This window comes from Coenobita brevimanus, chromosome 74 (assembly GCF_032717465.1).
Source record: "Coenobita brevimanus isolate Jiangsu-jjx chromosome 74, ASM3271746v2, whole genome shotgun sequence".
NCBI lineage: Eukaryota > Metazoa > Arthropoda > Malacostraca > Decapoda > Coenobitidae > Coenobita > Coenobita brevimanus.
Window position 1 is genome coordinate 6,823,502 of NC_137027.1, and position 60,948 is coordinate 6,884,449.

General features: G+C 42.2%; 1 protein-coding gene across 1 annotated transcript; it reads left to right on the forward strand.

The window, feature by feature from the left end:
• The first annotated feature begins 19,760 nt into the window (after positions 1-19,760).
• On the forward strand, positions 19,761-60,357 carry LOC145407674 (salivary alpha-glucosidase-like). The gene is made up of 14 exons (XM_080278542.1): positions 19,761-19,858; positions 20,807-20,931; positions 22,515-22,679; positions 30,341-30,520; positions 31,565-31,725; positions 33,702-33,827; positions 34,012-34,090; positions 37,637-37,781; positions 38,151-38,358; positions 40,714-40,834; positions 50,055-50,189; positions 55,863-56,058; positions 57,804-57,959; positions 59,912-60,357. The coding sequence occupies exons 1-14, from the start codon at positions 19,761-19,763 to the stop codon at positions 59,985-59,987; spliced, it is 1,971 nt and encodes a 656-aa protein (XP_080134668.1). The 3' UTR covers positions 59,988-60,357.
• The last annotated feature ends 591 nt before the right edge of the window (positions 60,358-60,948 follow it).

The window sequence follows — 60,948 nt, forward strand, 5'->3', positions numbered from 1 at the left end:
AAACAGAGGAAAAATAAGACAACTAGATAGGCAGGTAAACAAATAGACAGATTCAGTAGGCAGACCAATAGATAAACAGATACAAACAAACAGACAGACAGACACATAGATACAGAGGCCAATCATAGCTGTCTGAACAAATGCATCGTCACTACAATGCAATCCAAGAAAATATTTCCGTCAGCCAGAAATAACAGAACCCAGCACTCCTTCACCACCCTTTCTGGAGGAGGAAATTCAGGACAGGAAAAGCGCAGTCACGTCCATATTACTCCGGCCAGGCGTTCTCTCTCTCTCTCTCCCTCCCTCTCTCTCTCTCTCTCTTGAAAATCTGTGGAGGGACTTTTCTTTCTTCCATCAGGCGTGGGTATCTGAAAAGGATTCTCTCTCTCTCTCTCTCTCTCTCTCTCTCTTTTTTTTTTTTCTCTCTCTCTTTTTCTCTCTCTCTCTCTCTCTCTCTCTCTCTCTCTCTCTCTCTCTCTCTCTCTCAAAGGGTTCTTTGGCGTCTATCTCTCACAGCCTTCCTTTGCAGATCACGATATAAACTAAACTGAGCTGATGTTGGTGATGAAATAAAAAGGCGCGATGCTGTGGAAACGGTAGCACAGTAAAAAAATATATACATATATTACTGACTTACGTGATTAAGAAGAGGGACATAATCTGCATACTGATAGCCACTGATCCTCTTAGGTGTCCGACTGACTGACTGACTGCGTGGCTGACTGATTAGCTGACTTACCTAAAGAATTATTGGCTGGCTGACTGACGGTGTTGCTGATTGGTTAGCTGATTGACGTGTGATACAGTATATATGCTGACTAACTGGGTGAATGACTGAATGGCTACCTAAATAAGTGATTGGTTGACTGAGTGACTGACTGTGTGTGACTAACTGATTAACTGACTTCCCTACTGACTGACTGATTGACTATCTTCCCTACTGACTGACTGATTAACTGACCTCTCTACTGACTGACTGACTGTATATCTAAATAAATAACAAATCAACAAATTGACTGACTGGCTGACTGGTGACGGTGATGGATTTTTTTTCCCTTCTGGTGGAGAGAGAGAGAGAGAGAGAGAGAGAGAGAGAGAGAGAGAATTTCAGCCTGAACACCTCACATCGATTTACTGACGGCCCAGAATATTTCCAAAATCTGTCAAACTTTCATACCATTGGAAGGCGACTTGCATTGTTTTCTTTCTTTTTCCTTTTCTTCTCTTCACCTTCCTCCTCCTTCTTCTCCTCCTTCTCCTCCTCCTCCTCCTTCTCCTGTTCCTTCATCTTCGTTTCCTACTCCTTCTTCTTCGTCTTTTTCTACGTAACTTATTTTTTTTTAAGGTTTGTCTTAGTGTTATCGTTTTCGTTTACCATATCAAATTATCATTATTATTATTATTATTATTATTATTATTATTATTATTTTTATTACTAATATGATTAATAATATTGGAATTCTCGACTGCTTTACCTTACTTCTTATATAATTTTTGACATCCTGATTGTTATTACCTGTATATTTTGCTTTGCTGTCGTCCTTTCTTTCACGATCTTCATTTTCTTCTTCTCCTCCTCCTCCTCCTCCTTCTCCTCCTCCTCCTTCTCCTCCTCCTCCTCCTCCTCTTACTCCTCCTACTCCTCCTTCTTCCTCTCCTCCTCCCGATCCTTCCTCTCCTCCTCCTCCTCCTCCTCCTCTTCTTGTTCTAATTGTGGTGCGGATTGGTTTCCTTCTTTTTTTTCTTTTTTTTATTTCTCGTTGTTTTTGATCATCTTTTTCCTTTCCAGGGAGTGGATTTGCTGGATGTGCGGCACTTAAAAGACTTGAAACCATATATATGAATTATCTTAGCCAATTTCCACAATATATAGTCTCCGTTGCAACAAAATATTCAAGATATTTTCAGGAATCATTTTCTTTGCTCATATTTTTTCACATAATATTCGCTCTAGTTTGGCTGTGTTTGGTACCTGTAAGAATCAAGATAAATATATCAACAGACGAACTTATGTACAACTTCAGCTTAAGAGTGTTTATAAATATGAGTCTTGGCTTCGTATTACTAAGACTTCCCTCTCGTCCTCGGTGATTGAATTTTCCTCTCCAGATCATCTTCCCTCCCCCTCCCCCACCACACGTCGCTCTTACCTCCACCGCAACCCCTAACCCTCTCCCCAACCCTAACTCCAACCTCACTCCTAACCCCAAGCTTACGTCTCACTTCCACCTCATCCCCACTTCACTATCACTCATCATTACACGTCTCACTTCCACCTCATCCCCACTTCACTATCACTCATCATTACTTCACCTCAGCCCCAACCAAATATTCCCTCATTCCCAACATCTCACCCTCTTCCCCACTCATATACTTACCCCCACCCCTAACCCTCATCCCCTCCCCAGTCCCTCACCCTCACCCACATCCTTGTCCCTACCTCTTATCCTCATCCCCACTTCAGTCCTTCATCCTCACTCACCTCTTTACCCCTGCCCCTCATCCTCACCCCCATCCCTCTCCCTCGCCCTCAACCTCACCTCCACCCCAATACTTCACCCCAGCTCCTCACTCCCACCCCAGTTCCCCCATCCAACCCCTCACCCTCACCCCTAACTCGGTCCCATCACCTAGCCCCTCACCCTCACCCCTAACTCGGTCCCATCACCTAGCCCCTCACCCTCACCCCTAACTCGGTCCCATCACCTAGCCCCTCACCCTCACCCCTAACTCGATCCCATCACCTAGCCCCTCACCCTCACCCCCACCCAAGACCCCTCACCCTCAACCCCACCCCAGTCCCCTCACCTACCCCCTCACCCTCATCCCCAGCCCAGTCCCCTTCCTGCCTCCCTCCTGTCGTTTGATCGTCACAAAAACTCAGGGATTTACGTCTCTCATTTTTTGGTTGTCATGAAATATTACTGACAGGCAAATATGGATCTAATAATCAGTATAATTGTCGTCCCATAATTTTATATGAAACGTGTCTCCCCAGATAAAGAAAAAAATTATCTTTATATTTTGTCGTATATATCTGTTACCTTCCTTTACTTCAATAAATTTATTTCCCGTATATACTTCCCACGTTTGATTTCGCTTCAGTTTATATTATTGGTTGTATAAATTTCATGCTTGTTTTGCCTCAGTTTATTTTATTTACATTTATACTTATTATATTTGACTATGTGTTTCAGTTTTTTCATTTACCATATGTCTCTAGTTATGCCTGAGTTTATTTGCTTCGATTTACTTTGTAGAGAGAGCTGAAGTTCCATCATGTCATTATTCGCTAAGATCCTTTCGAGTGGGTCCTTTGTCAGGCGATGATCCTCAGTGTTACCATGACGACCACCAGCTCAGCACCAGGCCACCTCAGCCACCTCTTGTTTGGATGTGCCTGCGTTTGGCCTTCGCTGTGTGGATACTACGGACGATGTTTCTAATGGATCTGACACACCCTCTAGCACTTCCTCCTTAGCATACTATTGTCGATGTTAGGTTTTAATATTCTGGTGTAATTCCTTTAATACTGACACAATTCGTACTCATACCTTACGAGATAAATCTGATGTATTTAAAGAAATATTGTAAACTGGTAAGGGAGAGATGTTAGGGAGTCTCCGAAAATAGAGAGAATACGAGCTAAGTGTGTGTGTGTGTGTGTGTGTGTGTGTGTGTGTGTGTGTGTGTGTGTGTGTGTGTGTGTGTGTGTGTGTGTGTGTGTGTGTGTGTGTGTGTGTGTGCAAGAGTATGCCTCCTGTATGATGCATCTGCCCACGTCATGTATCCCTTCAGCCACCACCCAAACCAACCTGGCCCTCACTCCCCACCCACCCCACCCTGACCCTCACACACACCATCCACCCCACCCTGACCCTCACACACACCATCCACCCCACCCTGACCCTCACACACACCACCCACCCCACCCTGACCCTCACATACACCACCCACCCCACCCTGACCCTCACACACACCACCCACCCCACCCTGACCCTCACACACACTACCCACCCCACCCTGACCCTCACACACACCACCCACCCCACCCTGACCCTCACACACACCATCCACCCCACCCTGACCCTCACACACACCACCCACCCCACCCTGACCCTCACACACACCACCCACCTCACCCTGGCCCTCACACACACTGCCCACCCCACTCTGACCCTCATACACACCACCCACCCCACCCAGACCCACACACACACCACCTACCCCACCCTGGCCCTCACACACACTGCCCACCCCACCCTGACCCTCACACACCCCACTCACCCCACCCTGACCCTCACACACACCACCCACCCCGCCTTGACCCTCACACACACCACACACACCACTCACACTCCCCTCACCCACACCTTCGTCACAATTTTCTACCACTTTTTGCGCCAGAATACGTCCGACATTGGCCCGTAGCTCAGTCCGTTCAACTCGATGACGAATTGTGTGTTTTTTTTCTCTCTCTCTCGCTACGTTAAAAGCTGGAGGGGTTAGATTTGCAGGTATAGGCTTCATTAATCCATTCAGAAGCAGGTGGCTCTCCTTTTACTGAATTAAATCGTCAGGTAAAAAATTAAATAAGTAAAATAAAACTCAGAATCCGCTACATAACCTTACTGTCTATCTCTTACCCGCTTGATCAGGGAAAAAAGAATTATGACAGCGAAAAAAATATGCAGACGTCAATTCCAAAACACATATATGTCCAACTGGCCTATTTTTATTTTTCTGTTTTCAATACTGATGAGGAGGAGAATGATAAGTGCATTTTTATTGGAAAAAATAGCTATATAGATACAGTTAGGAAAATACGGATAGAGACTGACAGAGACAGAGATAGATATAGGTAAGCAGATAGACAGACAGATAGACACACATAAATATTTGTCAAAAGGTTGTGGTGAGAACATTGTGCAGAGGGCTGGATGTTACGTCCCTCTGACACCTGGATATGAATAGCTTGCGCACACACACACACACACACACACACACACACACACACACACACACACACACACACACACACACACACACACACACACAAATACGGCCACATATTATACGTGCATCTAAAAACACTTATATAAACACATACGTGATGAAGTATTGAACACCAGTCCGAATTAACAAGGTAACACAATGAATTAACACAGGGAAATTTGTAGAGTGTAAGAAGGTGACACAAAGGAGAGATAATGAATGGCTAGCAGGGAATTGTGTCCCCTCCCCCTCCCTCCTTCAAACCTAAACCCCTCCAACCCCCCTCACCACGTCCAGCCTCCCCAACCCCTCAGTCAACTCACACCTCCTCCAATCATTCAAGCTGCCCCCACCCCTCTCTCCCTAACACCTCCCCCACGCCCTGTCCTATCACCACAACCCTTCATTCCATTCCATTCCCCCTCCCTCCCCCACCCCATTACATCTAATCTCGTATCTCCTAACCCCGTCCCCAGCCCCTCATAGCACCGCCACCATCCCCCTCCTTCTTCCATCCCTCATTTGCCATTCTTTTCCCCACCACAGTCATCTACTCCTTTCCTCCTATTTCTCCCATCCCATTACATTCCATTCCAAACCCTCTAACTCCATCACTGCCTTCCCTCATTCCTATCCTTCTCCCTCACATCTTTCTTCTCCTTTTCCCTCCTCGCCTCATCCCCCTCCCAGTTCCCTACCTCACGCCTTCACTCAGCTTTACCACATTTCATACCCCACCGTCTCCCAAAATCCATCCATTATCATTATCATCATAATCATCCAAACCCTAACTTGAACAACCCCTACCCCTCCAAACCCCATTCCCTCATCTCCCCTCTCTCACCACCACCTCCCTCCCTGTCCTTCCCTCTCTCACCACCACCTTCCTCCCTTCCCTTCGCTGTCTCACCACCACCTCCCTCTCTCTCCCTCTCTCACCACCACCTCCTTCCCTTCTCCTCCCTCCCTTACCATCACCTCCCTTCCTTCCCTTCCCTCTCTCACCACCACCTCCCTCTCTCCTTCCCTTTCTCACCACCACCTCCCTCCCTCTCCCTCTCTCACACTCCCTCCCTCCCCTTCCCTCCCACTCTCACCACCACCTCCCTCCCTCCCCGGCTTGCAAATTTCCAGAGCGCGTAAAATTTTGATTAATAAGCATTTGGTTGGCGGGATGAATAATTGGCAGGGCTTTTTTTATTACCGTTTACACATAATGAGTATTGGCAAGCTTGATGGCCGCCGTGTGACAGGTTTTTAACACGCCTTTTCCTCAAAATATCACACTTTCTCACACTCATATTTTCACGCATACTTTCATTCACTCATGCTGGTATTCTGAGGGTCCTTGGAGAATTCTTAACACCTCTTCCTTACCGATTTATTCTATACATTACATCTTAGCTTCGACTGTTATACTATTGATGCTGATTGTGTTGATGCTGCAAAGATAATTGTCAGATAAAAATAATGTTAAGGTACAATATGCAAACTAAATCGCCAAGGAAGAGTGCTTGGGTGTCTCCTATGACAGTCAAAATACGGCCTCTCTCTCTCTCTCTCTCTCTCTCTCTCTCTCTCTCACACACACACACACACACACACACACACACACACACACACACACGCATTTTCTCACACCCACACACCCTTAAGCTACTTCCCCTCGCTGCCTTCTTTAGTTTTTTTTAACCTTGACGAAAATAAAACGTACGCACAATAAAAAATAATAAAAAAAAGCTTTTTGGATTGGAAACTTTCAGTAACATTTTTCCCTTGTTTTTTTAATTCGATTATTTCACTTTTTTTCTTTCTCTTTTTTCCTTTTTTATTTTTTCTTTGTTTCTTGTTTCACACTGACCCTTTTCTGTATTTTTCTTATTTCTATCGATTGTTATTATGAGATTTTTACTTATTATTATTATTATTATTATCTAGAGCCCGACGCCCTAATCCCGCAAAGGGTGGCCGCAGACAAAACACCTCCAAGCCGCTCTGTCACCCACCATTTGACTGGTTGGCGTTTATTACTCATGTGTTTTTCCGTCATTTCTCTATCATCTTTCTTTTGTTTTCTCGTGTCTTCGCTTCCTTGGTAAGTTCTTTGTCGTGGTTCTTTTGCCTTTAGGTTTTATTTGTTACTGTTTTTATTGTCCTCTTTTTCGTCTGCCTGATATTTTTTTTTTCTTTCTCCTGCCATTTGACTTCACAATTATTTTTTAACGTGTTCAATTTTCGTAATTTTCTTTCATACATTTTTTTTTATTTTTTTACTTGGTTCTTTTCTTTGCTTCTTTTTTTTTTTTCCCTATTGACCAGGATCTATTTTTTTTCTCCCCTTTTGTCTATGGGAGCATTTTTACCCACCAATATTCGGTATTTCCTCATTTTCTTTCTTTCTGCTCCTGATTTCTTGTATACATGCAATTTCTCTATTTTTTGATGTCTTACTCTTTGTTTCATTTTTTTCTTCATGAGTTTTTGGTATATATTATCTTCCTTTTGCCGTTTGATTTCTTTTTCTTGTTTTTTTCCTTGCGTTTTTTTTTTTTTTGTATATTCTCTTTTGTTTACCTTTTGTCGGTTGATCTGTTTACTGTTTTGTTTTGCCTCTTTTTTTCGTTATTGTCCCTTTCGTCAACAATTTACTTTTTTTTTTCTTTTGTAGGCTTTGATTTTGCCCTTTTTCGTTTTTTTTCCCCCTCCCTCCTATAACGACACGGAGACAACCCATGATTACATTGTTTATTCATCTCTCCCAGGGTTGCTTATTCCGGGGACGCTGCTCCGCCGAGATCTCCAAAAATGCGAAAATTTCCAGTTCTTTCCCGAGGTGAGAGAGAGAGAGAGAGAGAGAGAGAGAGAGAGAGGAGGGAGGGAGGGAGGGGGACTTAAAGTGAGTACAGATAAAAGGCATGGATAAAAGGAGAAAGGAAGATTTTAGAATTACATAGGAAAGAAGAACGTTGTAAAAGAGAAGTAGCAGCACTAAAAGAAAAAATGGAATGCAAAAGAGAGAGAGAGAGAGAGAGAGAGAGAGAGAGAGAGAGAGAGAGAGAGAGAGAGAGAGATTACCTTGTACCAACCTCTTTCATATTTTTTCTGGTTGCAAATCCTTGCCATTTGTCATACTTTATCTTCATGTCAATATTTCTCTCTCTCTCTCTCTCTCTCTCTCTCTCTCTCTCTCTCTCTCTCTCTCTCTCTCTCACCCCTGAGGGAAACAAATTGGACACGGTTTGGGAAATGAAATTGTGTTGTTTTTCCGAAGCGGTATTGGAAGAATATGGAAAAGACTTCGGGATGTCCTGTTGCTGCTGTTTGCTGTCACTTGCCGAGGCTCTGCTCCCACTGTTCCTCGAAGGTGCTGTTGCTATTCTGGGATGCTGTTATTGCTTTCTGTGGCGTTCTTACTGCTTTCCATGGCTCCGTCAGTGCCCTTCCTCCTCTGTTACTTCCATGTTGACTATTTTTTCTTTCTGTTTTTGCTTATATTGCTTACTTTGATGCTGTTACTATCTTCTGTTGTCATGTTCCGTTGCTGTTGTTGCTCTCTGTGGCGTTGTTACTACACTTCATGGCTCCGCCACTGCCTTTACTTCCTCTGTTACTTCCATACTGGTGTTCCTTTCTGCTATGTTTATTCTTCTCTCGTTGGTGTTGTTAATTAAATTCGGTTGATATCCTGTTGCTGCTGTTGCTTTCTGTGACGATATTACAACAGTCGGACTCCGTTACTGCCTTTTCTTTCTCCTTACTTCTCTGTTGGAAGTATACTGTTTTCTTTGCCTTTGTTACTATCTTCTGTGATGTTCCTTTGCTCCTGTTGCTTTCTGTGGCTCTGATACTAAACTCTGTGGCTCCCTTACTGCCGTTACCTCCTTTGTTACTTCCGTATCGCTGCTGTTCCTTTCTTAGTTTCCTTTATTCTGCTTTCACTTCGCACTGTTCCTTTTCTTCTCGCGTGATGGCCTGTTGCTGTTGTTTCTGTCACTTACCGAGGTTCTCTGTGATCCTGCTGCTCCTCTAAATGCTCTTGGGGATGTTGCTATTGTCTTCCTATAGAGATTTTGTTGCTTTTTGTGAAGCTGTTGTTGCATCCTCTTGTTACATCTCGAGTGCTCTACCTTTCTCTGTTGTTCTGTTACTCTTTTCTGCAGCACTGTTACATCCTTTTACCATACTGTTGCGTCTGTTACTTGCTGAAGCTCTCTATGTACGTACTGTTAATGTTTCTGTTATTTTTTTTAGATACGACATTACTTTCTGTGGAGCTGTTATTGTACTCTTTGGCTCTGCTGATTTTCTGAGATGTTGTTAATGTTTTCTGTTGGGCTCTTATTTTTTTTTTTCTGTTCTGTAATATTTTTTCTGTCACTTGTCGAGACTTTTTGTGTTCGTGTTGTTCCATTTTTTTTTTTTCTACGTGTTGTTGCTGTTTTTGTGATGCACGTATTGTCTCTGTGATGCTGCCACGGTCTTTGTGATACTACTGATTTTGTGATACTGTTCCTGTCTTCTGTGTCGTTGTTGTGGTCTGGGTTACTGATTCCGTGGTGCTGTTACTGCCGTCTGGGTTGCTGTTACTATATCTGTGGTCCTGTTACTGCCGTTTGTGTTGCTGTTACTATATCCGTGGTGCTGTTACTGTCTTCTATGGTGCTGTTACTCTCGTCTGTGTTGCTGGTACTGTCCTCTGTGGTAATATTACTACCTCTGTGTTACTCATACTGTCTGTGGCGCTGTTACTTTCGTCTGTGTTGCTGTTACTGTCGTCTGTGTTGCTGTTACTATATCAGTGGTGTTGTTACTGTCGTTTGTGTTGCTGTTACTGACATCTGTGGTGATGTTACTGCCTTTTGAGGTACTGTACTGTTTTCTCAGATGCTGTTATTGTCTTCTCCGGCGCCTCTTAGTTCCTTTTGTAAGAGGAACATAGTGCTTGCAACACAATGTAAAGACGGTGAAGATTTAAGTCTTGAGGGAAACCACTTCATCTCCTTTAGCTTGTCGCCTTTCACTTCCCCAGTTACGTCACCAAGTTCATCCTCTCTCAGCCAAATCCTTACGAGAAAACCGCTGTCTCGACAAAGCTCATTTCCCCCCACCTTAACATACTCTTTTTACTTTAACTTCGCCTAAAACTGCCACCTCCCCATCCTGAATGCTGAGCTATAGCCTAACAAGAGATTATCACTAGAATATGATGCTAGTCACGAAGGAGTGCTGTGGAAAGGTTCTAGAGCCATAGCATTTTTTTTTTTCTCTGCCACTGAGCGACGTGAAATAATTTGCAAAAGGACGAAAATCTGGAATAGCTTGACCGTCTCGCTGACTCCACTGCTGCTAAATAATATGACTTTTTTTTTTTTATTCAGATGATTTTTTAGGGGCTTAGGGAAAATCTCTCGTGGTGAAGGATAGGAAACACTATGAACGACTTTAGCATGAGGATTTTTTTTTTCCTTGATCCACCCAGGCGGGGAGTTTTCATGCACTGACGATGTTAAAGGAATGAAAGGTAAATAGTGGTAGTAGTAGTAGTTGTAGTGTAGTGGTAGTAGAAGTAGTAGTAGTAGTAGTAGTAGTAGTAGTAGTAGGAGGAGGAGGAGGAGGAGGAGTTGGAGTAGTAGTAGTAGTAGTATTAGTAGTAGTAGCTGCAGCAGCAACAGCAGCAGCAGCAGCATCGGCAGTAGTAGTAGTTGTTGTAGTAGCAGCAGTAGTAGTAGTAGTAGTGGTAGTATATTTTCATTCGACTTAGGGATGGCTTTCGAACCGGGGGAAAGTAAATAGAACCTTCATTAGCCCGTTCAGTACGAGAAATCTTTAAGGTGAATCAAATCGTCTGGAGATAGGAAGAACAACTGAAGTAAGACAAAACTGGAAACAAAATCAACACGAAGCAAGAAATACCCAAGTCTTTAGGGGTATATGAAGTTGTTCCCTTGCAAATTAATACCTCTCTCTCTCTCTCTCTCTCTCTCTCTCTCTCTCTCTCTCTCTCCTTGGCTCTACTTAACCCCTTAAATCAGTAGAAGTGTTCTGTAGTCTTTTATTCTTACAGCCAGTCCAAGTGACATAGGAACTGGAGGGGTTAGAGATCGCCTGCACCGCTCCCTACACTGCTAGACATCATTCTAGAAACGGTATGGGAGCAAGAACAAGCTTATTTAAACTTCGCAGTCTAAGTATGAAAGATAATTAGAAGCAAAATCACTCGAAGCAAAAACTACTCAAATTTTCACAGGGTTTTTCAAGTAATGTAAGTGTTTCCTTACAAGCTAATACTCTTTTTCATTATTATTATTATTTCTTTGGCTTCACCGCGTTTAAATCAGACGACTATTATTACCTTTAATTTTGCCTAGCGGTGATTTTCGAGCTGGATGGGTTAGATACAGCTTTCAAGAAACCCTTCAATGCTAAATGTCATTCCAAAATTGAACAAAATGGTCTGAAGATAGAAAAAAAAAAACTCAATACGTAAGACAGTGAAAGATTTGAGAGAAAAAGAACTGAAAATAAAATCACCTAAAAAAGAAACTGGCCAAATCTTCCGAGGTTTTCACCAGAGTGTAAGTGTTCCCTCGCAGATTACAACTGCTTTTTCCTCTCCCCGGCTGTACTTAAGCTGCAAGTTTTTGGCCGAGGAGCAGGAGTAAGGCAGCGTCGGGAGAGGACAACGCTAAGAGGCTTTTGCAAAGACTTTAAAAGCTGAGGCTAAACAAAAGAGGGGGCGGTCTTCATGGGGTGTGAGAGGGGTACGGGAGGAAGGGAGGGAGAGGAGTGGGGGTACGGAGATGGTCTTGATGCGATGTTAGAGGGTAGAGCAGGAAGGGGGAAGGAGATTGATGGGGAGAGTTTAGATAAGGTGTGGGGCGGGGGAAGAAGTGGCAGAAGAGAGGGGGACAAAACGGAATGGGAAAGAGGCGAAGGAGTGAGAGAGGCGAGGGAAAAAATCCTAGACGGGGTGTAAGTGAAGTACGAGAGTGGAGGGGTTAACAGTTAAAGAGGTTAATAATTTCTAATCCCACGACCACAAGAGACGTTTCTTGAGGATGCATTAATAAAAAAAAAAAATCGCCGTGCCGAAAAGCTCAAGGAGAGACATGTGGGCAGCCTCCATCACCCTGTAAACAATTCTAGTACTGACATTTTTTACTTCATTTTTGCTAGGTCCAGACACTTCTGTTCAGTTTACCATGGATGTCTTTTAGTGAAGGGGTTATTGGAATCGCTTCAAAACGTTTTACTACGATGACGTCACTAAGCTGCAAAAATTCGCAGGCAACAGCAAAATATATATCTAAAACGCCACTGTAGTATAGGTGCTAAACCAGCTGAACCCAGAAATGTCTTTATTTTATTTTAATTGTCTCCTGATGATTTGATTCAGCTAAAGATGGACATTTTAAACTGCTGAGGTTATATATAGCATGACAAACCTGTTTAATATTGAAAGGCCTTTTGTAAGTTGATTCAAATCGACTGGTAGCGCAAGAGAAATCTAAGAAAGATGTCACCCTAATTCAAGACAAATCCATTCACCCTTCCTCCCCCCCCCCTCACGACTGTGGTGGGAGACAACACTGGCTTCCACTCCATTTACAACGCCACGCCTTGTTCTGCAGGCGAGTGGAAGGGAGTCTCTCTTGTTCAGATTCAGCTGGGCACACGTTCAGCATAGGATGGCTGTATTTCGAACACGTGATAAATAGCACATGTGCAATGGCTCTGTATACTTTCATGTACTATACCTTCATATAACGTGCTGTGATGATGTGCTGTGACGTGGCAGACGGTCACATGGTAAACTGTGATGTGGTATATTTTTTTATGTACACTTGTGTGATATAGTATGTGGTGAAGTCTCTTGTAACGGTGATGTGGTATGGTATACTGAGATGTGGCATACTTTGATGCAGCATACTGTGATGTACTATGTTGTGAGGTGGCACACAGGTATACTTCTGTGATTCTTTTGTGACAAGGTTTACTTGATGAAGTATACTTGTGGTGAGGGATACCTTTTGACGTATAACCATGTAATGAGATACGGGGTCAGCACTTTTTTGTCCAGTTTATCATCTAATTCTACCTCAGTCCCCAGCCTTCCTTTCAACTTGGTGGAAAACATGACAACGTTTTGGAATGCTTTATTTATCAGTTACGCGCCTCTATTGTGCCAAAGCACCACCTGGATGTGAGGATCGGTTTTCATGCTTCTTATGGTCGAATGTCTAGGATGAGATTCACAAAACAGCTAACGATTATTTTCCTTCATAAATTAGATTCATCTGTGACAGAAGAACAAGAGACATAGAAAGATTCTGTAGTCTCGTTTCTTTGTCATTAGTTAGTGAAAAGTATTTCAGTTACGACTAGAAACTGATGGCGAGTTTGTATATCGCTATATCAGTGTCTGGCTACTTTACCGTCTGCCTAAAAAGAAAGTGAGCGGCCTTATACTCCATAGTGGATAAAAATAAAGGCTGATAAAGTGACAGAAGGAGCAAAGAAAGGATATAAAACATGGAGAAGAAAGATTTGACGTCATTAAGTGCTAAAGACTTGGGACTCTATTGTCCCTCCTCTCTTTTCTCCCACTTTTTTCCCCCCCCTCTCTCTCTCTTTTCACTTTCTTTTCTCTTCCTCTCTCTCTCCCCAGTCCCTCCTCCCACCCAACCGTGTAAGTGATGTCTAGACCCAGGAGTTCCCGCCAATTGGGTTCCATATCAGCTCGTCCACGGCGCAAATTGTCACTCTATCCGCACCTCGTTAGGGAAGTAGTAAAAGAAATGAGTTCCACCGATTTTTGCAAAGTTTCTCGCTCCTTTATGTTCGGGTTTCCACTTGCCACGTGAACTTCTGGCCGTCGTATCACTTAAGTTTGGCCACCACCGAGACTGTTTTTGTTGTTGTGTCTCAAGGCTCACCTATATGTCAGCCCAGTGGACTGCAGGCTAGAGTTACCCTTCGTTAGCAATCTATCATCCTTCTTTTGTGGGGCAGGGAGAGAGTTGAGGGACACTTTTATAACCGGCCAGTGGAGCCGCTTGGTTATATCAGTGCCATCACGCGACAGCGTCCCTCCAGTATGAATTCACTGAACGTCCTTTTTAGTACAGATTTCCTGCCACAAGACGATTCTATGCAACTCAGGAAAGGCCTCTAGAACGGAAGGGTTTATTAAGGCTGTATCTAACTCCTTTAACTTAAAACTTCTATTCTTGGCAAAACAAAATCGTCAGGAGATAGCCTAAAAGACATCGGCAATGAGACCATAAAACAACAAAAGCTGAGGATAAATAGGAGATAATGAACAGCCCTGTATTACTCGTGTCGTTGACACAGGAGACCGTAGCACTTTTTCCTTGGCGATTTATTTTGCATATTACATATTAACATCATCTTGTATGTTTTTATTTCATATAGACAGAGTTAGTATCAGTATCATAAAAAAGGGTATTAACGTGAAAAGTAGACGGACAGACAAACAGACAGACACAGATAAACAGAGACATAAATAGTCAGACAGCCTAGACAGATAGATAGGTAGATAACCCGTAGATATAGATATACATTTTATATTAGATAATGGGTGATACGAGATCTTCAAAGCCATCGGGAAATCGACTCATTAAATGCATTTCATCACTGGACTGACTCATACCTGGGTTATATTACAGGGTTGACTGTAGTTCGGTCGACTAAGGTAGTTCGTGGACAGTTGCAAGAACTCTACAGGGCAGAGTAACAGATCTAGCAATGTTCTAATCAGGGCCTACATAGCCATGGATGTAACAATCCCCTCCCCCCTTCAAAACTTACTATACAGCTGCACCGGTTTCAAAAGGACCATGTGATTTCAAGGAACGGTTGTATGCTTGAAACTTACATCCCGGAGGGGAAGGTAAATTCCTACATTTTAACAACGATAGAAAGAGACATGCTTCTCTTTATCGCTACTGACTGAAATCTGTAACGTGGGGAGCAGGTTAATGAATATTAATTACTACTGTAGGATCATTAATGTCCGTCAACAATACTAAGGGCTTTGCAGTATTATGCTATAACCCGTTTAGTACGTTGACATCTATATTGAGTTTTCTTAAGCCAGTGCTACACGATTTAATCCAGCTAAAGGGAGACATCTTGTAGCTGAGGGGTCACCGTAGGCTGTCTAGATCTAGAACCACTCCAGTTCGAAGAATCTTTGTTGAGCAGAATAACATCGTCTGGTACTGTATCTTATCGTTTATAGAGACCTGAACATGCTTGCATGCGTCGATTCTGGCCACCTAATGACGGCCCTCCACGCTGCTCGATCTCTGGCAGCCTCTCATTTTAGTTCCTTATCCCTGAGGTCACACTTTATGACCTCTTCCCAGGTCTTTTTCGGTCTGCCACTCACAACCCTACCCTTGACGTTCACTCTTCTCACCTTCCGCACCCAGCTGTCATCCTCCATTCTCTCAACACGCCCAGCTATGTCAAACTACCCCTCCTCATCACAACAGTATATCCCATGCTTCCTCTCAACCCTTCAATCATAATCCTAGCCCCCACCCCCCAAGACTTCAAATTCAAGGAAGCACTACACATCCATCTAATCATTGTCGTTTCTGTAAATTTGAGCAGGAAGAGCCTTCCCAATGTTAGGCGAGGCAACAGATCCTTAAACTTCCCCCAGCTATTCCTTACCCTGGCCACAGAGTCCGCTCCAGTCCCACCTCCAGCACATAACTAACACACTGCACACACACGTAATCAGCATTATTTTGCAGTCTACGTCTAGTACCACAACATTTCCCGTGCACCCACTTATCATAAACATTGTACTAGATGGAGTTACCTCCCACACCCTTTTGGCAACTGCACATGGCCACATTCCCTCTGCTTTGACAATACAGCCACCAGCCGTAGATATCATCAACTTTGGTGATGAAAAAAAAAAAAAAGTCATAGCTCTGCAGGGGTTAAACATTGGCCCATAAGATTTTTATATCGTTATTCCTGCCTTGAACAAACCGTATATTAACCTCGCCATTACCCCACTTGCTGATTTCTCATCCATTTTCAAGGATTTTGGTTTGCTGTATATATCACAGTTCTTTTTTAAATCAACAGTAACAATTTCCTGGTTCCCTTTGAAAGCAACAGGAATATTTTCCAAGTTCCCCTTGAAATCAACAGCAACATTTTCTGACATACCACAGGAGAAGAAAACGAGCAGGGTTTGAGGCTGCCTAAAATAAGCTGCTGATGCAACTTATTCGTCCATCCTGATTCATGTATCCCCTGTTTATCTCCTTGTCTATCTGTTGGTATCCCACTAACCCCAGAGTTCACTGAGCGCGACCAAGGCAAAAATACACTTCTCCCTCCAGACCAAGCAAGTTTTTCACATGTACTCCACTTCATCCTGCCACTTCGTTCTTGGTTAAAATTTCCACCGTCTCTCATCACTTTCACTTCAACTTTAGCCTTTCATTTTCATATGTTTCATCTACTATCTGAACCACCAAGAACATAATATCCTAAAAACATTATCCTCACTACCGTTCTTGACAGGTCTGTACAATAAACAGTCTACAGATAAATCTGGTGTGTGTGTGTTCTCACCTAATTGTGTGTGTGTGTGTGTGTGTGTGTGTTTATACACTTGTTTATTAATACGTGAAGTAGTCTACACTTATGCTCTTCTGAATTCGCATCTCCATTTACCATCAAAATTATTTTCATGGTAGTTCTGGCAGCTGAGATCCGTAAAAAAAAAAAAAAAAAAAAAAAAATCCTATAGTCAGTTCCCAGTCCTAACCACGATTTATTTTTGCAGAACGAACAAGAGGCCACTTGGGAATCTGCGTTCTCCTCTCCGTGACCGTCCTGTAAAACAAAGCACGGTTATGACAACAAACAGAGCCTAAGTTTATTCGTGAATCCGGACCCTTACTCCTTCAGCCCGAGGACGTCTTTTATATGTTATTCTTGCCAGCTATCACCACACGAGTTCATGCAGCTTGGATTTTTATTTCGAACTGGGGAGTTATAAGTGGCCCTGCTTAACTCCTGTCAGCAAGAAGTCTTTCCCAAGTTTACTAAAATCGTCTGGAGGTAGAAGGAATAAATCGAAAAAGGTGTCACCATATTAGAGGGTTAAAGTTTTTCCCGCACGTCTACTGTTACATGTGAAGGAGTGGGTGGGAGGGGTGGGAAAGGGGGGAAGGGTAAGATGAAGGTTGCCAGGGAGTGGGAGGGGAAACAAGGTAGCTTGGAAGAAGGTATGAGGGTAGGGGGAAGGGGGAAAGGGTAAGAAGTAGGTTGGAGGAGAGGGAGTGTTAGGGTGGGGTGAAGGAGCAAGGTTGGCCGGGAATACAAAGGAGTACAAAGGAAAGCAAACAGCAACAGACCTAATGATCCTTTTGAGGCTTCTTGTTACAGAGAAGACTACCACCACGATAAGTAATTCTACAAGCTGAAGGTATGGATAGTAAAGCGAAACGGCGGGTTGGAGGGTAGGGCCAAGGTGGTATGGGTAAGGAGTAGGTTTGAGGGGAGGAAGTGTTGGGGGGGGGAGCAGGGTAGGCCGAGAGTGGGTGGAAGGGTAGGGGGAAGGGGGGAAGGGTAATGTGTAGGCAGCCGGGAAAGAGCGGAGGGAGCAGGGTAGGCCAGGAGTGAGTGGGAGGGTAGGGGGAAGCGGTGGAGGGGAAGGAGAAGGGGGAAAGGATAAGGAGTAGGTTGAAGGTGAGGGAGTTTGGGGGGGAATGCAGGGTGGAAGGGCAGGGGGATGGGGAAGGTTTAGGTTACCAGAGAGGGAATGCTGGGGTGAGCAGGGTGGGAGAGAAGGGGGAAGGAGTAGGTTACAGGAAGGGGTGTTGAGGGAAGCAAGGTAGGCCGGGGGGTTGGGGTGGGCAGGGCAGAGTGTGGGATGCAAACACATGACTGGCAATGAGAACAGGAGTTACAGGGTGGGGAGAGGGGGAGGGAAAGGGGTTAGGGAGGAGTGACAGAAATTTCTGATGTAACCTGAAAATTATTAGGTTCATTGTGATTGTCTGTTTGATATCCTTGCTACTTCCAGAAGGTTTTGTGCGGTTATGGAGAGACCCCTGGCAGTCTCTTTACCCTGAATAAAATCGTTTGGAGAAAGCAAGAACAAAATACAAAACGATCTCTCCGAATCGAATAAAAGAACTATAAACAAAAGAATTCTTAGTTCGTCACTTTATACAGTACATTAGTCAATATTTTAGAAGCCATGGTCATATATTTAGTGCTGTGGAATATATGCATACTCAGTTTACCAATCTATCTTTATAACAAAACCTGCAGATATTTTGAAACACGAGTGAAAGCACAATTTTTTCGAATAATTGTAAGCAGCAGCTGTGAATAAAAATTTTCCAAGAATACGGCAGTTAACTCTCTCGTCGCAGCGTCCTCCCCAATAATTTATTCAAGCTCACGCTATGTGATGTCATTCAGCTGAAAGTGAATTATAGGAGCCTGAGTGTTAATACTGGTACCAGCTGACGCCAGACAATTTTATTCAGCTGAAAATGTACCAAAGGAGCCTGAAAGTATTAAATTCTGTTGAGGTTTATTGTGAACAGATATAGACTACATATGCCTTAAGTAGCCTACACTAAACCCTGGTGGGCACAACTTAATTGCGCGAGAGCACACACACACGCACACACACACACACACACACACACACACACACACACACACACACACACACACACACACACACACTTATATATACTATAGATAACATAGGGTAAATTGAGCTTATCACCATCTGCGCAGTGAGATAGAACACCGATAGTAGTTAGGTCGGTCTATCAAGAAACTACACCCAATTAAGATACAGGTAAATGAAGCAGGATCCAGACTTTCATTTTATTTCATTATTACTTATATCGCGAGACGTACGGAATGTGAGACCAACGCGTGTTTACTTTTTTTCTTGTTACCGGAGAAAACTTTCACACCTTCCGAACTTTGCGGTTTACCAGCATCTACAGTATATTCACACAAAATTTGACTTACGGGAAAAACTATAAAGTCACTATTCAGGCACCTTTTACACTCACAAACAATAAAGTAGCTGAAAAGTACCCATGAAGCCGTTTCATTACTTAGAAAGAAGAGGTAAAAAAAAAAAAATCTTATTTCCTATCCCTATGTCAAAAGATTTTCTCTGGTCGAAACAGTGTTCAAAAGAAACTAGAGGGACACTCACTGGAGCGCATCTCTTCGACAAAGGCAACGTGATTTCCAAACCACTCTTCATAATGGGTAAGGTTTTCTCATCACTGATTAATCATTAGGGTTTCGCAAAAAGTGTTTTCCGGATCCAGAATCTGTAATACGATCCGGATCGGTCCCAAAAGTTAACTGACTGTTCCCTGGGACATGGACTATCTACCTACCACATCTGGTCCAAATCTCTCTTTTAGTTTTTGAATAATCCTGCTGACAGACAAGCTGACAGACAAACACATTAATAAACATCGGTCCCAAAAGTTAATCGATTGTTCCCTGGGACATGGGCTACCTATCCACCGATCCAAATCTCTCTCTTTTAGCTTTAGAGTAACCCTGCTAACATACAAACTAACAAACATACAGGGTGAAAACTTACTCTCCTTGTCGGATAGAATTATCGTTTTCAAGCTGTCTGATAAATCCTTCCACACAGGCACTGTGTTTGATAAGGCACTAAGACAAGGACAAAACACAGGAGTTAAAGAATGGGCCGAACCGCTAACACTACCGGCATCCTCTTCCTCCTGCTTTTCTTCATGGCCTTCTTCACAACGATTATTTATCTCTTCTCTCGCTCTTTCAGGTAAGTATAGCCAGAGGTCAGGAGAGATGAGCAAACTGTATACATAGTATATAATACTGAAATACAGCATAAATATGCGATACTGATTCCTTCTGGCATGCACAATACTAACACTTAAACTGTATGCATATACACGAGTACACTTGATGCATGCTGTTCAACACCAAACAACACAAAATGCTGGAACATACACACAACCAAATCACATTCCAGTTACAATAAACATATACCACCAACCCCCAATTAATTTTATGTCGTAGCACGTTCCATCCCTAAAAAGAACATTCATCCTAAAAAAGAAAATTATCCCGAAACCCACGAAATATATCCCTGCCGCTACACACACAACCCCATCACTACCTCACCTTGAAGTCCCCACACACACCCTCCTAAGCTTTCCGTCCCAGCACACACACACACACACACACACACACAAAAGAGCAAGAACACCAAACAGAATACACATGTATCAGTATACCAAAATACAGCCAAAATGGTCCCACAAACAACCACGACACAAAGCTGATTTACACATTCAGGTTCCAATTTTAGTTCCATGTGCGAATATAACTCATTAACTTCATTGACACATTAATTTATTCAGGCTACCAGAGCACTTTTTTTTTCCGGCTGAAAAAAAATTCTACTCGTAAAAGTAATGAATGATAAAGATGACGCCATAAAGCCATGAGTCACGGTACTCATCACAGGAATTTAGGGCTCTTAGTAAGTGGCGAGTTATTCACTCACAGTCTAGAGATACAAGGCCACTGTATCATTCAGGTTACCACTGTTACTTCCCTATGTGTTACCCTGAGTACTCGTTTTATCTACCATCCAGAAAAGGGTGACTAAACACCTGAGTCGAATAACGCAATCTAGGGTACTAGGTAAACACTGCATATAGGGCGTTAACTAAAATACAGTTCATTTCTACTTGCCCAACAGATCAGAAGCACCAGGAGAACCGATAGAGGAGCTAGCTGTACCATTCTGGAAGACCAATATCATACTCCAGGTATACCCTCGCTCCCTGTATGACGCGATCACGGACGGTACAGGGGATCTAGTCGGTAAGTTTATGAAAATGTAGCTTCGAAGAAAAAATTTAACTTAATACTGCCCCTCCTCCGATGCCCACTATCCTCTGCTGGTTATTAGTCATTGGCTATAGATGAAGTTCTTTGATACGATGCGTCAGAGAAGAAAGTGACGGACATGCGTTAACTGAGACGACATGGAATAGTGAGCGAACTTTCGCTCTCTCTCTCTCTCTCTCTGACGATACAGGGGATCTTATTCAACTTTGGGCAAACCTCTGGGAATGAAGGCCTTAACGAAGGTTATATCTAACTCTAGGTCGGAAAGACTAATAAAACTGCCTGGCGACAAGATTATATGAAACACGTCACTGAAGTGAATTAATTAACCCTTTGAATACGAGGATGTCTTCTTCATTCTAGTTTTTATACCAGTATTTGTAATCATTTTAGTCAAAGAGATTTTTCGTGCCAGAAGGGTCATATAATGACCATTAACCTCTTCAGTGAAAGAAATCTCTGAACTAAACGAAAAATGGCAAGAAATAATTGAAAAAAGACCATCGTAGTGACATGAGTTACGAAGATGAACTGTTCGGTATGCATTTAACTGAGTTATCTCGTCCTGCAATGAAACTCTTAGTACGTGACGGATTCTACTCGAGCTGGGGATTATCTCGCTTGAGATCGACATGATGGTATGAATGGGGGTGCTCAAAGACATTGGAAAGCAGTGACTTTTTAGGGAAAACAGTGAAAACATACCGGTAATTAGTTCTGTTCTCACATTTTCTTCCCAAAGTTAGGAAAGTATCTCAACCGAACACTGAACAGTCACAGTTAAAGGCATCCTACCTCCTTCTCCTGCAAATTAGATGTATAAATATAATTCAGGATGATTCACTTGAATCAGACTGTTATGAAATGTGGTATTTTCCCGACAGTGAAAGTCGGATAAGAAACTGGAGTTTGTAAGTGAAAATAATAGGTATTTACGGATTTATATTCCCCCTCGAGAAAGAATCTGAGATAAGCTTGTGTAATCGGAAAGAGTACAATGTCATATCTAACCTTCACGTTCTTCTCTCGCAATGCTTCCTTGTATGCGGGGGTTTCCCTTTAAGCTGCTAACCGTAGTGATAGTATATACATTTTCTTCAGGAGAAATAAAATATTGGTCATGTGAAGACAAGCACAAATGAATGGCAGGAATGAGTATGTTTGAAATGCGGTACTTTAATCGGGGACACCAGTAAAGCTAGGTGGCGAAATATTTATCAACGCCTACGAACCAAAATGAAAAACTGCACTGACTGCAATCGACACTGGCAACATTCGTAGGCGCTAACCGGTTGCAAGGTGGTCTGTGAGGTGTAATCTTTCGTCTTAAATATAGTACTTGAGAGGTTGACATCAACGCTCCTTCCATGGTGCCATGAAAATAATTTTGAGCAATTTTAATTATTTTAGAGCCTTCTTAAACGATATACGGCTAGGTTTCTAAAATGGGATATAGGGCCTACTGACAGCTGGCGACGGTAGGTGGTATTGAGCCAAAGCAGTTGCCAAGACTCCCTCAACTGGTTGCCGGTTTACTTAAAACCTGGTTAGTTCAGCTGTAAGTGTTGTCATGGATGTGAGGCTTAAACGTTCACTCTCTGACTCTCATCGCAAGACAGCAAAAAGAAAAAAACAGCCATGGTGGCAAAGGGAAATAATTTACCAGATATACCCACGATCATTCCTGGATGTGAAAGGGAAAGGCACGGGTGGTCTAAAAGGTAGTGTTGTGTGTGGTTCTTCCATAAATATGTCGACCGCGGCATGACGTGACAAGGGCATAGACAAGGATGCAGTTTGTGGAGGGTGACCTTTGGGACGCATGGCTTTGACAATGTAGTGTATAGAGTAGATCAATATATCCACGTACAATATCCAATAAGATGCCCTTCTAATATCCTAATTCACAATAATTTAAAGATAATTTTGCTTTTGTCTAGAAGTGCGAGGTATCATAAATCATGCAGTTGTTGGTGCTGGTATAACTGTTGAATGTACTTCATTCTTACGGTATATATTAAAGCAATTTTTGTCGGTAGCCAGTCTTTGCTCAGATCATTATATTCTATATGATTAATCATAAACCTGTATACAGTAGGTACTATTCTCACCTTGCTTCCATTCAGCTACTTCACTCATATGATCACATTTTTCATAATGACAGCACCATTTATAAAGGATCGTAACTAGTTAACTCACGGAAAAAGCGCGTTTCCATAAATTAGCTGTTACCGTACCACAGATAGCTTTGTTTCTTCGTATTGACAAAAATATTCCCCCTAATTTGACTTAAATGTTTGGCAGTAGTATGAATGAAGGCAAACATATACCGGTACACGAGAAGTCTTACTTACCTTAAGATAATATGAATACGTATCCAGGGACAGAATTCACAAACAACTTAAGGTCACTCCGTGTCGTAACTCACGTGTGCTTTTGCAAGGGGAATCAGCACCCCATAATCTTGTCCATCCTGCAAAAAATAAAACGAGTTACAAGCGATAATTAATCGCAACATTTGTTCGTGAATTCCATCCCAGGACAGTGTGATGGATGATGGATGACTGAAATATTTGTTGTAAAGATATACACATACGCAGCAAAAGGAGGTGGTGGGTCTTGCCACACACCTTCAGCAAACATACACAGATAAAAAAAAAAAAAAAATGTGAGCCTTGCCACACACCCGTTTAGCATATAGAGAAGGAGCAACATACACATAGCGGATGTATCGTGCAATATAAAATGCAAAGGAATTCATGATGTATCACATACAAGAGAGAAGAGTAACATTAGGGCAGTAAAGAAGCACAAGCATAGCAGCACTTGTCCCAGCCTGGGACGATGACACCACACCGCCTTTATCACTGGGTCATATGGGGTCGGTGTGTGATGGCAAACCCACCCACCTACACACCACATCTCTCTCTCTCTCTCTCTCTCTCTCTCTCTCTCTCTCTCTCTCTCTCTCTCTCACACACACACACACACACACACACACACACACACACACACACCTGCACAGACACACCCACCCACTAACCCACCGACCCCCGCACGCACACACACACACACACACACACACACACACACACACACACACACATACTCGTACACATACACATACGCCCACGAACCAAAGTTCCGACACCCCCTGTACACACACACACACACACACACACACACACACACACACACACACCGCTCGCTGGTGCAGTGGTAACGTTCCCGCTTGCCAACTGGTGGACGGGAGTTCGCGCCTCGCTCAGGTTGCGAAGTTTCACTGAAGAAGTGGGTGGTTACTGTCCCCCTTGAGCAAGGGAACGGGTGTGTGCGTGTGTGAAGGTCACAGCCTTGCCCTTAGATCAGACTATATGAGCTTTCAGCTCTCTTCCGGGAGGGTAAAAGCTGACGATCACGACCATCAAGTGATCCTGACCGACCCGGTGAATTACACACACAATCATATCTCCACACCCCTGCACACAAACGCTCAAACTTCCACACACAAACAGTGGCGTAGCGTGGGTTGCCAGCGCCCAGGGCAAGGAAAGTATTGCGCCCCCTAACCCGTGGACTGTTAGCACTCCCTGAGTCCCTTCCACTAGTCCAGTATTGAACCCCTTAACCCCCTAGCACATGTATTTTAAGAAAATACTTCATTTTATAACCATTTCTTCACTTTCGTAAATGTTTAAACCATTATGAAATCGAATATATATATATATATATATATATATATATATATATATATATATATATATATATATATATATATATATTGCATAGTTGAAACAGAAGAACGAATAAGAAATGACTATTATACCGCGTCAGCAAAACAACAGAAAAAAAAAAAAAGAAAAAAAAACTAACCTGTCGACACGCCAGAACAACAAAATTCACCTAACGATCAAACTCTTATCGGCACACGCACGCACTGGCTACAGCATCATGATTTACTCTGTGCAGGTGTTGCAACACTAAATTGGCGGGAGGCGACGGTATTTCGACATTTCGACGGAACTTCATTTACGTGTGTGTGGACGAGCGAATGAGAAGACAAGTGTTAGATGCAAGAGTGTTGGTAGGGTGGGGGAATGGAATCTCAGACCATCACTTAGTGATGGAGTGATGGCCAAGGCAAGGCTGCAAAAATAATGGGTGATGAGACGACAGGGAATACAGGAGGAAACAGCTCCTGTGAGAAGAGTGCAGAAGTTGCAAGATAATGAGAAAATGGCAGAGCCAGAGTATAAGAGCATAGTGGAAGAAATACTGGGAAGGTATGAGTTAGAGCAGATGGAAGGGGTGGAAGATGTATGTAAGATATTCAAGGAAGAGATAGGCGCAGCGTGTGAGGTGGTTTGTGGAGTAAGGAGGAGATGCAGGGGTGTGCAAGGGACAACATGGTGGAATGATGAGGTGAAACGAGCTGTGGAACAAAAGAAGAAGGCATATAGTGAATTGCTAGTGAGTAGAGGTAGGGGAGAAGATGAAAGAGAGAAAAGAGAGGTATATGTGACCAGGAGAAGGAAGGTGAAGAGATTGGTGAAGGAGAGTAAGAAGAAAGTGGATGAAGAGTTTGGGAGGAATCTGAGTGTAAAACGGAGGGAGAGTAAGAAGTTGTTTTGGAAGGAGGTAAAGAAAGTAAGACAGTGTGAAAGGGGAAATAGTAGGGGAGTGAAACATGGGAATAATAGATTGTTGGTGGAGAAGAGAGAGAAACTGAGGAGATGGAAGGAGCACTTTGAGGATTTGTTGAATAGAGAGTGAGAGCAGTGCGAGTATAAGTGGTTGGGGAATGGCTGCGAGAAGAAGAGATGAGAGGAGGGAGGAAGAGATCAGTAGCGCGGAAGTTGTGGAAGCAATGAAAAAGATCACGATGGGAAAGGCCCCAGGAATTGATGGAGTGTGTGGTGAAATGCTGAAGTAAGGGGGTGAGATTGCTGAGAAATGGATATGGAAGTTGTGTAGATTGGCTTGGGAAGAGGGAAGGGTTCCAGAGGACTGGAAATCGGGTATAATTGTTCCATTATACAAAGGAAAAGGGGAGAGAGAAGTATGTTGTAACCATACGAGTATTTACCTTCTTCGTGTGACTGGAAAAATGTATGGTAGAATACTCACTGATAGGGTTACGCATATGACAGAGGAGCTAGTTGGAGAAGAACAAGGGGGATTTAGGAAGGGAAAAGGGTGTGCAGATCAGATATTTGTTCTAAGATGTTTAGTGGAGAAGTATCTAGAGTAGGAAAAGAAAGTGTATGCTGCCTTCATGGACTTGGAGAAGGCATATGACAGAATAGATAGGCAAGATATGTACTGTAGATGGAATTATGAACTTATGGAGTGGAGGGGAAATTGTTGAGTGCTGTGATGAGTAGGCTAGGTACGAAGGAGCTAGGGCGACGGTGCGAATGGATGGTGAGCTGAGTTCTTTGATCTAAATGTGAGACTAAAACAGGGATGTGTAATGTCTCTATGGCTGTTTAATATATACTGTACATGGATGGGGTTATAAAGGAGGTGCAAGGTAAGGCAGTGGATATAGGGGTGGCTTTAATGAATGAGGATGGGATGTGGAAGATTCCGGTGTTGCTGTTTGCTGATGATACAGTATTGTTGAGTGAAGATGAATGGGAGTTGCAAGGTTTGGTGAATGAATTTGGGACAGTGTGTAGGAAGAGGAAGCTGAAAGTTAATGTAAACAAGAGTAAAGTTATGGTGTTTGAGAGGAATGAAGTCACAGAATGCAAAGTGAGGTAGGATGGTGAGGGTATGGAGAATGAGTGCATTCAAATACTTGGGTAGTGTGATGAGTAAGGATGGAAGTTTGGGGGATGAAGTGCGTGAAAGGGTACAGAAGGGAAGAAAGGTTGTTGTTTCACTTGAAAGCAGTGGTGAGAAATAGGGAGGTGAGTATGGAAGTTAAGAAGTCACTGCATGATAGTATTGTGATCCCTACCCTGACGTATGGAAGCGAGGCATGGACCTTGCTAGAGGGGAACAAGTCAAGAGTGAGAGCAGTGGAAATGAGTTACTTGAGAGGAGCATGTGCAGTGACATGAAGGGACAGGTTGACAAATGAAGAAGCGAAGGAACGTTGTGGGGTGGATGTGGATGTGGTTGAGAAGATTAGGAGAAATACACTGAGGTGGTTTGGACATGTGGAGAGAATGGAGAATGAAAGACTGACTTAAAGGGTGTATGTAGGTGAAGTGGAGGGAGGAGAAGACCGAGGATGAGGTGGAGGGATGGAGTTGAGAGGTAAATGAGGGAGGGGAGAGTGAGCTGGGGGGAGGGCAGTCAAATAGTGGGTGACAGCGACTTGGAGGCGTTTTGTCTGTGGCCACTCTTTGCGGGATTAAGGCGTCGGGCTATAGACAGATAGATAAATGGATTAATTTAGCGATCGGATTGTCGCCACATGGACAAATAATGGAGGCCACAGCATGTTTCATAAATACAATTTGTAACACTAGTTTCTGCAAATATTTGTATTGTAGAGGTGAAAGAATATGTCATTCTGAGTAGAAAATCTTCTATACACATATGCATTTTAAGGATTACTTTAGGCGTGAGGTGGATTTTAAAAATTACGCAACGTATATCAGTGTCACACATCACGGAGACGAGGCGGGTAGGGGAGGAGGAGCGAGGCTATCAAGGCGCCCTTGCAACTCGGTGAAATCATGACTTTATTAATTATGATTTTTTATGCAAGTTATGGAACATTTCAGTACCGGTATCTTCAAACGGGAAATCACGCTATTAATAGGCATTATGTAATTCACCGATAAGGATTACATGAGGACAGCATGGCTGTAATTAGCGTGAAAAATAATATAAATGTTACGTGGCAACGTTTATTCGCCCCGTCATGTTGAAAAACTGTAGAATGTTCGAACATTGGGAGGTTTTCTGTATGGAGAGGGGGTGCTATTATTTATTATCACTACTTTGACTCTATTGGATACGTTTATGTGAAGCTACAGAACGTGGTGAATGTTTTTGGCGTATCCAATAGAGCCAGGATTCAGGGGGCTTGAATGATGAGTGAATGGAAGCGTGGCCCATTGGATTGGTCAAATCTGGGCTGTCTGGACATTGCTACTCCTCACCCTGCCCTACTGTAGGGTGGGAAAGGTCCGGATGATGATGATGTTGATGATGATGATCATCATCATTACTTTATATATGTGTATGTGTGTGTGTATGTGTGTGTGTGTGTGTGTGTGTGTGTGTGTGTGTGTGCAGAGAGAGAGAGAGAGAGAGAGAGATTCATTTCATTCATTCATTGCCAGACGCCATGTATCCCAAACGGGGTGGCCAACGGCTTAGAGTTAATTGTTTTACAGGGAGGGGCACTAATCCTCCACCAACCCCACTTGACATGTAGGGATGCCAACAGCATCTGGTGTTCCCAGGCGGTCACCCATCCAAGTACTAACCAGAGAGATGCATATATGAAATTTTGCTCCCTTAAGAATTTTGCCCCCAGGGCAACCGCCCCTGTGCCCCCCCCCCTACGCTACACCACTGCACACAAACACTCGCACACACACCAAACATGCACGCACACCTGGAAACGCACACCCACACCGGCCTCCCACACACTCATTGACACAATGCACGCAAACACACGGGCGTGGATGCTGACACACACACACACACACACACACACACACAAAAATACACATCCACTAACCCACTGACCCCAACACACACATACATACACATACACATACGTCCACGAGCCAAAGTTCCGACACCCCCTGAACATACCCACACCTACATTCATACACACACACACACACACACACACTCGCACACACACCAAACACGCAAGCACACCTGGACACGCACACCCACACACATATAGACACAATGCATGCAAACACACGGGCGTGCATGCTGACACATACTGTATACAGTAGGCCTACACACACACACACACACACACACACACACACACATAAAGTTCCTTTCACATAATAATTGGGTACCTATGATGTCCAAAAATGCTACGTATTAACCCGCCCCATCCCGACCACTTTTCCACCACTGACTCCCCCCAGTCCCGACCATTTTAGGAAAATTTTTTTTTATGCTCAAACCTTCGCTTTTGGTGAGAAACATCGAAAATTCATAGAGAAATCACTCACCTGAGGTTTAAAATACTCGATACAGGTAGGAGTACCTCCTTACCTTACTGGGTTTTCTATCAGGCTGGCATCAAAGAAAACGAGTTCTATGGGAGGATAATTATTTCACACCACTCATAAATGGTATTTATTTATTTACTTTGTACGAATTTATATGTAGTACAAGAGTATATTGGTTTTCAAGCAGTAATACAGGCATTATAAGCATTGTTTCACTCACTAATACCTGACCTTTTTTTGCCACATTACCTGATCATCATTTCTAACTGTTTCTTTCTCTAATGCTATGTAAAGTTTGTCCTCCACCTTGTCATTGATTGGGGAATCACTCTGGCCCTGAATTTCGTACCGTGGCATGACATGGCTATACTGGCCAGGTCACTGATAACAGGTGAATTGCTGAGACAATGGCATGCAGGGGGGGGGAGGAGGTCATGCTGGGTAAGGCATTTTCCCTGCCTGGCATCTTGTAGAGGAAGGTGTCATGTGTATACGTACCAAAAATCACTTGCGAAAATTGAAAATTGTACAAATTAGGGACCTTGCAATTTTTTCGCGTTTATGTACGTCGACGGGATTGGCAGTGACAAAACGTGTGGACGTTAAAGAACGTCGACGGGACGCCGCGGGTTAACCTTGATGGTTGGTGACTAAACGCAGTATAGAGATAATCTGAAGCAACGATAATTAAAGACAAATGGCCACCCCTTACAGGATTACGGTATCTGGCTGTTGATAAATTCTAATTCAGTTCATTACGTCCACAAGATCATCTTCCACGCATTCTGCGTTACCATACTCCATCACTATACTGTACTACTGTAGGTGCCTAGTGATCAAGTGGAAGGTTCCTTCGTTAACATCATTCTTCATGCATTTAATTAGTTCTTCTTGTGCCTGCTTGCTCACTGTAATTTTCTCCCTCAGCAACTGTTTCCTTCGCGGAAGCTAGCAGAGAAAAATGGTCTTGGACAAAACCACATTTTCCATCTAGTTTTTGCAGTTACCTCGTTTGGTACAGTAAAATATTTCATAACTGCATCAGACTCGTTATATTTCCTTCTTTAGCTCCCGCCTGTTTGGAGTTAAGACTCGTAGCAGCTCCCACCTGATCATTATAATTTGAGCATACAACAGACTGTAACCAGTGATATAACATGTTAGCTTAATCTCATCATGTTATAAACATTTAGATCTAATTTCACACTTTATTACAGGCATAACCTCAAAAGTGGACTATCTGAGAGACCTTGGAGTGGGTGTGGTATGGCTGAGTCCCATTTATGCGTCACCCATGAAGGATTTTGGCTATGACATTTCCAACTTCACTGCCATCGATCCAATCTTTGGTAACATGGAGGAGTTTGAAGAACTGGTCACAACTTTTCATCAGTATGGTTGGTATCATGAACCATAAATGTATTATCATTTCACCCCTGCAGAATTACTATATCCCCATACTGTAATAAGCACAGTCAGGGCATAAAGTATCTTCCGTCATGTGAATTAGGTGAACGCATTGCAGAAAGGTTAAATCACCAGAGACACTCATGTGCCGTTAGTCCATTTAAGTCTACAGTTAGATTTTGCTAGTTTTTAGTACTTTTCAGACAAAAATGGGAAGGTAGCTGATTTGCTGACTACTACTGTGCATAGCTTTTTTTTTTTTTTTTTTTTTTTTTTTTTCAGCCCTATGGATACACAAGGCAGTACTGTACCAGTAGACAGTTAGTTCCAAGGCCTAGAAGTCCATCTCCACAACGGCAGGGTGCCATACACACTCATGATACCGTACTAACAAATAAATTGTATACAGCACTGACATATTCTGGAGAATGGCGTGCTGATGTAGTGGAAGTGTTTTTAAGGACATCTTGGCTGGTGTTGTGGAAGAGCAGTGTAAACTTAATGAAACTAATGAGCACACTTCTCAGCTTTAGCCAAGATCAGTCTCTGTCCATAGCCAGATGCCATAATCCCGTAAGGGTGGCCATTTGTCTTTTGAGTTAGTTGTTTTACGGGGAGGGGCATTAACCCTCCACCAACCCACTCGTTGACACAGGGAACACATGGTGATTGGTTATATGATTATCAGTATCACCTAGCACTGTAAATGGTTTAAAGGCTTACAGGGAACCATTAGGCTTGTCACTTCATGTAGAGCTGCCTGAAAGGGGAAAAAAAAGAGTAGTTAATAAAACGTGGCAGGAAATATAAGAGAAATACAAAGAGAGGGGGGTGGACACAGAGAAAGAATGATAAAGCTAAAGGAAGTAGTAGGCAGCACTACATCAAGTGAGTGGATGATGGTTCTCATCACCTGCTACCAAATTGGTTATAAAAATGCATCTTTACAGGATATCACTTACTTTATAATACAGTACAGTACTACATAGGGAAGCTTCAGACTGTTCATTCTACTCATAATTCTAACCCGGTAGGACTGAAAGTGGTGATGGATTTTGTTCCCAATCACTCAAGTGATCAACATGAGTGGTTTGTGAAGTCAGTGAAACAGGAGGACCCTTACACAGACTACTACATATGGGCCAACTCCAAGGGTACTGATGACAGTGGCTCTCCCATCCCTCCAAATAACTGGGTGAGCCTAAATAAGAATTTTAACCCTGGTATGATTGATGCATTTGGGTATTTTGTTCAGACTAGGCACTGGAATGGGACACTTTCACATGGTGACACGAATATTACTGGACAGTTCCACTGCTCAGATTTATACATGTTCCCCTACTTTTTCTAAGTCCCCCAGAAGGGGTATGGTGGACCATAGGATGAAGGTTAACCTCTGCCTGCAGTCTATCTGGTTCACATTCAGATAAGCCTGGGGCTAGAACAGTATGAATTGAGACTACTGCTTTTTTTTTTTTTTTTTTTAACTGATAAAAATCCAAGCAGTCAGAGGCTGCAAAATCTACTGTGAAGAACTCTTTCTCAGCTGTTGGTACTGCTAGAAATTTTATTTTAGCTAGCACCAAATAATATATTCAGTCAAAAGAAATCCTAGTGTATAGCACTTTATTCAAAGGGTTTAACAATTGCTGTACCCATTATTTCCCCCACAAAATATAGTTGTCAGAAAACCAGTGCTCATTCATTCATTTAGGAATATATGAATATCTAAATTCTAAAAAAATGTAAGATTAGAAGCTTTCAGACTGAAAGGAAAATGTTAATGCTAGGTATCTACAGAGAGATGATAGCAGAAATATCTTGATGCAGAGACAATTAAAATTAGCTACTTTCACCACATCATAAAAGTGGATAGGATCATGAACAGATTGCCTGTCACAGAATAGATAACTGATGCATAAGTAAGGTAATGTTGGCAATCCAGGGATGGAGTGAGAGTGAATTAGACCAAACTGGGTTGAAAAGTAACAGTCATATACTTAAGGCTTCTGTTGCAGAAGGGAAGGCAAGCCCTAATTTGCAATGGACATCAGTGGAATCCCTGTGGTTATTAGATTTGATTAATCTGCATCCCACATTGCAGACAACAGTTAGCAGTGATACAGAATCTACACGTGTTGTATCGTCAACAAAGGCTTTGATAATCATCATAAAAAATTTGCGACCTGCCTTCCCCTGCATACAGTAATTTTAAGTTTTTGAGTATTTGGCCTTTAGTCCAGAAATTTGGAGGGATGGTATGGTACAGACAAGCAGAAAACTGGTTAGACTAGAACACTGTGTGAGAGGCCTTAGTCCTACAGTGGAATTATGCAAGCTGATAATGATCGGCTACCTACTGCATATTCTAACTGGCTTTCAAGTTGCATAATTTTCTTTCTCGACAGTGTGTAGGGGCTTATCTATTAATTTATTATTTAATAACCTCCCCTTTTACAGCAGCTTTATGATTTATCAGTATGAAACAGAGAATTTCACTGTGGCCAGGTATTTACAAGTATTGTGGCCCTGGCTCAACTGGAAATTAGGTTAATTTAGCAACAGCCTGACATGAGAAAAAAGATGATGATGATGATGATGATGGTGGTGATGTTGACGACAAGACATTGGAGATACAGTATAATTCACTGAATAATGAACAGGTAAATTAGTATTTTGCACAATAAGCTGGTAGAGTATGTAGCTACTATATTTTGGTGAATGGTGTCTAATGGTTGTGAGTTTCCATGTAATGCTGAAGGGACAGGATGGAAATAAAGTGAGGAAAAAGCTCATCATTTGGTGTAATATAGTAGTGTACAGGTACCAGTACTCTCATAATGAATATAATTCCTGTAATAATAATAGGCTGTACAATGCTGTAACTGCTGATAAGATGGAACTTAAATGTGCCATTTGGGAGTGTGAGAATTCAAGAACAAAAGAAACCATTATCTTGTATGTTGTTTATCCTCTGTCATGGCACAGAACCACCGAAACTAGAATGACATTAAGAACTTACTATCTCATTTTGCACTGTAGTAATGCTAATGTTATCAGTACAGAGCCAAGTGAAAAGGTAGTTGCACTTTTCTCTCACGAATTTTCCCCTTGTTCACTATTAATTAAGTTCCAAGGATGAAATAAATTATTTTAAGTGGTGTTGTGCAGCTAAGTGTGTTCCGAGGGTCAGCATGGGAATGGAATGAAGAGAGGGGACAGTTCTACTACCACCAATTCTTAGCTGAGCAGCCAGACCTTAATTTTCGTAGTCAGGCTGTCAAAGAGGAGATGAAGGTATGTGATGAGTAATGAAGTACAGTATTTGCAGTAAAGTGCAGTACAGCATTATTAATTACCAGTTTAGATACTGCCCTTATAAAATGATAATTTGATCTGTATACTGAGGTGTGTGCTTAATGTAAGCATATATTGGAGGGTATTATTTAACAATGCCACTAACATTTCTTGTGGTGGACAGACTGTGCTAAAGTTTTGGCTGGAGAAGGGTGTAGATGGCTTCAGAGTGGATGCCATCTTACATCTGTTTGAAGTAGAAGGTAAGACGATGTATAAATCATTGAGTAGCCAGCTAATTTAAAGGATTATAATCCATCCATCCTCCAATCCTACAGTATGTTGCCCCAAGAAAAGCATAGGAGCCCAGGGCTAGGCAAGTTGCTTCTGACATTTAAGATGAGAGTGACCAGCCTCACTCATCCCTGAGTGGCATTGTGTTTTTTTTTTTTTTTTTTTTTTTTTTTTTTTTTTATGCGCGGAAGAAGGAATCAAAGGCCATGAGCCCGCAGTAACAGTTCCCTCCAAGAGAAAAACAAAATACAATAGAGAGCCAAATTCAAGATCCGATCATTTTGAGATGCCTGGACACACTGCGTTTGAAAGACTGGAGATCATAGGCAGCAGGAAATACAGATAGAGGGAGACAGTTCCAGAGCTGACCTGTTGCATAAATGAAAGACTGGGAGTAACGGTTAACTCTTGCATTAGAGAGTTGGACAGAAAAGGGATGAGAGTTTGCTGCCAGACGGGTGCTACGCGCCCGTCGTAGAGGTGGAGGAATGCAAGCAGACAGTTCAGAGGAGCAGTGACCATTAAAGTAGCGATAGAAAAGAGATAAAGACGCAACAGTGCGGCGAAGAGACAGAGGTTGAAGGGAGTCAGTAAGAGGAGGAGAGTTAATGAGGACGAAAAGCCTTTGACTCCACCCTATTGAGAAGAGCTGTGTGTGGGGAGCCTCCCCACACATGAGAGTTGTACTCCACACAGGGGCGGATAAAACCCCTGTATAGAGACAACAATTGTGCAGGGGTAAAGAAAGAGCGGAGTCGGCTTAGCACACCCAATCTTTTGGAAGCAGATTTTACAAGAGATGTAATATGATCTTTCCAAGATAAGTCCCGAGTAAATGAAACCCCAAGCATGTTCAAGGATGATGCAGGATTAAGCTGAATATTATTAAACATTAATGGGTATACCTGTGGAAGATTTTGTCGGCTTGATAGGTGTAAGAACTGAGTCTTAGATGCATTAAAGACAACCATATTATTTTTACCCCAGTCAGAGATACGAGCCAAGTCAGACATTAGGTGTGCCATAGCCTCATCCCTTGTTTCTTGAAGTAACTGTTGAGATGGGCGTTGCGGGAACCGAATGGAAAGGTGAAGGGTGGAGTCATCAGCGTATGAGTGGATAGGGTTAGATGTACAGCTTAGAAGATCATTGATGAATAAAAGGAAGAGAGTTGGTGACAGGACAGAGCCCTGAGGAACACCACTGTTGATAGATCTAGGAGAAGAACGATGGCCGTCTACAACAGTGGCTATAGAACGACCAGAAAGGAAGCTAGCAATGAAGGCACAGATAGAAGGATAGAAACCGTAGGAGGGCAGTTTGGAAATTAAAGATTTATGCCAGACTCGATCGAAAGCCTTTGAGATGTCAAGTGCAATGGCAAAGCTTTCGCCGAAGTCCCGAATAATAAACCCCAATCACCTCTTGGATATACACCTGCAATGGCTCCATCCTACTGGAGTGCCTTACTCACTAAACCACCAGCTGCCATAATTTGGTTATATGGTTACTACCCAGCATAGTGAATGACTTCCTGGTGTACAGGAAACCATTTGGCTTGTCACTCAGTGTAGAGTCACCCATAGGCAGAAAGAAGAGGAAAGAATGAAGGAAAGAATGACAGAAGAGGAGGGAAAGAAGAGAGGAAAGGGCAGACACCCAAAGCAGCACTACATCGAGTGAGTGGATGGTGAAAGCCCCTACCTACCACATTGGTTTTTTTAGTAATTTTATAAAAATGAAAAAGAAGTTTAAAACAACCTTGTTAAGAAAAATTTTGCCATATTTGAGTTTTGTATTTCCTGTTTACTTAGGTTTTTTTTTTTTTGTGAGAACTTGTGAGCTATTTACCATAGTTACTGGAGGCACAGTCAGGGAAAGTTCACCTTATGTTTCACCTCTTTTGCATCTCCTTTACCCCTGCTGGCTAATACATATTTGTAAGCTGAGAGAGACTTTGTATGTTTCTCTGACTATAGATGATTATCTTTGATAGGACACATCATGTAGGAATCTGATGGAGATTCTCTAGTGTGAAGTAAATGTAGCGGAATACAGTATGAAAGGAACTTGGTCCTTGGCAGTACAAGACTTCTCGCATCACAGGTGTTGGAGGAGTATGGTTGCCACATCCCTATGCAAATACAACTGGGGAGGGGTTTCCAGCCCAGTACACATGCCCTTTTTAACTTTTATAATATGCAGTCAGTACAATATGTGGGAAATGGAGTACTGTTCTGCATTCTTTTTTCACTTCTCCCCAGAGATAAGGAAGAAGAATTTTTCATATTTAGTTAGGTAGACCTTGAGCCAGCCAGATTTGCATGTCCTTGATGTAGTCAAGCACAAGGTATCCACACAGACTTGTTCCCAGGACTATCTGCATCATCTTGAGTAAGCCATGTGCCTGGGCTTGGGACTATCCCAGGCCAGACTTCCAAGTTCAGCTCAAAACTTGTTCTAGTATTCAGGTTTTAGTGCATTCATTAACAAAAGTATGTGAAGCTTGGAATGGTGAGTATCAAAATCTAACAATGAGAGCTGTAGAAATAGAGCTGGTATGGAATGAACTGTATATGAGCTGCTAATGCTGGATAGAAACAAGAAGTGAAGTTGTAAAGATGTGTGGAGTTGTGAAGACGAGGAGTAAGGATTTCATTGTCATGGCCACTGTAGAGAGAATGGCTGTGAATGGGTAGAAGGCCAATGAGAGGGTGGGTGAAATAGGTAAATGAGTACTGTATATAGCATGGTATGGAAGTTTAGGAAGCAAAGCAACTGACAGGTTTGAACTGGATGCATGAATTATTTTTTTGATTTTTTTTTTTTTTTTCTATTTACCTGTAAAGTAGAACTTTGGATTTTGAAGGCCTGACTGTCAAGTAAATGGGTGTGACCCATTTTACATGTTACAGCATTACAGTATTTTGATTGCGCTACTTTTGTGCTTTCCATTCATTCATCATCTAATCCTGTGTCGCCCCATGAGAAGAGTAGGAGCCCGGGGCTAGGCAAGTTGGTCCTGCCATTTAAGATGAGAGTGACAAGCCTCACTCATCCCCAAGTGGCATTACGTGAGCAATAAACCCCCACCACCCCTTGAATGTAACATGCCCAGGCTCAATCTGATTGGAGCACCTTAATTACTCACTAAACCACCAGGTGCCATAATTTCTTTATATGGTTACCACCCAGTGTAGTCAATGATTTCCTGGTGTGCAGGAAACCATTTTCTTATTTCTGGAGCCCCACCCTCCCATTGAGAACTGGTAAGTAGAATTAGGATGTTGATGTATAAATCATCTCTGCAAAAGGCTGTCTTGAATTTCCCACTGTCTTTTTCTCAGTTAATCATTATGAATGAAAGAACATGAATTTTGTTTTATGATAGTCTTGACTTTCCAGTGATAGGCAGTGTATGAATGCATTCAACTATCTCACTGCATGATATAATTTTAACTTTTCAGGTAGTAAATCAATGCTGATTATTATTTTAATTCCCCTGCCAAGATCAGACTTGAGCCTAGATGAGCCTGAAGTGCCAGGTTCTGAGAATCCTGAAGACTATGCCTCACTGGACCACATTTACACAACAGATTTGCCTGAAACTTTGAATGTGCTTCAAGAGTGGCGCCATCTTCTTGACCAGTACCCAGACAAGTAGGTTTTATTTAGTAGGAATGCTTTGTATTTAAATGACTTGGAAGGCACTGAAATATTGGAATAACCACTGAAACATACAATTATATATTGCTAGTGAGTGATTCCTAGGGGTGCCTTTTCAAAGCGACCTTTTTCTCTTATTTAGATGTAGAAATAACATGAGATTCTTTATTAGGCATAACGGTAAAGTATGAAGACCCAAACAACAATTATGGTATATAGTTTAAATATATAAAACTTTAACTTAAATGTAACTTTAGTAATGCAATTGTGCTAAAACATCTTACTTTTGTAATGAGGACTTCTAGGTTGAATATTTTTATGCCTGTATGGCAGCAAAATCATTCATACATATTACTTCCCCAGGTTGCTAATGGTGGAAGTATACACTGACAAAATTGATGTTCTGATGAAATACTATGGCAATGAAACCATACCGCTGGCAGATTTCCCTTTCAACTTCCTCTTGATTGAACGATTGAAGGACCGTTCACAGCTGACAGGAGAATATCTGAGAGATGCTGTGGGTCTCTGGCTTGATAATCTACCAGATGGAAAGTGGGCAAGTTGGGTGGTAGGTATTACATTCTTAAACTTATAGCTGGCCTATCAGTGAGACCATTAAGATCCCAAGAGAAATTGATTCATTTCATATGTTATGCAGTAGGTATTTTAATAATATACACGTATTGTTCCCCATAAGATGCTGGATATCCCCACAGAAGACTACAGTACAGGATAATCATCTGAATTAGAAAGAATAAAATAATCAATCTGGCCCAGAGCAGTAAAACAGTTAGTGATATAAGCATAGAGGAAAGACTATGAGGAACTGCCACCAGAGCACTCCTTCCCTAAGATCAAAGTTTCTTATGTGCTAGGAGCAGAGATAAGATGCCAAAAGTATTTGTACCCAAAATGACAAGCCATTGATGGCAGAATTGCAATTTGCATGACAGGTGTGTCAGACATAGTGCCTGCTTTGATGTACACTGGCTGCTCCCAACAGCTGGGTGAGCTCACTGAAATGATCCCTTCAACTAGCGAGCAGAATTTCCCAGCAGTGGTGATCCAACATTGATGGAGGAAATTAGATAAACTATACACATCCATTTCTTGGCATTCTGGGTCACCATAGAGTTAGCGGTGTAAGAGCAGACAACTGCAGACCTCGGCCTCTTCTTGGGTTTTAACTGTGGAGTTGAAGCCATCTTCCAGTTTCCTTGGACTGTGAACTCTCACAGGCCACACACAGTAGTCATGGCACCCATCAACAGGATTTAGTGGTTTTATGACAGATCCACCCACAGATGTCAAAACTCCATTCAGATAAAACAGTCGTCCTGGTGCTGTAAGTTACTCAGGTACGTCAGGCCTTGAGCACTCCCCTGAAATTCCCAAAGATTTCCCAGTTGGAAGGTAATGGCCTGCTTTAGTTGGCTGCTGAAACAGGGAATCTCTTGCAGATCATGCAGTTGGCTGTACCACCAGCTGACATTGCTTTGAGGCTGTGCATACCTTCACCTCTCTAGGTCCCATGTTTCAGCACCTACAGCCTGGCTTTTCAGGGAAGCATTTCTTTCTGCAGTACCTTCAACCTTTAGATCCCTCTCTGACCCATCCAGAGTCTGCCATCACATCTGGCAATATGTTAGCAAGTAGTGAATACTTTAGCTATTGATGCCAACTTTAGTGAGATTTCCAAGTTGCAGGGTCGACAGCCTGTCTACTTTACACATGTCTGCCATCATTCATGACATCTCCAATCTTGCCTGTGTACACTTAGTGCAGTGCCTTGTGGACATCATTTCTTAAAAAATACAGGCCACTCTCTCAGGTCCCCAGGAATAATCATGTGTCACTTCTACCCTTTGACTTCTACCAGCTGGAAGGAAATCGCCAACCCATGTAGCATGGGCCTTTATGCTGTTGGGGATATATCTGTAATGGATAAACCAAACAAGGGAGGCATGTCCCATAAGTAGGGTGCTGCAACCAGACCCAATACATCTTCACTTCCAAATGAAATATCTGTTGTCCATCTACATACCAAGAGCTCACTCTGAGAGGCAGTTAAAGATGTTTCTAGATATCATTCAGGCTATCTCTCCCTTTTTAGGGGAAATAAAAAAAAAAATGTTTCCTACTAATGTTAATCCAAATTTAGCTTAACATATCATCACAAGAGCACCACTGTCATCTTCTTTCCATGTGTCCATCCTCAGAGATTACATGGATTTCATTGGAGGTCATGTCAAACTACTAATGAATGTTCCAGGTAATGAAAGGCTCCAAGAGTAGTTCAACTTTCAGCCCAGCCCAAGGGAGCTATACTCCTTATTCTTCCCCACATCACACCAAACAAGGCCACACACAAAAAATGGTGGTATTACTAGACAGCCATGAAAGGGTGACATTCTCAGAGCCTCCAACTAGAGGCTCTAAGAAACTGTGTCATGGTGCTTGATATACAGTAAAATGAGCTGACAAGACTAGACAGCCTTGGAGGACAGTCATCATGTCCCACTGAATATTGTAAACAATAAACAATTGCACTTCCACAGCTCTCCTGAGCAGTAGACGATTCATCTCATCCCCATTTTAATGTCTGGATCGTATCATATGTGACATAAAGCCTCTTCTTAAAGATGCCAAATGCACTTGCTATGTGGACAAAATTTAGAGGGGGGGGGGAATCTCTAAAAACGTGTTTTTGTCATTTTAAGTCACCTGAGAGATAAACTATAGTGTGCTTATCACTTCATTCTTTGTGACAATGAGTAAGTGTTTCTCCACTTTAATGCACATCAGTTAAGCCTGGAGTCACGACAATAACAGTTCATCAGTCATATGGTGTGATGTACAGATACTACTCAATGTCCATTGATTTTTCATTGCATGGTTATTTTCTTCACCATACCTGGTACAGCTAGGCAACCATGATGTTGGACGTGTGTCATCCCGTGTGGGTGAGGATTTGGTGGATGCCTTGAACATGCTCAACCTCCTCCTTCCTGGCACACCTGTCACTTACTATGGCGAGGAGATTGGTCAGTAATTTAGGGTTCTTTCTTTTTTATTAGAAATTTTCATTATCCTTTCAGATGGGGCACCATGAATTCTGTCCACATATTCCTGCATACAGTGTATCATAACTTTGAACAGCAGGATTGGGACCAGGAGGCTGGATATTCTTCCCTTCTTTTCTATGACAAAGATACCTATCCATCACAATGACTGCAAGCAGCTTTGTAGTTTCTGGGGTACAGGAGGAGATATATTTTAAGTAGGACCCTGTTATCTCTGCTTTATGTCCTACAAGGTGGGACTCAAACATACACACACACAATTTTTTTTTTTTTCCAAGTATACTGCACAAGAAAAATCAGAGCATAGACTTTGAGTAAGCTCAATGTTTTGAACACACAAGCATCACATTCAGCCAGCAGAAAGAATGACAGAGAACAATGTACATGTAGTTCATCTGAATGGCATTGAATTATCTTAGCACAGGCTGGACTCTCATCACACTGGTCATCAACAGAGAATCATATTGCACCTTACTTCCTACTCGTAAATGGAAGAGCGAAGCATCCAGAAGCTGGAAACAGAAAATACAGTACAGATTTATCAAAATGTGCCTTGCATTCATTTACTCCTCATGGATGCCTTTGAGATTCATGGCTCCATCTAGAGACATACATCTTTCACACAGATATGCGCTTCATGTGGTTACAATACTGTTATAATACTTACGATGTACAGCCCTCTCTGTCCACTGTCAGTTTTTAAAGAGGGGTTGAGACCTTGTCATTTGCATCTCAACCTATATTTTCTTGGCTCACCATGCCATTTACAGAACTCAGATTTCACCAGCCTTGTTACATCTAATTTCTCTGTAATCATATCAGTTAAGCTCTTCTACCCTTTGATCAGTAAACCTCTGTATTCCATATCCTTCATGAATCTGCATTTCTTATCCTGTCTAACACATATGGTATTTGGAGTAGGAGAGAGGAATGACAAAGGTGAAATGGTGGTAAATTTTGGCATAATATATAATACGAGCATCATATGGGTTCATATAATTTATAATGACTCTGATATTCTTGCATGCATCGGCCTTGGTCACCTAATGGTGGTTCTACATGCTGCTTGATCTCTGGCAGCCTCCCAGTTCAGTCCCTTATCTCTGAGGTCACACTCTATGACCTCATCCAAGGTCTTTTTTTGTTGCATCTCGAAACTCTACCCTCAACGTTCATGCTTCTCACCTTCCACCCTCAATTGTCATCTTCCATACTCTCAGTGTGCCCAAACCATCTCAATCTACCTATCCGCATCACAGCACCAATACATTCACGTCCCATCCTTCCTCGTAGCTCTTCAATCACAATCCTAGCTTCCCAGACCTTGCATTCAAGGACACACTACACATCCATCCAGTCATTATCACTTCTGTGCATTTGAGCCTACAAATATCCTCTTCCTTTACTTCCCAGGTCTCACTGCCATACAGCATTACACTCCTCACAATTGCCACATACAAAGATCCCTTGCTCACAGGAAGAACCCTCTCAATGTCAAGAGAGGCAACAGCTCACTGAACTTCCTTCAGCCACTTCTTACCCTAGCCACAGAGCTTGCTCCAGTCCCACCTCCAGCACATAACATGTCCCCAAAATAAAAAAAAAACTCCTCCACACACTCAAGAGACTCTCCAGCAAGATCAGTTCTTTCACTCAGACCATCTCTACATATTCTTCCCAACATACCACACACACATAAGCAGCATCTTTCACAGTATACCTCTAATGTCACTACATCTCTTATGCACCCACTTATCACAAACACTGCACAAGATGGAGTTGCTTCCCACATCCTTGTGGCAAACTGCACATGGCCACACTCCCTTAGTTTGACAGTAGGCTACCACCACCAGCCCTAAATAACCACACTCCCTTAGTTTGACAGTAGGCTACCACCACCAGCCCTAAATATCATCACTTGCTTTATTTATGTTTACTCTCAAACCTTTGAACCCTAGTGCACCTCTCCACTTTCTAAATTTTTCCTCCACTACCCTCTCATCCTCTGCAGTCAACACCAACTCATCAGCATACAACACCTCCTATGAGGGTTCAGTACTGAAGTCAAGCAACAGACGTTTAAGAACTGTGTTAAACAATAAAAGGCTTAAAACTGACCCTGATGCACACCAACAATCATGGAAGCTCATCACTCAAATCTCCATTCACTCTCTCCAGGGTGCATGCACCCTTGTACACTGCCATGGCCACTCTTATCAGCCACTCCTCAATCAAAAGCTTTCTCACTGTCCACTTCATCACCTCCCTGGGGACTCTGTCAGAGGTCTTCTCCAAATCAACAAAGTACATCTCTCTTCCTTTCTATGTCTGACAATGAAAAGCCTGTTGTATCAGTGGTCCCCTTACTTGGAATAAATCCAAACAGCACCTAATTAATATTCATTCCTTCCCTTATCATATCTTCCAAGACTGTATCCATTACATTGATTAGCTGGTTCAAATGCATTATGCCTTTATAATTTCCTCTTTTCAGGCCATAACCCCTCCCCTCATACACATTTATGATCAAACTCTTCAACCCATCACACATATGTACACATTCATATATGCAGGTGAATATACAGTAATCCCTTAATTCACGCAAACTTTTTTCACGCGATTTTGGTTATCCACAAATTTTTTTGTACAATTAAAACATAAAATTATAGCACTCAAATAAATAATTCTAATAAATGAGAGAAATAAATAGAATATAAAAATGCCTACCCACTGCCCGTGAACATACATTGTGTGTGTGTGTGGGGGGGGGAGAGGTCTACCACGCACCACACAGCCAGTTTGAATCCGACGGTCGAACCGTGTGTGACTCGCGAATCGTTACTTGTGGCTTATTTTTCTGCCTTCCAGTGATTGCTTGCTTTGTTTGCCAACATGGGGCCTAAGCGCAGTGCTAGTGATGCATATGGTAACACACCAAAGTGGGCTCGTAAAGTGATGTTGCTGACAGAGAAAGTTAAAATGTTGGACAAACTTAGGGAAGGAATGTCGGTGAGTACTGGTGGTCATATGTTTGGTTTTGGGATAATTCGCCATCAAGCCAATTCGCCGTCAGGACTTTTCGCCGTCAGGATGAATCCCTGTCATTTATTTACATACTAATTTATTTAGCAAGTACACTAGTTTTTTACTTATATGAGTTATAAAATCCCCCTGAAAATTAGTTATTAAAGTATTAATTAATCAATAATAAGTATATTTATAGAATGGCGGGGAATAGTCCAGGGTGCGAATTGTCCTGATGGGGAATCGTCCATGTTTTGACAGTGAATTGTCTCGGAACTGTATGTTTGGGGTGAATGAGTCAACTGTTCACACAATAAAGAAAGCAGAACGTAGCAAGTGGGAGGCAGTGAGGGCTAGTGCACCAGACTGTGCTAAAGTGTCTCCACCTACACCTGTGCTTGTCAGTTTTATGTAAGTGTTAAAATTCTTACATATTTGTTGTTTTTCATACTTTATGCTAGTTTATTAGGTGTATGTAGTGCATAAACAGTATTAATCAGATGTAATACACTTAATACACATGCGTAATTACATGCACACATGTGCAGAACGTATACGTGAATTTACCACACACCTGAAGGGTCTGGGAACGAAACCCTCACGTAAATTAAGAGATTACTGTATATATATATATATATATATATATATATATATATATATACAGGTATATATATACTGTACTTGTATACTGTGTGTGTATATATATATATCTATCTATTGCCAGATGCCATAATCCCGTATGGGGTGGCCATTTGACTCTGGGTTATTTGTTTTACAGGGAGGGGCACTAACCCTTCACCAACCCACTTGACACGTAGGGAGCACGTATGGTTTTGTTACAGTATATGGTTACCACCCAGCGTTGTAAATGGTTTCTTGGCTTACAGGAAACCATTTGGCTTGTCACTCAATGTAAAGACACCTGTAACGGAAAGAAAAGCATTAAGTAGTGACAGGAAAGATGGGAGAAATAGGAAGAGAGGAAGGCAGGCACAGAAAAGGAATGATAAAGGCTAAGGAAGCAGTAGGTAGCACTACATCAAGCGAGTAATATACTGTATGTATATATATATTGTTTCGTTTTCGTTTTGTTTTTAAAGGCTCCAACATGCTTGCATGTGTCGGCCTTGGTCACCTAATGGCGGCTCTCCACGCTGCACGATCCATTGCAGCCTCCCTGTTCAGTCCCTTAACCCTAAGGTCACACTTAATGACCTCGTCCCATGTCTTTCTCGGTCTACCCCTCATAACCCCACCCCCAATATTAACACTTCTCACCTTCCTCACCCAATTATCATCCCCCATCCTCTCCACATGTCCAAACCACCTCAATCTACCTCTCCTCATCACAACACCAATACACTTCAGTCCCATCCTACCTCTCAACTCTTCCATTGTAAACCCAGCCCCTCCAGGCCTTGGACGCAGGGACGCACTGCACATCCACCTAATCATTGTCATTTCTGTACGTCTGAGCCGGCGAATGTCTTCCTCCTTCACTGCCCAGGTCTCACTGCCATACAGCATTACACTCCTAACACATGCTGCATACAAAGACCCCTTATCACGTAGAGAGAGCCCTCTCAATGTCAGGAGAGGCAAGAGCTCCCTGAACTTCTTCCATATATATATATATATATATATATATATCTATATATATATATATATATATATATATATATATATATATATATATATATATATATATATACAGTACTCGTCAGAAGTATTCAGCGTTGTCCGCCGGGCGCGCAATACTTATGGCCCAAAAAGAATCACCCATTTTTGGGGGTAAGAATTGAGCAACAAGTTTGAGCTCCGAGCATGACGTCACGGTAGCCTGAGGCCTTCCGACACGCTGGTTGGTTCCCGCCTCAGTCACCCACGGGCTGCCTGAGAGAGAGGAACTCCGCCGAGTGTCCCTCTCAAATTGCGCCATTTTTTACCGAGTGTCCCGCAGTGTTTTGGCCTTTAAAACTTTGTTATGGCACCTACCCGTGAACTATCGAGTGAAATCATATCCCAGATCATTGCTCTAAAGGAGGCAGGCCACCAGACAAAGGAAATTAGTGAATTGGTTGGTGTGGCACGATCGACAGTGCGTCGTTGGTGTGCGCGGTTTCGGGAGGAAAACAGTGGTGAAGTTCCCACAAAGAAACCGAGGTCTGGTAAGCCTAGGAAAACTTCCCCAAGGTCTGTTAATGTTTTAAAACGTGCAGTGGAGTTTAATCCTCGTGTGAGTGCAAGGAAAATTAAGGAGAGCAACCCAGAAGTGTTTGGTGAGGTGTCAGTGAGAACAGTGTCTCGTAGGGTGCATGAGCTTGGTTACACAAGTCACAGGCCTGTGAAAAAGCCTCTTCTCTCTAGCAGCCAGAGAATTCGTAGGCTTGCCTTTGCTAATAAATATCTAAACTGGGGTGAGGAGCAATGGTTGTCAGTGTTGTGGTCTGATGAGGCAACGTTTAGTGTTACCTTTAACAGAGGAGCACGCAAAGGTAGTGACCCACTTGACCCACGGTATGTAGAAAGCACAGTTAAACATCCTGATTCACTCATGGTATGGGGTTGTTTCTCAGGGAAGGGTTTGGGGAAGCTTGTTGTACTTCCCAAGAACCTCAGAGTGAATCAGGATGTTTACCTGGAGCTTCTGTGTGATCATTTACCAGACTCCTTCGAGCTAACAGGTGCACGAGTGTTTCAGCAGGACGGTGCACCTGCTCACAAGGCCAAATCGGTCACCAATTGGCTTCGTGACTGCGAGGTATCATTCATGACAGACTGGCCAGGAAATAGCCCAGACCTCAACCCGATTGAAAACCTCTGGTACCTCGTAAAGAAGAGTCTCCAAGGGAAGGACGTAAGCTCTCTGCCTAAGCTGGAAGCCGCCATTCGTGACTCCTGGGACAAAATACCGCTCCAGCACCTCAGGAGCCTCGCCCTTTCACTTCCAAGACGTCTCAGGTCCGTGAAGAAACGTAAAGGCTACCCTACGAAGCACTAAAGGTAAATAAAATGCATTATTTATATGTTTTTTCAATGTTGAAAGGTTTGTTTCTCAGGAGGGACGCAGGGCGCTCCATACTTCTGACGAGCACTGTACATATATATATACACAGTAGAACCTCGGTCCTCGAACACAATCCGTTCTGGAAGGCTGTTCCAGGACCGAATTGGTCGAGGACCGAACTAATTTTCCCCATAAGAAATAATGTAAATCATTTTAATCCGTTCCAAGACCCCAGATGCTTACCTATTTAAGTTTCAGCACTGGTACCAGTGCTTTCCTTTACGAGGTGACTGTATATTTCTCTTGCCTTTTCACAAATTATATACTCATTAACACTGTCTCCTGCTAACTGTTTCTCATTGATGAAGATAAGCAATAATTTTTCCACTTCTTCAATTATTTTCCACACTACTTTCCTCTTTTCACTGCCAGTAGCCGTACTGGGTGAACTTGCTTTCTTTGGAGCCATTATTAGGGGCTAATACTGCACTGAATCAAGAAAAATGTGAAGCAAAGCAGGACGACCACGTTGACAAGCAACAAAGGTGGACGCGTGACTGTTGGTCGGCCAGCTTCCCTTCGTTTGGCTACGTTCAGGTTGGTCGAGGTCCGATATTTTGGTCGACCTCTGGAGCAAAAATTTCTTGAATTTTTTGGTCGAGGTCCAATTTGTTGGACATGTGAGACGTTCGAGGACCGAGGTTCCACTGTATATATATATATATACAGTATATATATATATACACTCAATCTTCGTAAATCGCGGCAATTTGGGTCTGGAGCACTGCCATGATTTACATATTCCGTGATTTATGAATAACAACTCGTGAAAAATTAATTTGGGTCTGGAATTTGGCCAACCCGCCCCCACAGCACCCTACCTATGCCTATCTAGGCACCATCAAACACAAACATACAAATTTAGGAATATTCAGGGCATGTATTAAATAGAAATAAGCAGTGTTAGGGGATCTTACCTTAAACCTATGATGAAACTGCTTAAGTGAATGGAGTGGGGTGATGTTGGGAAGAACTTACAGTAGAACCTCTCAGCACTCGTTCTTTCCAAATTCTTTCGCCAGCTTTGAAAACTTCTCTCCCTTCTCAACACGACGAATGAGCTCCAAATGTTGACTGTACGACAACGGCGGCAGCTTCTTGATGCCATACTGCTTAGAGCGGTTCATCGGGGGGTCGGGAGGGACCATGGCAGGTAGGAGGTGGCAGGAAGTTGCACAAAGAAGGCAAGTAGCTCTCGTACTCCACGGCGACGGTCTGTAGTGTGTGGACTGGCGGGACAAGAACAACAACAACATGGCAGCATTAGTATGCACACTTACCACCAGGGACGCGCAGTGATTGGTTGTTGGGTCGCGATTTTCAGTTTGAATGCCGCGGTTTATGGTTCTCCTCAGAAAAGGACCACTTGGGTGCCTAGGTCCGCGGTTTTCGTGACTTAACAGTGATTTAAGGTTGGCGGCAGTCTGACGGCCACTTAGCCGTGATTTACGAATCCATGATTTATGGACACGCGATTTACGAGGATTGAGTGTATATACTTGTGTATATATATATATATATATATATATATATACAGTATATATATATATATATATATATGGAGCCACTGTGGTACAGTGGTAAAGTGTGTGTGTTCGTACACTGAAGAACGAGGGTTCACGGCCAGTCAGGGTAATAAACTTTGGGAGTGTTATTCTGCCCAAGACTGCTTGGCAGACACAAGGGGTGCTGTGGTTGAACCAGTGTCGCCTACTATAATGTATGCTTGCACCCAGTCGGGTTGCACAGGCCAATTACACTTGGTTCACAGACTACACACACATCCAAAGCCACTCCAACACTACAGTTACAGTTACAAGCACTTCTTACCCTACATACAATCTCTACTAGACAGCCCAAGCCACTTGGTAGAGATACATTGGCTGCATCGTCCCCACTCCAGTCGGGATAGGCCGGTCCTGCAGTCATCATCATCATCCGGACCTCCCTTCCCACCCTAGGGCAGGGTGGGTAGGGTGAGGGGTAGCAACAACCAGACAGCCTAAGTTTGCCCATCCAATGTGCCTCACTTCCAGTCACTCATCATTCAAGCCCCCAGAATCCTGGCTCCATCTGATACTCCAAAAACATTCACCACATTCTGTAGCTTCACATGTATCCCACAGAGACAGTCCGGATGCTGTCACTTTACAGAGGGGTGCCAATTCCCTAATCATGCACTTCTCCTCACAATATTCATCCAGCCACCTCGATCTCTTGTCAGTCCTGTAGCCTCAACGACTTCCAAACCTCTCTTCCTCACACACTCATCCACCATATCATTCCACCTTCTCCTTGGCCTACCTCGCCTCCTTCCTCCTTCAAACTCTCCCAGATATACCTTTTTTACCACTCTATTGTTGTCCATTCTCTCCACATGACCATACCATCTCAGTACACTGTCTTCGATTCTGGTGTTCACAGACTTCCCTACTCCACATCTTTCACGAATCACATTATTTTGTATCCTGTCCACTCTCTGTACTCCACATACATTCCTCAGCAGTCCCATCCCTACTGCTCATACTCTTGACTTTTCATTTTCATGGCACACCATAGTCTCATATCCATATGTCACAGTTGGCACCAACCCTCCTTCATCCAAGCCTTGTGCAGCTGCAACACTCAAGCCTCTGTTTCTTATCAAGGCCTTCATGTGTATATATTATAATAGAATTTATCAAATCAGTAACTAATAAAAAAATCAGTATTGTACCTTTGAAGGAAATGCCATATTTTTTAATCAGCTGCAATAATGTATAATGCTATCAATTAATGGCAGCTATACAAGACTGTATAGTAATGTGCTATATGTGGTATGCAGTGGGGTTGTCAGTTGGTTATGTCAACACAGCGAAAAGAAGCTCATCATGTTGATAAGAAACATTATTTTTTGTCTGATATACATCTTCCTTATCTGATTATGGCACTTGTATGAACATACTTTTGCTCTGATCCTTCCTGTCCTCTCTGCTGGTCCTTTAATACTTGTTCAGTTCATGGAATAAAGCATTCTAACTCAGTTTGTCTTATTCCAAAACCCACTCTGATGTAACCACTAACTTATCTTCCAATTTACCTGACTGGTAGGGATGCAAAACACTTTTATCAGCTGGGAGGACACTCAAGACCCTCTAGGATGTCGATGGGGCCCAGAACACTACCAAGAATACAGCAGGGACCCTGCCAGGACACCCATGCAGTGGGACAACTCCAACTTTGCAGGTGGGTGAAAAGGAGGGCTGAGTTGTATGGCCTTTGCTTGATATCATGGTAAAGCATTTGCTCTCTGCTGCTGTAAGATTATAATTTACCAGTATCATGATGTACTGAACTGATAGTGAATAATTATCATTGCTAGAGAAAATGTAACTTGCTGGTAATTTTTTTATCATAATATGTGAGCAAAGTAAGCAATCCTATAAAACAGTTCCACTTTCGTACTGTAGGCTGAAAACACCAAAAAAGTAGAGAAACCCTGCCTTAATATGAAAGTAACATGGAGGCAAACATAAAGGTATGTATATCATCTGATGAGGATGATATCTGGCACAGATTAGATAAGGATTAAGGTTTGAGTTAAATATTAATTGATACCGACACTGGTGTTTGGTTGTGAGACTGGTATTGCATGCATGCATGCAAGAAGTCATGAGTATCAGCAGCGCAAATGGGACTGTGTGTGAAGTACTTAGAGGGCTAGGATGAAACACAGTGATTTACAAAAGGCATGAAGTACGGAAATTTGTTGACAATAGCGTAAATAGTACTATGATGGTATGGCCATGGAGAATACAGTATTAATGTAGGTAGGTAGCAAAACAGGCACTGCATACATGAGTGCATTTGAAGGCAGGAAGAGGCATAACAGACCAAGATATGTATGGATATGGCACATGAATTGGAGAATGTGTGGTATGGAAGCTGAGGAAGCCAGGGAATCGCTATGGAAGCATGTTAGATAAATGGAATTTGTATGGAGAAGTACTGTACCAGACTAGGATTTAGCAGCTTTTTTTTTTTTAATACAGTAACTTCATAATCAGTGGTATGAACTACATTATGTGTATGTGAATATCATGTATAAAAAAGTAAAAATACGTGCATATGGTCAGGCATCTGAGGTTAAGCCCGAATTACGGGATGCAGTTGATGAATCTCCCTACTTTCATAACATCTAGGGCAAGTTTTAATATTCATACCATCCTCCATCTCCAGGCAGGAAAAAGGATGATGGTGATGATGACGATAAATACAAGTACGCGAGTGAAGTTTACCGTCAGTGTATGGGTGTGTCCCATTATACAAGCATCCACTACATGAGAAACCAATGATATGAGAATGGCCAATTAAGATCCAAATTTGACGATGCAAGCAAAATCAATTAACCTAATCCTATTTTTTCCCATACATATGCTAGTTTTCGCAATCCTAGTTTTCACTTTGTAGTGTGACTTTTCACTATCTGAGCAGTCCTCCATTAGTTTATCCCACTCATATAATTCCCCCCCCCCCTCCATGTGGGTTGTAAGTTACAATGAGTGGCCTCACCCAGCCCAGCCCAGCCCAACTCAACCATCACACTTTTCAGAGGCTAGTAACATTTTACCTAATAAAACAAGGACAGTAATTTTTTTTTTCTCTAGATGCTGGGTCAATCAATTCAATATTGTATTTCATGATTCAGAAAACCATTATTGCACTATAACAGTGTGCAAGAGGGAGAACAACAACATGCTTCTCAATGGTTGTGATGATGATGATGTATATAGATCATATGAAACTCATTTCATGGATAAAGGAGAGTGCCAGGGTTGAGGAGAGACTGAGAAGCTGTAGGAAGGAAGGAGAGGAGTACACTAATTGGTTGGCAATAGAATATTATGAAGGAACAAGAGGGTAGCCATTTTCTTTTATTACAGTATTTCAGAAGTAATGAGTATTACTGTCTTTTGCTGCTTCTGTTGTTGTGACTCAAGGCTCGTCTGGATGTGAAGCTGATGGTTTACAGGCTGCAATTGCCCTTCTGAAGTCCACCATCTCCTTTTGGGGGGATAGGGGGGAACTTAATGGACACATTCCAGACACTGAAAGTGAGAGTGACTGGTCCTTTTTCCCAAAAGTGGCATTATGTGGACAATACTCCCCAACCATCCTCTGGACTTAAGGACATGTCCAGCTGAAACTCTGTAGCCCACCAGATGCATTAAAAAATAAATAAATAAATAAATTTAAAAATATGAGTTTCTTCATTGGGTTGGACTGATGATTATGAAAAAAGTTGAATCCAGTGACTATTTTTTAAAGTTTAATCTTTCTTCTTCCACATTATTTTACTCAGATTAGGAGAGGCCTTTTATTTTGAAGGAGTATATGAAAACTATATTTTAGTCCTAGAAATGAGAGAGCCTCTTCTAAGCTGAACATAATCATCATATGGTAGAGAAATTAAAGCATAGCATAAGTCATGGCTGTGAAAGGGTTAAGCACTATTGGAAGACTGCCCATGATGAAAATGTTATTATGAATGATGAATATGTATTCTGACAAGTTTAGATGGACAGATTTTCAGGTTAAGCTATTATGTATTTGCTGAGGTGAAGGTAGGGCTCATGTGCTTAGTGGCTTTGGAGATTTTGTAGTACTGTACCTCTTCTTCTGCGACTTATGAGGCCTGATCAGAAAGTATCCAGCCATAGGCTCTAAAAAAAATAAACAGCTAATCTGTTGAACTAGGACACTAATCCCCCTCTGACTTGACACACGTAGTCCAGCGTTCTCTCCACTGCCTGGAACATTTTTCAAAGACGATTTTCAGTGTCTCCTGCAGGTGCTTCTTCGCATTCATCATGGTCTCTTCTCTCGTCTCAAATCGGGAACCCTTCAGTGGAAATTTGAGCTTGGGGAATACCGAAAGTCACACAGAACCATGTCTGGTGAGTAGGGACCCTGCCAGACCTGTGGGATGTTGTGCTTGGCCAAAAATTCCTGAAGCAGTTGAGACGAATGGGTGGGGAGTCATCGTGCAGCTTCCAACTTCCTGCTTCCCAAATGTCTGGTCTCTTCCACCAAACTGCTTCATGAAGACAAAAGATAACATCATGGTACAGTGGAGCCCCACGTTTTGCACCTAACTGGTTCCGTGAAAAGTTCCCCAAACCATGAAGCCGCTAAAGTTGAGAAACTGATCCATCCATCCATCCATCATCCAATCCTATGTCGCCCCATAAGGAACGTAGGAGCCAGGGACTAGGCAAGTTGGTCCTGACATTTAAGATGAGAGTGACCAGCCTCACTCATCCCTGTGTGGCATTACGTGAGCAATTAACCCCAACCACCCCTTGGAGATAAACCTACACAGGCTCATTCCAACTGCAGTGCCTTAATTACCCACTAAACCACCAAGCACCATAATTCTGTTGTATGGTTACCACCCAGCAAAGTAAATGGTTTCCTGGTGTACAGTAAAATTTACTGATCACACCTGAAAAGAAGCTAGTATTAATACAAAGTACTGTATGTAATAAGCAAGGAAACTCACTAGGAAGGCTAGAGTGAGGTGCTTAGTGGAAGGGATGGGGATGTAATTTCCGAGGCAGGTGGCGAGGCCACTGCACCCCACCACCTCTGGCACCTCCACCCTCCTCTGCCTCTGCTGCCTCCACCTCTTCACACAATGCATCCATCTTGTGCTTCATCTCTTCTGTCTGCTGCCGCTGCGCAAACCTAGGGAACACATCTTTGAGCAGGTCCATGATGGCATTGTCACAAGGTTGTGCTCCATGCTCAGCTGCCCCTGCTGCTTGCACTAGGGCTTCCACTTCTTCCACTTCCCAGGGTCTGCTGAGGTAGTGGGTTATCAGAACTTGCTGGCTTCCATTCTCTTTCTCACTGAACATTGTTGCTTTGCATTCTCTTTCTCATTGAACATAGTGTTTATCAGCTTTGCTCATGCAGAAACATGGAACAGGCACTCATGTTTGCTGGCAAACTCTGCTTTGCTGACTTCCTCATGCAAATTCTTAAGAGTGAGCAGCCACGATGAAAGTGATGATGTTGTTAGAATTTTGCCGTATTCTTTTGGCTGCCCTACTGGCTGCTGCTGTTCCATATCGTCCTCCTCCAACCCCAACTTTTCTGCATCAGACACTGTTGGTGTGTGGCCGATCAAGTTCTCCAATTTGTTCTCGGTTATGTCAGCAAACCCAGGAAGTAGGAACTGCTGTGCTGCCTCAAGCAGTGCGTGTGGTTTGTTTACATTTTTCTCACCGCGAACAGAGGGTTTCTGCATGAAACCTGGTGTTTAGGAATATTTCCAGGCCACTGTTGACCATGAAACCATGAACGAAGATGCCGCTAACCACGGGGCTCCAGTGTAGTAATGTTTGTTGACAGTTTGACCTTCTAGTGCATATTTGTGATGCACAAGACCATGGTAGTCAAAAAAAAAAAAAAAATGTATTTCACCTTGCTGCGGACCTGGCATGCTTTTTTTGGCTGAGGCAACCCTGCAAGCTTCCATTAGGATGGCTGTGCTTTGGTTTCTGGGTCATACCTGTACACGCAAGTCTCATTTCCAGTGATAACAGTCTTCAGAATGTCTGGATCACAATTTGCACACTCCAACATGTCTTGAGCAATGTTCATCCAAGAATGGAGATTACGACGAATGCAATGAAGCACCTGCATAAGATACCAAAATCCAACTCTGAAAAATGTTTCAGGCAGTGGAAAGAATGCTGGGCTACATGCGTCAAGTCAGAAGGGGCCTATTTTGAGGGGGATTATACTCAGTTTTTTTTTTTTTTATCGAGGCAAAGATGCACTTGACAGGTTGGTGATGATTTGCTGCATGAAACATATATCTGAGGGAGAAATTTGAGTTAGTAAATAAGTTTCAATTCACATTACCTGGTATTCTGAAATACAATGATCTTATTCAGACATGTTGCATTTAGCCAATCATCACCAACCTGTCAAGTGCATGTTCGCCTCAACATGTTAACTATTTATTTTCTTAGAGCCTAAGGTCAGATACATTCCGAACAGACCTCGTACAGTATACTGCACATTGCACTTAACCTACCTGGTATGTGGTAGGTGGGAGCACTCACCATCCACTCACTTGATGTAGTGCTTCTCTCGGGTGACTGCCCTCTCTTCTCTTCCTTCCTTCCTCTTCTGTCTCTTTCCTCATCCTTCTGTGTACGGGTGACTCTACACTGAGTGGCAAGCCAAACTGTTTCCTGTACACCAGGAAACCATTTGATGAACTAGGTGGTAATCATATAACCAAATTATGGCACCTGGTGGTTTAGTGGGTACTTAAAGCGCTCCAGTCGGATTGACCTGGTGCAAGTTTATATCCAAGGGGTGGATCGGGTCTATTGCTCACATAATGCCACTCAGGGATGAGCGAGGCTGGTCATTCTTATCTTATACGTCAGGACCAACTTGCCTAATGCCACTCGGGGATGAGCGAGGCTGGTCACTCTCATCTTATATGTCAGGACCAACTTGCCTAGCTCCAGGCTCCTATGCTCCTCATGGGGCAACACAAGATTAGATGATGATAATGATGATGATGATGGTTAGGGTTTATTGGTCACCTACAGCCATTCAGGGATGAATGAGACTGGTCACTCTCATCTTAAATGTCAGGACCAACTTGCCTAGCTCCCCATGGGGCAACACAGGATTAGATGATGATGATGATGATGATTGTGATGATGATGCACTTAACTTCTTCTATGCTGTTGATTCAAATTGTCAGCAATAAGGCAATATAATTATTATAACAAAGTTATGGTGTAGAATGCGGGATATATTCTTTAAGGAAGAGGCAGCATGAAATCCCCTGTGTCACCTAAAATATAGCTGTAAGTTCTTTCATTACAGGATTTTCTGATGCCAGTGAGACATGGCTTCCAGTGAATCCAAATTACAAGACAGTAAATGTAGCAGCTCAAATCATGGCTCAAGCAAGTCATCTTAAAGTGTATCAAGAACTGGCAGTACTACGGAAAGATGAAGTGTTCCTGAAAGGCAATGTCACATTCCCTATTATCACTGAGGACATTTTCAGCTTTTTAAGGTACGTTTGGACACTTCAGTCTTAACTCCTTGAATGTAGTGAAGTATTCTCTTGTTTTATTCCTGTTACCTCCAGATGATTTTAGTATTCACTTTGAGAAAGACCTCTTCTCATTAAGGAGTTAATGAGGATTTATATGGTCATTGCCACTGAAAAGTCTCTTCTGAGCTGAATAAAACTGTCTGAAGGTAGGTAGACTGTAACAGTCATTGGAGTAACAGCATTAAGCCATACAATGCATCATCTGGATTCACACCTTTTCTGTGATACAATCAGAAAATTACTCTCTTTACCACAGAAAGGACATGCTTAAAGAATTGGTATGCATAAGGTGAGTTAACACTTGAAGTTGTAACCAGACCTGGATTAAGAGTTGTAGGGGTCCTGGGGCACAGTAACTTCTGGCTGCTCCATAATGGGCCAATCACTAAGAATGTGAGGCAAAAGGCTAGGGTCCTGGGATATGCAGAAACTCCCCACATTTGGGTCCACAGCTCTGAACCACGTATAAAATCAATGTGGCATTTCTGAGATGAATCTGGAGTCTTTTAGGACAGGTTCAGTGAAGAATTTTCCATAATTTGTACACCATTTTCTTCAAACGCTAGTACATTCCAAGCCTATACTTGTACAGTACACATAGAAGTGTCTTATTTTTTCAGTTTTAGGGGCATGAAACTTCTAAGGTCAGTACGAGTATTTAGTTTATCTTGTGGTGTCCTCAGGGCTATAGCCCAGTGGCACCTCCCTCCCCCCACAGTTAATCTGCACCTGGTTGTAATGAAAGTAAGTTCTAGGACTATTAACTCCAGCTGAGAAAATACATTTGAGGAAAGAGCACATTTTCATGTCGGGGAGTGCAAATTTTTAAGTCAGCATCTTCTATAGCATAACCAGAGTATGTAACAGAGAAACAGAGCAGAATAATATGAGAGTAAATATGAATAAGGAGGATGTGGAGAAAGTGAAGTATCTATATTTGAGGGTGGACATAGCAGCTGGAACTCATGAGACTAGAGTACAATACTGTACTGTGTATGGTTACCACACAATACAGCATATGGTTTGCTGAATTACAAGAAAGTTCTAGGCATGTTACTTGCTGCAGTGTCGCATGATGTTGGCATAGGATGTTCAGAATAGGAAACTGTGTGACATTGTGCACGCTGGGTGAAACTGCTGCATTGTCCACCTGGGAGCCAAACCTCATATTTTCCTGCACCTCATTACTGGGAAGAACCTTACTCTGACCCTGAGGCATCAGATCCCTAAATGGCGCATGTACTGAACTGTATTGTACCTGTGGGATGGCCCCAAAGAAGCAGTTGCTTACCTGTGGTCAATGAGTCTGCTTTACCAGACAGAAGAGGATTACGCACCAATGACAACCTTTCCAGTATCTAGTTCTAGATAACCTCTTTTGAAGGAAATTTCCTGATCTGGATTTTTTTTTTTTTTCTGCATTTTCAGCCAAATTCTGTTTTATGATCTGAATGGCAATTAGGCTTCTATTGCCTTAAGATCAATGATGTATATTTTATTTTATATTGGCTGCCTTCAGATGACTTTGTTAAACCTCAGAAATACTTCTATTCCTTTGTCATTAATGGAGGCTATATCTTATCCCAACATTTCCAAAGGTAGTCTTCAGGCTGGATAATTCATCTGGAAATAGTATGAATCAGATATATGGTATGCTGGTCAGATTCAAGGAGCTAAAGATAACTCTCTCTTCCCATTCGTAGATTTTTGGACAACTCTAACTGGTACCTGGTAGTGATCAACACATCACAAAGATCTGTAGAAGCAAACCTCCTTCAGGACTCTATTCAGGAACTTCCACATAAAGCCACTGTAGTTCTGCGCTCTACTTCTGACACCTCTGAGAGCACGCAGCCAGGGTACGTATTTAAGTACAGTAGTGATAATAATAATAATAATAATACTGTAATAATAAAGATAATAATAATAATAATAATAATAATGATAATAATAACAACAACAATAATAATAATAATAGTAATAATAATAATAATAATAATAATAATAATAATAATAAAAATGATAATAATAATAATCCATCCATCATCCAATCCAGTGTTGATAATAATAATAATCCAACCATCCATCCATCATCCAATCCAGTGTTGACCAATGAGGAGTGTAGGAGCCCGGGGCTAGGCAAGTTGGTCCTGATATTTAAGATGAGAGTGACAAGTCTCACTCCGCCTGAAGCACCTTAATTACCCACTAAACCATCTACCACCATAATTTGGTAATATGGTATACTACCCAGCATGGCAAATGGTTTCCTGGTGTACAGGAAACCATTTGGCTTGTCATTCAGTGTAGAGTCACCCATAGGCAAAAGGATATAAACCTACACAGGCTCAATCCGCCAGGAGCACCTTAATTTCCCACTAAACCACCAGAAGCCATAATTTGGTTATATGGTTACTACCTAGCGCAGTAAATGGTTTCCTGGTGTACAAGAACATTTGGCTTGTCACTCAATGTAGAGTCACCCATAGGCAGAAGGAAGAGGAAAGAATGAAAGAAAGACAGATGATTGAGTAAAATCATCCGCAGGCAGAAAAAAGAGGAAAGATTGAAGGAAAGAAAAATAGAAGAGGAAGGAAGGAAGGATAGGGTAGACACCCAAAGCAGCACTACATCGGGTGAGTAGATGGTGGGCGCCCCCACCAAATAATAATAATAGTAATAATAATAAGTGCTAGTTCTTTCTATGGAATTCACTAGTGCTCAATACTCATTTACACTTTTACAATTACAAAAACTGTCACATCACTTGTATACCATACAGACTTCATCAGCACAAAAGTGTCAGCAATTAAGCCTTATAATCATCCATCAGAATGACTCTCCCAAAATTGTAGTTTCTTGAAAAGGGAAAGGCTTTGAGCAGCCTTTTAAAATATTGAACAGAAGTCAATTGCCTCATGCATAATAATAATTTATTTTATAACCTAGATGCTGTATAAGAGAAAGACCAATCAGAGAAAGATGACTGATGAGTAACTGCAGGCTTACTGAGGTGCAAGGTTTCATCTTCACTTCTTAACATTACACCTGGGCATGCCAACTGGTTCTAACAATTCAGGAAGATACTTTGGTTTGCCAAACTTAAGAACCTTGAAAGTAATAAGACACAGTTTAAAATCAATTCTACCCTTTACTGGCAACCAGTGCAACTCAGTTAGAAATGAGGTTCTCGGTGGGAGGCCAAAGATAAGCCTTGTTGCTCTGCGTAACACACACTCAACCTTCTGTAACAGATTATTCGGGAGTCCAATCCATAACAGATAACAATAATCAACACGAAAGAAGACCATACCATGGATCAATGGACCAGTATTTTGAACAAAACTATCTGGATGAAGTTGTGACTTGCCAGTCTTCAGAGTCAGGACATTATCAGCTTCACCACTGCTCCTGCTTCCTCACATGATATTCATTTGTGTTTTATCATCATTCAGCATACATCTCCTCTTTGCCATCCAATTTTAATATCAGTCAAAATAATAATATTTTATAATGTATCTCCCTATTATAATACTAACTAGAAGAGTGAATGTGAGTAAGGTGGAGGAGGGGGAGGGGGAGGGGAAGACCAAGGATGAGATAGAGAGATGTAATGGAGAGATAGAGGAAACAGGTGTGAGCTTGAGGGGCAGCCAAATGGTATAGGACAGGGCAGCATGGAAGTAGCCACCCTTTACAGGTTTACGACATCTGGTTGTAAACAGATACACAGATAAATTTAACAGGAAGAAATTGATAATGAACATCCATGTTATGAAATTTTATTTAATGCAGCACCTTTTTCTTTCAGCTTGGAGGTACCCTTGGACAAGCTGCCACTGACCAGTGGTGAAGGAATGGTTCTTCTCCTACCACCAGGCAATTAGTGCCTCATACTACCAAACAGTATTTAAGTTTTCCTTAACATATCACATGTAACTCCTTCCAGAAAACTTTCCAAAAGGGATTTGAGTTTCATTACTAAATTTGCTACTACTGACAAATATCAGTCAGAACAGAGGGAACATTTTTCCACTAGAAATATGTTGCTTTGCAATCTAATACCTGTCCTTGAATCGATTTAATTACCATACTAGAAAGTCACATGGTTCATCAGTGTTCATTTTTTCATAAAACTTGGCTTTCTTCATGATGATCAGTCCTATTGATGGCATATGCTCATCACTTCACTTCTGACTGAAACATTCATACAGAACTTTGTCAAACCCTAAAAACTGATGCAGTGGCCTTGTATTCCAAGATAGTGGGTGAATCTAGCCATTGGCTAAAAGGCCAATGTGACAGAGATGAGCACTGTGGTTAAATGCCTCATGGCATCTGCCTTCCCCTTTATCTTTACTGTTTTTGTTCCAACAGCATACTTGTACATGAATTTACTGGCCACCTCATCTGCACCTACATTATGCAAAATTTTCTCTTACTTTTTTTTTTTTTTTTCATTTTCTATAGGGAGGGAGGAGCCAAGATTAACAGAAGTGTTATTTAATACATTAATAAAAAAGCACAGAGAAGCCTGTCCTCTATAATGGAAGAATAATACTCAAAACGACTTCAGGAATGCATCCTCAACCAAGCAGCACTACTAACAGGGATAAAGGTAACTTGGTATTACAGACTGACAGATTCAACTGCTTTGAGTAGTTTTCTTTATTTTTATATCATACAGTATATATTCATTATGAAGAATCAACATTTTTGGATACTCTTATCTGTAAAATCAGTATTTTATTATTCATGTACGACATACTCTTCTTGAAAGCTGAGATTCAAACTGACAGAGACATTTATTTTCATTACGTACTTTATCTCCAAAACAAATTTCCACAT

Coding starts and splice junctions, on each gene's coding strand:
- LOC145407674 (XM_080278542.1), top strand. CDS start 19,761: ATGGGCCGAACCGCTAACACTACCGGCATCCTCTTCCTCCTGCTTTTC. Junction 19,859..20,806: donor CTCTTCTCTCGCTCTTTCAG/GTAAGTATAGCC, acceptor CTTGCCCAACAG/ATCAGAAGCACCAGGAGAAC. Junction 30,521..31,564: donor CACAACTTTTCATCAGTATG/GTTGGTATCATG, acceptor CTAACCCGGTAG/GACTGAAAGTGGTGATGGAT.